General features: G+C 37.6%; 1 protein-coding gene and 1 long non-coding RNA gene across 5 annotated transcripts; one reads left to right on the top strand and one right to left on the bottom strand.

Annotated features, from left to right (window-relative positions):
• Positions 1–15293: 15293 nt before the first annotated feature.
• LOC146684700 (uncharacterized) lies at positions 15294–22881 on the bottom strand. 4 transcript variants are annotated; one of them, XM_085443916.1, is made up of 5 exons: positions 22818–22881; positions 18934–19994; positions 18696–18851; positions 17581–17673; positions 15295–16572 (listed from the first exon to the last, which is right to left on the bottom strand). In XM_085443916.1, the coding sequence occupies exons 2-5, from the start codon at positions 19963–19965 to the stop codon at positions 16255–16257; spliced, it is 1599 nt and encodes a 532-aa protein (XP_085300042.1). In that variant the 5' UTR covers positions 19966–19994; positions 22818–22881; the 3' UTR covers positions 15295–16254. The 4 variants fall into 4 exon arrangements, with proteins under 4 accessions (XP_085300043.1, XP_085300042.1, XP_085300041.1 ...); XM_085443917.1 differs by lacking the exon at positions 17581–17673 and having other exon boundaries at positions 15294–16572; XM_085443915.1 differs by lacking the exons at positions 15295–16572; positions 17581–17673; positions 22818–22881 and adding exons at positions 17688–18254; positions 20230–20729.
• A 23301-nt stretch (positions 22882–46182) lies between these two features.
• Positions 46183–46888, top strand: LOC146684699 (uncharacterized). The gene is made up of 3 exons (XR_014917302.1): positions 46183–46355; positions 46429–46634; positions 46714–46888. It is a non-coding gene; the product is annotated as an uncharacterized LOC146684699 (long non-coding RNA).
• The last annotated feature ends 25201 nt before the right edge of the window (positions 46889–72089 follow it).

The raw sequence follows: 72089 nt of genomic DNA, 5'->3' as shown, positions 1-72089 counted from the left end.
AAGCCTAATCTTAAAAGTAGAGATAGTGTCTGTCTCCCAAATCCAAACTGGAAGCTGGTTCCACAGAAGAGGGGCCTGAAAACTGAAGGCTCTCCCTCCCATTCTACTTTTAAATGATGAGCCCCTGCTGTGTCGGAGAGGCTTAACAAGAGCTAACTGTACTTTGTGGGATTGAATCAATAAAAAAATAAAAATCACAGAGAAAGGCAAAAATGACACAGGTATACACGTGGAGATAGGCTGCCACTCGTGGACAAATTGTTTCAAATAATAATGGTGTTTAATGCTTAGGCAGGTCTTTTGTGGAGGGGGGTAATGCTGGGCTTTATAGTGCTTCTCTAAGAGCTATTCTCAGCACAGCGTAACACTCAACAGTCCCTTCTGTTTCTCCGCACACTGTCACAAACACACACACACACACACACACACACACACACACACACACACACACACACACACACACACACACACACACGAAGGTGCTCCTACACTTGCAGCTCATGCATTTTCTAGCTTTGTGTTTTTGTTTTTAGTTCCCCTTTTCTTCTCTCTCCAACCCCTCCTGCTTGTTCAAGCGATTAAACAAAAGATTACAGATTACTCTCTTTAGCATTGAGAAGCAAGGGGGAGCACTATGAAGCAGTCACCTTTAAGACTGAGGTCCAGTAATTAGGCAACTGGAAATACTGGCAGTGGTTTCTAGTATGACAAAAGTCAAGATGTATGCATTGCAAGCTAACATGAAGATAAAATAAAATATAGACTCTACTGCTTGTTTTCACCGTTATGTGATGTTTAGCAACTAAACAACATAGAGTCTGGAGGAGAAGCTACATGAATACACAGAGGAGGAACTGACGTTTCACTAGCATCAGCCTCTCTCTGACTGACACACCTGCTGAATGCAAGTACACAGTATTTCACACTGAACTGGAAAGGTATGCCATGACTGACCTCGTGCGAAAATTGTCCTGGTTTTTTTTTTAGAACGTAAATAAGGGTGAGTGTGGGTTTGAACCTGTCTCAGCTGATCGCCAAGGTTGTTTGTTTGCTAAAAGCAGTCGCTCCCACGTCCCCCCACACATCTGGCGTTGACAGTGTGCTGGTATTGGTCTAGCCCTTTTCATCAGAGGGTCAGACCAACCTTGTTACAGTAAGCAAAGGGCCACACATTGAACAACCAAACAGAAATGTCTACAAATTTTTGTGATGGACTACTTTGAAATAAGACCGGATCATTGTTCCAACTTTCTGTTACTATGACTTTTCTGTGTCTGTCTGCTATACAGTCAAATTATGCTTTTTAATTATATAACATCAGTGAATGCATAAAGTAAACATTAAAAGATACAAATTATGCACATATGCACAATCATTTACATGAATATGGATCAAATCGGTTTCTGCGCTGGTATGACCTGTGCTTTTGAGTCAAACTGTTTTTGTTTGTACAGTTCAGACATGTATCATTGAAGTAATAAAAGCTTGTTGATATTTATTATTTCTGAACACATTTTTGTAAACATATACAGTGTTTCCCACACACATCATTTACTTGCGTGGGCTTCCATGGTATATTACTGGTAACCAAGTATATTTCATGATTATTTTATTTCATTTTATGTGAACAGCAAACTACTGGGCAAAGGTTAATTTGGATTTTTGACTTGAATTAATTATTTTTTTGATGGGGCCTGCTCTCTAAATGTTTTGTCTCTTAACAACAAGCTGTAAACACAGCACTGACATATGTAGCTGAAAAAGGTAGAGTGGGCAATTAATTAATTATTGCTTAATGAATACCTGATCCAACCGATGAATGCCAGTCCAATAATCACTTTTCCTCTTGCCATTTTTTTGGTGACTACCAGATCCTGAGGGACAATTTGTGGCTCACTAACTGTTAATTGCTCCACTGTGTTCACCAACAAGTTGCTTTGTCTGTTTTCAATTTGAAGCTTGGAAGTTAGCAGTAAAGAGGTTTATCCTCAACTGCCTGCTGAGCAGAGTAGTGAAACAAAACCAAAACACTAATGTTGTGGCCCATAAAACCAAATCAGTTAAGTTAGAAGATGGCACAGCTTTGCAGTGTTTTGACAACAATATAATGTGGCTTCAATGGTAAAAATGCTTCCTTTCGTATTAAAAATATTTTTTTTGTATATGAAAATACTGGTTGTAGCAATTTTAGATTGTGTCAGTGTGCATTATGGGGATGGAAGGGTTTTGAATAAACTATATAACGCTCTGAATTCTGCTTTTATAGTGCAGGATCTAAAAACTCAAATTATTTGAAAATGTCTTCAATCAACAAAGAATTTACAATACAGAAATTTCCAACTTCTGATGCTATGTTAATTCTTAAAGTCAATACTTGGTTGGGGCTTAAAATATTCCATTTGGATTTTGAGTAAATGAATAATCAAACTGTATAAATACTGTTTATCTCATGGTCTAGTTTAGTACAAGTGCCACAATCATTTGGAAGATTGCTGATGATGGTCACTGATGAGGGTAACAAAATGAGGGTCTTTGCAGTCTGTGATGATTTTGGTTGCCATGTTACCTCCTGCTGGTTGTTGCCCCCTCTGTTTTATCAAGTTTAAAGTCAAAACACACATGACAGCTAGCAGCAGAGCTAATATAATATATGTTATCAGATGTTTTGTAGAGTAAAAAGGTATGACAGAAATGATACTTACTGCCTAGGGGAAGCATGTATAATGCTTCTCCTAGGCAGTATCATTAGAAGACATACATAAATAAGTATACATTTTCACTGCTATGCAGATGACACCCAGCTCTATCTATCCATGAAGCCAGATAACACAAACCAATTAGTTAAACTGCAGGAATGTCTTAAAGACATAAAGACCTGGATGGCCGCTAACTTTCTGCTTCTTAATTCAGATAAAACTGAGGTTATTGTACTCGGCCCTGAAAATCTTAGAAATATGGTATCTAACCAGATTCTTACTCTGGATGGCATTCCTTTAGCCTCCAATAACACTGTGAGGAACCTTGGAGTCATTTTTGACCAGGATATGTCCTTCAACGCACATATTAAACAAATATGTAAGACTGCTTTCTTCCATTTGTGCAACATCTCTGAAGTTAGAAATGTCCTGTCTCAGAGTGACGCTGAAAAACTAGTTCATGCATTTATTACTTCCAGGCTGGACTACTGTAATTCATTATTATCAGGATGTCCAAAAAACTTGCTGAAAAGCCTTCAGCTAATCCAAAATGCTGCAGCAAGAGTACTGACAGGTAGTGTTGGTCAAGTTACTTGAAAAAAGTAATCAGTAACTAATTACAGATTACTTCCCCAAAAAAGTAATCCCGTTACTTTACTGATTACTTATTTTCAAAAGTAATTAATTACTTAGTTACTTAGTTACTTTTTAAAAACACGATTTACAACCTGAATAGGTGATAAAGCGATAGATCTTTCAGCCCAATTATACTTTTTCTACATAATCCATCATACAAAATGTAATCAAATGGAAAAGTCTCTTTTTAAAACTTGTTTTATTAGTTTTAATCTTTTAACTTTATGCATCAAGCAAAAAATTTAATTACATGCAACATTCTCTGACTGGAAGAAATTTGTATAACATTTAAACTTATTTTGTGCACATTCCAGCACATATATATACTTTTTTTTTGTGTGCTTACACCCACTCTTTCAAATAGATGCAAGTAAAACACAGCAGAAAATAAATAACATCAAAGACTAGCGGCCCTGTTGCTCTATTTTCACCTGTAAAGCAGGACTGGCGTAGGCGGAGGTTTACCCTGGTGCAGGTGTGCCACAGCGGTCAGTGGAAGAATCCGCGAGTTTCTCTGTGAGTTTCCCATTACGTGGTAGCGTACTCCCGGTGCTTGCTTGGAAGTTTAGGGGTTTTTTTCTTTTAAAAAGAAGTTTTCTTCCCACGCACAACAGACACTAATGTTTTTGTCACTTTTTATGGAATCAAACTTAAAGTCAGGTCAGTACTTTCACACTTTAAACGCTGCACGCTCATACTCTCTCCCACACTCGATATATGATCCATTGTTGATCTGCACACAGCTGTTATCACAAACGTCGCACTCGCTTACGTCACTGTCATGAGGCATTCTCGCAAAAAAAACAAACTTTAACATGAAAATAACATATCTTCCGGTTTTAGCAGGTAATGGCGGACACATGATAGTTCCTGCTGACAACTGCTGATCATATCGGCAAAGTATGTTTCTGGATTGGTTTTTTTACATGATTCTTGCAAAGCCATTAGTGGAAGGAAAGTGCATGATATGTAAGTACAATTCCTCTGTTTTCATATGTAAAAAAAAAAGAAAAAGAAAAAAGCATTGCTTTAGCTTATTTAGTTGGAAGCCTACCGGGATTTAAAAGAAGTTGGGATCATGGACACTCCCGTGGGCTTAAAGGGGTTATTAAGCAAGAAGCTTGGTTTGGTGTAACACTTGGTGTAAGCATTTATTATAATGTGTTCTTGTCAATATTATTAAACATTATAAATATTAAACATTATTTCACTTCAGCTGTCTGCTGTCAGCTGCACACCTGTGTCTGAGGAGGAAAAAAGAGAAATCGCTGTGACAGTGAATGACAGCAGTTTGCAACCTCATGACTGGTATTTAGCAATACCTTTCTGCACTGAAATTTTGTGGAAAGTTGCCCCAATCAAGTACTGAGTATGTACATCAGAGTACATAATTTTCACAATTTGTTTTTTGACTTCTTTTTGACTGTTCTTGGGAAATATAATAATTTGAGATACTGGAGATACTGAATAAATAATAACCAAAGTTTAAACAAAATTGATTTAAAACATTTCACTTTACATGCAATGAATATGGAATATATGATAATGTAAATATAAATCAACAGTATTGAATTAAATTATATATAAAAAAGATTTTTAAAAAAAATCTAAACTAAGAATTGGCAATCAGTGCTCACAATTTTGTGAGGCGTCACGTTTCTCTAATCCTTGTGGGCTAATCCAGAGCATAGTCTTAATCATTAGCCTGCTTCAGTACCACTACAGAGTATTAGGCTACAATCCTGAATCTCAGATGAGAAGGAGAGGAGCGTTCCCGTAATTAGGCGCACATTTAATTGCACCTGTAATATTTGTTTTATCCATTTTATGTGTGGACAGAAGAGAAGAGAAGAGAAGAGAAGAGAAGGCGTTGTCCTGTCTCCTGTGAATACACCAGGTAAGATTAATTGGATATGTGTCTTTCCTTGCCTCTTAATTGGCACACTGCCAATTATAGGGAAAAGCAGGCAAATCCAAAGCTAAAATATAAAATATATAAAAACATGCTATAGTTTCATTCCTGCAATGCTTTTCCTTTATTACCCTGTCTGTCTATCTTCATTTCCTCACATCCTGATATCCTTCTTACAGACAAAAGTACCAACTTGGAATATCTAAGCAAACGAGATACTTGCATCAAAGTAACACTTGTCTTTACTGTTAAGAGTCAGCATTATTTGGATTTAGCTGAACACCCAAAGCTTTTGCCATCAATGTGAAGAACTCTGTCACTGAGCACTTGTGGATCAGACACACTTGGCAGAATGAGTCCCCTCTAAATTGAACCATTTTATTCACATTTGCTGCCCTTGCTCCTACTGTGCCCCATGCAGTCTGGAAAATAATTAATTGGAGAATCTTTCAAGAGAACATGCAATATAAAAATACTCTGCAGATCGTGAAGGACTCTTAAACAACAAACTTATTTTCTGGTGGTCATAAAGTGATGAATACAGTATAAAAACATGAGGTCAGGTTGAGGTAAATTGAATTCTCCTCAAGCTTTGACAAGGGAAACATAAAAATGAAAGATAACCGTTCTCCACTGTTTTCTATTTTTTAAAGATAAAGCGTTTTGAACATGTTTGCTTTATGTGTGCCAGCTGTTATTATTTATTCAAGCTAATGCAGTAATAGTGGAATTACATGTTACATCACTGTAGCCTCCAATTTAATTCAGTGTAACTGTCCCTTTCGCTTCCACTGTTTTGATGTTTTTTCTGTATGCTCTTTTTGTTTGTTTTTTGTGAAAATTTCCAGCAACTGCCATTTTCTGATTCGACTTTTCTGAGTTACATTTATTCCACATTAGGTTAGTTCATCATGTCCAACTCAAATAGGATTTTTGTGCTTAGAGATTGCATGCCAGGGATTCGAGTTATTTCAGCATGACCTGTTATTCGCTGATCAGTTATAGTGGATGTTAGTACCTGACATTTGTTTTGTTGTGTTACACCAGTTTTTGTTTGGTAAGGTAAATTATTTTAGGTAAAGGTGGGTGTAGTAGTAACTTATTTAGTGGAGCATGTTATTCAATAATTTTGTAATTTATTTTATTATGGAAATAAAACTTTGCATTTTATTTCCATACTCTATTAGTTATTGTTTGTAGACAGGGCACCAGAATCTGCAAAAAAATCAATATCGGAAGGTCACACTTAAGAAAAAACTGGAAATCAGAATAGGTCAAGAAAGTTTTTGTTGGAGTCACCAACTACATCAAAGTGAACACAGGAAGTAGAGTGAGAAAAAAATAGAGGAAACTAAAAATTAATGACATAGAAACCCCACTGCCAAGTAGCATTTAGATACACTTGTAGTAACGTGTAGGCTGCATTGTAGGCTCTAGATAGATTCAATGCAAAGTATAAACTAAGCTTCACTCTGTTTTCCTTTAAGATTTCATATTTTGTTCATTATCCCTGGCATATTCAGTGGTTCACTGATCCTGTATTATAGTCCAAAATGTATTTATTATTTGAGCACAACAAACACACAACAAAATCACAGCATGGAATTTGGCAGCGATTGCTCAAAGTGCAATTTGGTATTGTGGTTGCTGTAATAATAAGATATGTGTTTGGTTTGTTTTCAATTCCTGTGATAAAGGATTTTTGTTTAAAGGCGGTAAGTACCATGACTGCGTCATCGATCAACAAGTAATGAACATAGACTCTGAGGGTAGTAACTGGTACAGTACAGTTGCTACCTCAGTGTTAAGGCAGCCAGCCTTATAGTTATGGTGGAAAACTGCACTCTGTAAATGTTATTTTTAAACTGAAAGAAAAGTAGACAGGGACTTTCTGTTTATTACTGAGATTAAGTCATTGTCCTCTGATCTCTGTATTATTGTAGAGATTTTTCCTTAAAATATAAAGTGCTTTGTGGTGACTTTTATTGAGATTTGAACTTATATAAATAAAACTGAACTGAACTGAAGTCAAGTCAATTGTTTTTACATTTATAATTCATTTTTCCAAAAATCCCAGGTGAATGTTAGTGCATAGTTCTATAATTGTACCATCACCATATCTCTATTAAACTATAGAATAAGTCACATGGAAATCAGCTTTAGCCATGAGGCAGAAATGAATCTACTTTTTTCTTTTGACTTTATTTGGCTTGACTTTGCCTTACACAGTCAAATACCTCTGAAACTCTCAATTTCATGAATTTTCACCAGTGCAGTTGTGTTTACTTGTTCCACTCTGTTTAACAGCCACTCTACAACTAATGTCACTGCTGAGAAAAAGGGGTAAGAAACAAAATAAAGGGCTTTAATGCTAAAGCTCTGCCAGCCAAGCAGGAAGGGCTTTAGCCCAAAGAATTTTCTTTGGTGCTGAGGCCAGATCAGAGTACAACCAAGAGAACTAGTTTTAACATCCCATCCCAATTCTTCTTACTGATCATTTATTGACTTGTTTAGCCTCAGATTCACTCCCTTTTTTTTTGCCTAAATGGGGAAGAAATTGTGAGATGGAATCAGATCTGGTGTCTCAGTGAAACTGGATACTATTTGAACAGAGAGGAAGGCAATGATGGTATCAAGGAAAAAAGGGATAAGATTAGAAAGTGCTGTGTGACTTGAACAACCTTATCCCAAGGCTTGTTTGAAGTGAATTTTAATGTGCATCACATAGACAGATTGAGCTAGAGAAACACCTTTGGTTTGGCCAAAAGTCTCTGTGTAGTGCATATTAAAACAGACAGAAAAGAGAAGAAAAGTGAATAATATACATTACGTATTAATATTTCTTCAAGCATTTGATATTTTATGATAATATAAGGGCAGTAAAACAAAATAAGTACTATAGCAGTATCAGTATGTTATATATGTGTGTGTGTGTGTGTGTGTGTGTGTGTGTGTATAAGAAATACTCCAAAAGTATCTTTTTCTTGAAAGATGCTGTTGATGTACAGCATGGTAATGAAAATCATGCTAATCAGGGCTAAAGAGAGGGCGGCCCACTGAGAGACTTATCAGCATCCCAACTTCAAAGGAAAGGCCTAACAACATGGGTCTGAGAGATATCTCCAAATTACTAGAGCAACAAATGAACATATGAAGGAATGGGGGATAATTATTGAATGAATAATATAAATTGCAGCCAGTGAATAAACAAGAAATGCTGGCACAATTTATGGCATTTTTCCTTCATCAGCATATAAGGTACAGTGTCTAACTTGCAAACGTGTTAGGCCTTGTCAATATTATATGTTTACATTTTTTTTCTTTTTTTTAGTGTGCTTAGAGCAGATTTGAAGAAATAAAATGCAGTGTGAGTATGCTCACACCAGATTACTCTGACAGTTGTGTAGAGATCTGAGGATGGCGTATTTGAGCATAATGCAACACATTTGAGCTTGAAGTATGCCCCCTTTTTTGTTATATTAGCTTTGACTCTTATTTATTTTCTTCTTTTTTAATTTTAACCATAAATTTAACTTTTGTTCAGATAGAGTAAAAAGCAGAAAAACCCACATAACTGCATAAGTAAATTCACTTTGAAGCCAAACTCCGATCTTTTTTAGCAAGTAATCTTTGACTTTCCCCATGCACGCATTAGGTGGAGCTCGCAAGATGAAACATAAGGTAGCAGGTTGTCAAAAACTGTTAATGTGGGAGTAAAAGTAATTTTATTGGCATCCCTTTGATAATCAAACACATTGTTGTGAAGTGTTTTCAGAAGATGCAGTTGCCTGTAGGGTGTTCAATTTGGTTGAAACATCAAAAAACAAGCACGCAGGAACATAGAGAGAATAGGGTCAAGTAGCTGGGATTTGAAATGATGAAAAGTAGCTTTTTTTAATTTATTGTATGTCACTAAAGACTTGAGAGTTTACACTGCTATTACTTTGGCTTGATTTCAAAAATAGAAATAATAGGTATAATTGGCAATGTACAAAATGCAGTAGTAAAAAATGTGATGTATTTTTTTTTCTAGATGGCTTAATAATGGCATATTTAAGTCAGATACAAGGTGCACGTACCTGCTGGCACACATACTTAATCCCTGATGGGTGCCTTAACCCACATCACAGGGAGCAAAAAGCAAAATCAGGTCAGGTTGCGACACAGACAGAAAATCAATGAATTAGATGAACAGAGCTTCTGTATTAGACAGAGGTAAATTGAATACTTACTTAATCTATGTAATACCTTCAGAGTAACACTTCTATAGCTCATTTAGCTCTAGTTTCCACTAGTTGTATTTCTTTACTTTGTTGTAAGATTAATAAAAGTAAAATAACAATTTTACACCAAGAAGTAAGAAACTGTTTTCTATTTAAAGCTCTGTTTTCAGAGACTACTTTACATTATTACCCTGGTATGTATTACCATCAACATTACAACTTGTGCCATAGACGGGATTATGTAAATAGTTAAATGCATTCCACCAGCTTTTCTGTATATAATATTAGTGGCGTACCAAGCAAAACACTTGAACAAAATAGAGGTGCATTTTGTAAATGATATTACCTAAGATTGGTCATCCATCACAAAACATTATTCACAATTTCAAAAGATTTTTTTTAAAGATTTTCAAATAGCAAATCACCAATAGATCGATTTGTGAAACACAAGAGTAGATTGATACCACGCTCGGATCTGTCTGTCACTACAATTCATAGACCTTGCTTATCTTAGATTACAGAACGGCTGTGTTAGGACTGTTCAGAGTTTTAAATACTTTGCCAGCCAGTTCCTTGAAAGATCACAAGTGAACATTTGTTTTCTTTTACCCTGTGCCAACACTGAACTGCATTGTTTTGTTCTGTTTTCTCTTTTTTGTTTTTCAGATGAATGTTGTAGTAGACTTTCTTGGCCGAGAGCGCGCACATTGCAGTATCACATTTTAAAGATATAAGATTGATACTGATCTTACTAATATTTTGACAAGAAAGCAAATAAGTATAGGTCAACTTCAATGACAAACAATGAGTTTTATTGATTTTATACTGAATTAATAAAGTCTGAATATGTGCATGTATGTATGTATTTAAACAAGTACACAATACTTATACAAGTGAAAAGAGTTTACATTAATTCATTCAAGTTCATCCTAAGTTTTGTCCTTTTCTGGAGATTTTTACCTTTCGAAACTTTTAGGTTCATCAGTCTAATAGGTTAAAAACTCTGTCATGTTCACTGGAGACGTGTTCATTTTAAGTGAGGTCCCACATGCACACAGAGGGGTACCTGTCCGATTGGCTGCTTATCACTATGACATCAAGATATTCTACTATACAAGTCTGCTGTCAGCTTGATTCTGTCAAAGTTGACATTGTGAGGTAAGGGACAACAAAAAGCGAATGAACTTTAGCTGAGGCCCATAGACGTAATAGCACTGAGCTTGTTTTTCATTCCAAGATCATGGAACATGTCTTCTCTGATATTCCCTTCACTCATTCATCGATGTGATTATTTATTTATGGATCTAGCCAAGCAACCAACAGAGAATTCGCATCAACCTTCCTCATAGGAGCCCTGTCATATCTACATATTTTTAATAGCTCATAACTCAACAGTCCTGGCTTGACATTTCCCATCAAAAAGAAGCAACACTTCATCTGAGATCTAACTTTCTCCTCAAAACTTCAAGATTTATGTGCCATAACTCTTCAGTGCACTTTATTTCCCATATGTTTGATATAATAAGATAAATTAAAATGATCAATGAAATATATGTGTGAATGTAAAATAGAATAAAGGATTGCAGGAGAAAAAAAATCTCTCCAAACTGTGACACTGTTATTTTCCATGGAGATTACAAGCTTTTGATTTTCTGCCAGTTCGGGCACAAATTTATAGTATATGAAACAGTGTCTTTGTATCAGGTTATTGTCAAACCTCTTCAAAATAAAAAACATGCTTAATCATGTATGCAAACTAAGGAGATCATCGTGAGTAAAATAAAACTATGAGAAAGTAAAAGGTCTGCCATCACATGAAAAAACATCTGATAAACACTGTTCCTTACTGTACTGTATGATATACACGCATATATCACTTCCCCTCCAGCCTGGAGGAGAAAATAACTTCAACAGCCAAATGAATCGGGGATGTAACAGCTTCCTGTCAGCTTTGATTTCAAGTATATATCTGAACCCAAAAATAAGGGAAGAAAAATATCATCAAAAATGGATACTAATGCCAAGATTTAGCTCTGATCTGTATAATAAAAATACAGTACAGACAACAAAAAATTTCAATCACTAAAAAGTTTCCAATGAAAAACCACAAATATATCATATAAAAATATAAATCATCCTGAAAGGGTAAAAAAAGGGCAGTAAACAAATGCGTATTACAGTCCAAAAAACAGTTCTATATGAAGGCATTTGGTTTATTCATGTTACTGTTTTTAGGTTCAGAATAGCAGTTTCTGCCAAGATTACTATTGCAGGTATTGTAAACTTTATGTTTAGAGTGCTTTGTATGCATTTGTATAAATACATTGCAGGGACAATTGTTTATTTGCACTGCAACAATATGAAAACTCTCCAGTTGTTTTCCAGTTCCAGGATCTGTCCTTAAACGTGCATATTAAGCAAATGTGTAGGACTGCTTTCTTCCATTTGGACAATATCTATAAAATTAGAAACATCCTGACTCAGAGGGATGCTGAAGGACTAGTGTGTGCATTTATTCTGGACTGTGTTCCTCAAATTATTATTATTAACAGGATGTCCTAAAAACTTCCTAAAAAGCCTTCAGTTGATGCAAAATGCTACAGCATGAGTACTGACAGGGACTAGAAAGAGAAAGCACATTTCTCCCATACTGGCTTTTCTTCGTTGGCTCCTTGTTAAATCTTGAATAGTCTTGAATAATCAGGCATATCTCATGGTGCTGCATCATCGCAATAGAGTACTTTGTTGTGAGAGTGCTGGTTTACTTATGGTTCCAAGGGTGTTTAAAAGTAGAATGTGCAATAGGTCTAGGGTGCTGGGGGCTGCCCATGATGCACCAAGTGTTTCTTTTTTACTTACCTTTTTAATGCACCTTTAATTTAACCATTAGTTATTTTTAATCTCTGTGTAGGGATGGGAATCGAGAACTGGTTTTTGTAGTGAACTAGTTTCCAGTAGTCCAATTCTTTGAATCGTTAGTTTCCCTGCCCATCAATCCCGCTTATCGATTCTTCTTGCTATGATCAGTTGATTTCAGTTTGTGTCTGACAGAGGGCGAAAATAGTGGCACATTTTTCCAGTGTGGATATGAACATTACTTTTATTTATTTATTTATTTTGCACAAAAGGATGAGGCTACGAGGGTAAAGTGGAGACTGCTCCAGGACAGAAACAACTGCATTATACTGTTAACACAACTTTGGCTCTTCGCAAGCACCTGCACAGCCAAGAACCCAGAGTAATGTAAATGCTGACCCGGCCCAGCATCATGATAAAGTGAGCCGTCATTTGTGGTGAAGCCAGCCACTGCTGAACTTCGACAGGTAACAAACAGATGAGCAGTCAGGCTGCAGCCTCCGTTTCTACCTGTTCATGTTTCTAAAGTAGAATCACTGTGGCGATTGCTGTAAAGTCTCTTTGTGCTGGTTTCCATCTTTGCTTTGTGCTGTCTGCTTTATGCTTGCTTTATTCAAATGCTAAGAGAAAGATCACATGTGTCCTCATTAGGATAGGGATTTGTGTTGGTGTGGGGGGCTGTAGCCTCAGGTTTATATTGTTAAATGGTATATTGTTAAACTGTTATGAGACGGTGTGTTTCAGATCATTTTACAGAGTAACATGAAAGTAATGTAACGAGTAGTATAATGAATGTCTTTTTCTCCTGGTTGCAATTAACTAATGTGCTGCATTACTTAAAGTGTTTTCTGTAATAACGTTTTTACTTTAGTTTTATTGAGTAATGGTCGTTATTGAGTAATGACTAATCACAACAAAGAGGGGAAATACCTTCAACATGCACAAACATTTGACCACACAGCATGTAATTAATTTGCATGAATGTAATGTCTTTGATATGCTGCTTAGAAATGGTGGTGACTCTCAAAGTGGAGCCAATGAGAATCGATAAGCAAATCCATAAGTAGTTGAATAAGTGATATCAATAATGGAATCTGAATCACTAAATTCTTAATAATTCCCATTTCTATCTGTGTCTCTCTTTAACGACGTGTCTTTGTCCTGTCTTCCTTCCCTCAACCCCAACCGGTCGCAGCAGCTTCCTGCCAGTGTCTGAGGCTGGTTCTGGTGGAGGTTCCTTTCCACTGTTGCCAAAATGATTGCTTAACCTCCTAGGACCTGGCGTCCACATATGACATCACATTTTGGGTTGTCTAGACCAAATAGACCAATATCAAAATACAAAATGTTGCTCTACAAGGGCCTGATATCCACTTACGAGGACATTATACTGTCACTGTTTTATTAAAATTTAAAACAAATATCCTCATGTGTGGATCTCATTTTTCACAGAAACAAAAATCGGGTGAAAAAAAAATCTGGTTAATCTTTGTTTTTACATTCATCGGGTCCCAATCAGCCCAAATACCAAAGAGAAATTAAAAATGCATGCCATGGAAGAATTCGGGTCTTAGGAGGTTAAAGGGGGTCATGTGATTGCTGAGGTTTTCTCTGTTTTACTCATTGCATTATTGTAGGGTCTCTACCTTATAATATAACGCGCCTTGAAGCAACTGTTTTTGTGATTTGGCGCTATGTAAATAAAATTGAAATGGAAATAAACTGAGATAGAAAATTCTACACACCATGTGGAGTAGTTATTCTTTTGATTAACCGAGGAAAGAAGAAGAAAATAACCTAACATAAACCTACACTTTAAAATCCATAAGGATTAACACAATTTTTACAAATATTTTTCTGCAGGAAGGTGATTGCACATATTTACATGACATTTGGTAAAGCATAAGCCTAAGGATGGTGACATAGGCTACCACACAGCTATCAGGTAGCTCAGCCTGGGTGCCAAAAGTGTGCCACTCACATCGGTGAGTGCTAAAAAGAGTGTGGGACCTGATCAGCTGACCTCTGGAATAAATAATGCAAATGGTATGCAGTTTTCCCAAAAGAAAAAGAAACGAAATATTCCCCAAATAAAGAAAAAGGCAAAAGCTCTCAACCAGCATATTCAAGAGGGAGAGACTTAAAAGTTAAGAATAGAGGGGAAAAAAATCAAGAATTGCTTAAAAAAATAGCAGAAGCAACTGCAACAGGCTGCAAACAGGATGACGCATACACACTTTCAAAACTGCACTTGGAGTCTTTTTGTCAACACAAAAGAGATAAATTGGCAACAACTGACAAAAATAATTATTTTAAATATGAATGAAAACACTGCAATTGAGTCACACCTGGTATGTCAAAGAAAACTGTGTACCTGGATTGCAGTTACATCCCTAACTGCATTAAAAGCCTCAAAGAAAATGATTAGAAATCACATGATGTTGTCAGGGAAACCTCCATTTGTTATTTGCCATGAATATGTCAGCCCTTGTTCTTTTCTACACTCAAAAAAATAAAACATTAGATTTACTTAAAAAAGTTATGTCAAGTGGTTCCACACAACTGCTTTAAGTAACTTTTAAGAAATGTTGTTACTTAGTTTGAACTCAATACTGTTAAGTTAGATTTACGTAAGTGTATTGGCTAAATGTAACTTAATTGCAATGCTTAGCTGATACTTATCTTTGTTGCTTTAAGCCTACATAACTTGTTTAGGCAATCTCTTTGTAATACTGTTACTTAGCTGGTACATAACTTTTCTGCTTTAGAAGGACATAACCTGGTTAGGTAGTATCTTTGTAAAACTGTTATGTAGCTGCTACATAACTTTGTTACTTTTGAATTATATAAAATTGTTAAGTAATTTCTATTCAATACAATTACAAATAAATCATTTACACTGGTTACTTCCATACAAAATAGCAAAGTTTCTTAAAAGTTACTAAAAGCAGTTATGTGGAACCACTTGACATAACATTTTTAAGTAAATCTTAGGGAGATCTTTTAGGAAGAAATGAAGACAGCACCCAAATTATCAAACACAATCCTGCCTTTAATAAGCACATTCAGTGCATATAAAATACTTTTTTCCAAGCACAACAGCTTAACACAAAGTGCAATCAATGCAACTTGTTACAAATTCCAAGTGAATATTTTGTGCAGAAAATGTAGATCAGTATAAAGTGCTAACCAACTTGTCGTCAAACTAAAATGATTTAAAAAAATGATCCAACAAAGTCCTGTCTTTACTAAGCACATTCAGTGCATATTAAATACTTGTTGACAGACCGAAAAGACTGTAGAGCCGTAGCTTAACACAAAGTGCAATCAATGCAGACAACTTGTTACAACTTTAACTAAATACTTTGTGCATAAAACAATATTTTACTTCAAAGATCAGTGAAGTGCTAACCAACTTGTCTTTCAACTGGTCCAGAAAGCATCCAAATTATCAAAAAAAATCCTACATTTTACAGGACGTTTCAGGAATTATTTTCAAACACTGATAAGCATGAAAGAGCAAACTAAACTCATTTAAAACAGTGAAAATTGGCTGTTTTGTTCAAAAACTGTACTGTAAAACAGTGCTACTCAGTTTTTCAAGTTATGGTTACATCCCAAGTTGCAGACAGCTGCCAAATGTCACATTCTTTGAAATATCAAATCACAGCGGCCTAACCGCTAGAACTTTTTAAAATGTCTGTCATTTTCTGTATGTTGTCAAGTAGCAGTAGAAGAAGTGCAACACCAATTTTTTAAGTAACAGTATTTTGCTAAAATGCAAATGAACATTATTGTTCTCTAAAACTGGTGAATGTTCCCAAGAAACAGTACTGACAATGAAAAAAAGTGTTTATGAACAACTTAACTATACCTGAACGTAAAGCATTCAAACTAAGTTAAGCAATAAGGGCCTCCCGCTTCCTCCTCTTTATTCAAGGAGTTTGTTTCTGAGCACTTGAACTTTGTTTGATAGCTTCTTAGCATCAAGTCCCATCAGTACTTTCTGAAAAAACTCAAAAGTGTACCTGAGGTTGGATGGGTAGCTCATGTTTAAAGTGTAGATCAGGCCGAACAACAACACAACAGCAGTGGCAACATCAGGAAGATCTCTGAGCACAGCGACACCCTCAATTATGATACCAATGTCTTCTGCCGGGTCAAGGTCACGCTCTCCTTCTGGTTTGATGACGTAGATGCCAATGAGCGTCTTCTCCATTTCACTTTCGGCCTCATGGAAGTCCACATCCTAAAAAAATTAACAAGTAAATAAACATAATAATACAAGTTGCAGGGTTTCATATCAATTAAAGGGATATTCCACCCAAAGTGGAAATTTGTCTATTACCATAAATTGCCAAGAGTTAGATAAGTGAGAAAAAAGCATTTTGTAACCAGCACAGTACATTTCTGATCTTATACCCATTGTTCCTGGTGAGCTCAATAATCATGTCGACTGCAAATGAAAAGTAAAAAGTAACACGACGGATTTGCAGGAGGAGGCGATTTAGACTTGGGCCTACATTACGGTTACGCCAAAGCACCCTGTAACCCGCCATGGCATAGCACTTGGATACAACAACAGTGGTTGAAAAAGCCTCTGGTTTCCATAAATAAACACATATTCGAATATCCATGCACCATGCAGCGGCGGCTTACAGTGTTGTATGTGGTAACCATAATGTATTCCCAAGTCTAAATCTACTCCTCCAAATCCTTCAAGTTACTTATTACTTTTCATTTAAAGTCGACATGATTATTGAGCTCACCAGGAATAATTCGTACCATTAAAGAGTCATTTGCAACCAAAATGCTTATAGTTCCCATTCACTCCATTTTTTAAATGCTAGGCAAAAGCAAATAGACTGCTGCCGGATCAGGAGAATTATTGCACTGGTTACAAAATTATTTTTTCTCACTTATCTTACTCTGGGTAATATGGTAATAGACCAATTTTCACTTTGGGGTGGAATATCCCTTTAAGCTGCAAAACAGTAGACAGCTCAGAGCGAGATGAGAGGTGTTGGTCCATCATCTAGATTACACGGCAGAACAACAAAGCAGAAAGACAGTACACTCAGCCCACATTACACCCCAACTGTAATGGCAAGGGTCACTCCCGCATAAGCTTGTGCTTTTATATCTCCAATAATGTTCTAATTTTAACTTTTTGTTATAATCTAATGAATGTGTGTGAGGAAAAATTACCGTCAGTTAAATTTTTATTACTGGAAATTGTTTCTATTTGATTACTTGCCTGATATTCTTTGATCAAGCTGTTCGGATCTTCATTGAGGTAGACTGCAAGTCCTTTCAGCGTACACACTCTTCTCATTGCAACTGTGTCGTTCTGTAAAACATAAAAGCAAATTTTACTTAGCTGAACTTTAAAGACATTTTCAGTTAACTTCAGCAAAATAAATGTATATAATGCTTTGAGAAAAAAAGTCCATGACACACTACAGAAGAACAACAAAATTTAAAATAAAAAAAAATTAAGGAAAGAAGGAACATTATCATTTGAAAAAATGTGACGAGCAAAAAAAGGTAACCACAGGATCCCAAAAAAAACAGAAACCCGACCAAAAACAGCAGCATGAAGAATCCAGTGAGGAAGAGGATGAACAAGAGGTCACACCAAAGCCAGCCTGAACAGAGGATTTTTTTTTTAAAGTAAACCACTGAGTCCACTGATCTAAGGCTTAGGAGGAGAGTTCCAGAGTTTGGGGGCCACAGCAGCAATGATCTGTCACTTTTGGTCTTTAGACTGTTGTGCACTACCAGGCTTTGATCACTGGACCTCAGGGACCTGCTGGGGGTGTTGGGACTGAGAAGATCTCCATTGTATGATGGTGCTTGTCCATGTAAGGCCCTAAGGACCAGAACCAGGATCTTGAAATGAACCTTGAAGTTGACCAGCAGCCAGTGACGCTGGAAGAGAAGCGGGGTGACGTGGGTGTGTTTGGAGGACTTGAACAGGAGGTTTTGCAAGGACAAATGAAAAAACAGTTGTAGTACTAAGCTCAGAGACCTCCCTTTATCCCGTCTTGGTTTGAAAGGTGCCTGATGGCAGTTTATTCTAGCTTCAGCTTTTCTACTGTAAATGCCAAAATTCTCCCCAGGGAGCCGCGGCAAATCCCGTTTTGGAAACGCTACTGTCCTGTAAAAACAGCTTTTAATTCTGGCAATTTTTTTTATAAAGTATCCAAATCAACTTAAAACTTTATTACTGTGACAACACTATCATGAAAAGGACAAAGAATAAACAATCCCATAATACCAACATTAAACTTTACCTTACAATAGAAGGAGACAACAAAATCATATGTATTAAAAGAGGGAATGAAGCATTGAAAAAAATTAATTCCAAACCTCATCAATTGCAGCCATGATTTCTGTGATCTTGCGTCCAGATGTTCCTCCCTTGTTTCTGAAGACTTTGGTCAGTTTGGTTGTGTTGTTGTCCAGCTGTGCCATAAATGTGGATGTTAGCGGGATCGTAGTGATGCGCTGGAATTCAGCATTTATCTGTAAAATAAACAAATGTTTAGCGTGATGGGTTTAAAATATTGCATGTGGAGTGCATTTGCAGATCAACTGATTCAGTTACCTCACGTGGAGAAAAAAGAGCTGGCCATCGGCTTTTAAAGTCAGCTACGAAGGGCATGTCCTGAAGAATTTCTTGCCTCCGGTGAGGAAAGGTTTGGGCCATTTTTGCTTTGATGGTTTCATTGTTGTTCTTCTTCTTGAACTCTGAAAGCAGCACCAACCTTTCTTCTTCCTGACTCTCTCGGGTTTCTCCAGCTGGATAATCAGGGCAGAAATTCACCTCTGCTCTCCTGGGTTTCTTGACTTGGTTGGGATGCACATTACTGTTCCCTCTTCTTTTGAGAGAATTGATGACCAACTCACTACACCCTAAGTTCTTCAGTTTTCCACGATAGTTTGACATTTTATACTTCAAACTGATCTTCCATGCAGAAAATCCAGTTTCTGAACCCTTCTCTTTCAAGCATGGATGCTTTACAACCAAAGCTTGGCAAACATCACTAAGATTGCTGTCTGAAGGGTAAGCTTTGTACTTCATAATTTCTGAAGACAAGCTCTCTAAAATGTCAGACTTGAGCTTTGGTTTTAGGGTTAAAAGTGTTCCATTGGCTTGGAATTCCTGGTTGCCTTTTGTCAATTGCAGCTCTACATCGAAGCTAAACTCAGGTATGCGAAAGTCCAGTGGCCAGGCTTCTGATCGCAGCGTGGAGTTTGCTGAGCTCGAGGAGCTTGATGACCTGGATTCTGGCGATGACAGTATATCTGTGTCATAATCAGGGTTGTGGCCAGAGCAGGGGCTACCCAAGTTAAATGAGGACACACTGCTTTCATTACTACCAGTGGATGTTTCTGGAACACCTGTTTTAATCACTTTTATTTTGTCCATGTCTTTTAGATCAAATGTGGATGTCATGTTAAGGAACTGATTAAAATCTGTGTCCATGTACTGCAATCTGAACTGTTCAGAAACTCCGCACTGATTTTCAATCTCCGCTTTGAGCTCGTTAACATTCTTTGGTATCCCCAAAGGAAGGGTTAACTTGAGTGCGTTGTTCTCCCCCAGGATTATCAGAAGCTTTGTTGGGGCTGTCATTTCTGATGTCCCAATCTCCAACTGTTACTCTAAAAAAATAAGTGCAAGAACATGAGCAGGTGGTTCCCAAACTTCAGTACATGTTACATTTTTTTAGTGGTATTCAGAATTTTGCAGCACAATTTTTTTTCTAGTATTTTTACAAGGCTTGAAACATATCCGAGTAGATTTAAGTTCTGGTCCAACTATTTTTAAGAACCAAACTTTGAGAAGAACTGCTATACAGCACAAAAATTAAATCGGCAACATGGACATTAAAATTACCTGAACAGTGTATGTATCTCTTTAATGTAACCATGCGAGAAGCTCCGACTTGGTAGTCACAAAGTGGATAACAATCCACCAGATCCTCATGTGCAACAAGAGAAATTTCCTTTGGAGATGGGTCAATTTTGAAGGATCCATAGTGTTCAGTGTACCACGAGCTCAGTTTTTTTACTATAAACACCAACGAATCTGCCAAAATACACATCTGCAGGATTTCAGCAAACTCTGGCAGACCCCCCAGTGATCCATGTACTATTAACATGCCCTTCCTGTAGTAGATGCCTGCAACAGACACACTCTGGGCAAGGCTAACTACAGCTGTGTCAGGGTACTTTTCAGCAAGACAATGTGCAATTTCACGTTTGAGAAGTTCTACTGGGACTGCCGAGACTCGTGAAACCTCAAAAGTGGCTTTGCTACAGCCTGATGAATGCATGTAATGGCCAATCATGAGCTGGTGTTTGGTTGACAAAGACAGGGTTATGTTTTTGAAGCAGTTTGTGTGTCTAGCAACTTTTTAAAAAAATGTGTGCTTTGCCTCGAATCTGATTGTCCATAATAAGGCAAGTGGACCAAAATGGCGAATTATTGAGGGATAATGAGCCAGAAAGTGATGTTTTGGCAATGGTCTTCTATCTGGGCATACTTCTTTGTACCTTTGATGGTGGTCTAAAATCTTACTCTCCAGGTATGCAACTGAGTCACTGTTATGAACAGGACACACAACAAGCTCAACAATATCCTTCAAATCTAGTAGAAGTTCCCAAGCTGGTTCGTTTTCAGGTATGTGTTGTCCAATAATAAGTGGCAGAAGTCTTAGTAAACACCAATTTTCATGTGCATTGCCACCAACAGTTTTTTTACTAAGAAAATTGTGAGGCAATTTCTGAGGGCGATTAGTCTGATCCCCTCCTTTGTAGGGAAATGACTGAACAAGTCTATTTAGATTTTCAAAAGTGATGTACTTCTTGCCTATTAGTATTCGAAGGCACTCAGCTATCTCAAAAGGCACAATACCTTCAAAAAGGTCATGTGCAAGATCAGGGGGGAATCCTGTAGTGACCTTGAAGAAAGACAGACTGTCTGCTAAGACACACGAGCTTTTCACACCACAACAAGCTACCCCTGTCTCACGTGCAGTTGCTATGTGTACACGATGGAGCTCCTCAGTTCTCAGAGAAAAGTCACTATTTGTAGCTTTTGATTCAATTTCTGAGCGTGTAGCAGTACAAAACCTGCAAAAGTAATCTCCAGAAAAACTTTCCACAAAACCGGCCAATCCATGAGCTCCGAGGCTGTCTGCCACTACATATTGGACAGTGCCTTTAAAGTTGACCCCTAAATTGTCAATGAACACTCCCTGCTGCTCTAAAATGACAAGGTCTTGCAAAAGTGGCTCAAATATTTTTGAATAGCCAAAGGTCCTAAGGTCCTCACTTTTGCACAAGAGAGCCAAATAAATAGAAGAGAGGGATGAATGACTACCTGGTGGCAAGTTACCTAAAATCCAGTAAACTGAGCAAAGTTTATGCTTTTTCCGTGATGTCCCCAATGGATTGCAAATTTCGAAATCATCAACATAAAGACAAATAGAGATTCTTAGTTCACCGCCTGAGAAAAACTCATTATTTTGAAAATGTAGACCATCTTTATATGATGTATACTTTTCCTTATTTACAAAAGGATTCTGATTGTGGCTAGTGACAAATTTGTTCAGTATGTTTTCTTGTTTAAATATCTGCTGTAATGATTTTAGAATAGGAATATACTGAAAGGTCCTCTTGCTTTGGGAGTCGAGAATGTATTCAATTGGATCAATTACTTCAAAATGTTTTCTGTAATACTGTCTGCGTTTGAAGGCAGTGGCAAGTGTGCCGTCCTTTTCTATGGCTTTTAACAAAGGGTTAAAAGAAACTGCCTTTGTCAGTTCTTCAATAACAGGCTGGTCTAGACAAAGGTTATGATTCTTGAGTATGTCTACAATTACTTGATTTGTCAAAGGCACTGATGCACAGCTTATCAGGTAGTGCAATTCTGAAAGCAACTCGTCAATTGCTATGCTGGGAACATGAAAATAGTTTTCCAACTTAAGTAAAAGAGATGCAAAATTAAGTTCTATTACATTTGCCAAATCTTCAGTCTCACTTGTAGTTGTATCGTGATCAATATTTGCACTTATGTCCTCTTCTACAATAGTGTCTGTACTGTCATCAGCTGATGTTTGGCCTACAATAGTGTTAGCAATACCGATTTTAAAGTCTTTTAAGGTATAAGGATTGTGTTTCCTATTTCGATGAGACTTGAATGTACCATAGATATTTGTTTTGAAAGAACAACCCTCAAACATGCAATGCACAGTCTCGTTACATTTTAGATGGTTGTTAATGTGAGAAAAATACTCCTGCTCCGAAGCTATGTTGCAGCAGGAACACAAATGGCAGTTAAATGTTGCCAAACTCACAGACTTGTCTAGAGTTCTTTGGGTATGTGATCTGCTTAAGTGGCTATGTAGAGCATTCCATGTTTTGAAAACACAGACACAATCAGAATAGGCACATGGATACTGCTGTCTACTATGAACTAACCTGTAGTGTTTTAATAACAGAGCTCGTGATGACACCACTTTTTTGCACAATTTGCACTGCCACATCAACGTATCTGGGGGAGAAGCACAAAAGACATTTTCATTACACTGTCCCTGAAAAAACTAAATAATTTGCACATTGTTAATGTTTCATATTAATCAGTTTTATTTTTAATATTGTATGCTACAACAATGAATTTATTGATCTACATCATCACCACTGCATATTGTGTAAATGTGTGTGTAATCTGACATTAAAAGTCGAGTGAGAAATCCCATGGACATTGTACAACATTAATGCAGTTCATCTTACACCAGCTTACTAAATGCTTTCTGCAAGCTACATCAAAACGTAAGCTGAAATATTAGACAGAAAATACACCCTAACCTGTCTGCTAGCGAGGAGCGCTTCTCCACTGTTGTTGGCTAAAGTGCAACGCAGTCAGGCGTCCGAGTATAAACTTGGCGCGAAAGTGCGTGCCGGACCGAATGCGCTGCCTGTACCGACGCGTACCGACGCTAGCGCTACACTACATTTGGGCTGAAAACAGAGCTTTGCTATTGCAATGGAGTCCCCTCCAAAATCATTTGGAAACTCACGTGCAGCAAGTCCACGTTAGCAAACCTTTACCGGGCAAAACCCTGCCTGTACTCTTTTCTTAGTAGCACTTGCGACATTAACTGACGTGTGAACATATATATGTAGACGGGCTTTACAAGAAAAATGACTTCTTACCTGATTTTTGGACAAAAATGCGGCTGAACCAGTCCACATGGCGAAGAAATAGCAAGCTTGAGAAAGAGGGTGGTGCGCATGCGCATTGGCCCTTATTTAGGCGGGCTCTGCACGCAGCAGTATGTGCAGAGGGACAAACCTGTGAATTTACTCAACAATGTTACGTTGACACAGTTCAATGACTTTGTGTAACAACAAAAAGTAACAACATTTCATTAAATTTGCACAAACACTTTAAGGATTTTTGCAAAATCGAGTTTATTAAGAACAAACAACAAAATCTACTTTAGTAAAAGCAGAGATAGGCTGAGTTCATTTTTTTGAGTGTATATGAGTGACAGGAAAAATATTCAGAAATGCTTTGCAGTTGTTGGCTTTATTGTGACACCATGAAGTATGGCCAAAGTCAGACTACTGGGTTTGATCAAATCACAGAATACACTGGAATACATATTGTGTGTGTGTGTGTGTGTGTGTGTGTGTGTGTGTGTGTGTGTGTGTGTGTGTGTGTTTTTCTAATTTAGTTTTTATGTTCATATAAAATTGGTGCTTTTTCAATTTTCTTTGAATTTGATTGGATTCTAATTTGATCCAAGTTTATTTCTGTTGGTTTTCCACCCCAAACACTCTGAATAAATAAACAATATGTCACTTTACTTTTAGTGCTACTTTATCATTATATGGTATATCAGCTATGCATAGATAAGAGCATGTATGTGAATACGGCAAGGAGTAGTGAATATGTGTGTGATGGTTTCAACCTGTGGCAAACTAGATAGTGTAGTAACTTGGATATTGCCCATTGCCAAAGTGCAAAGACTGACAATTCATTTTGTTCTCTGAGAAAAGAGCATCAATGTGATGTTAATCACTGAAGTCATTTATTTCCCTTAAACTTTGGAGCCAGCTGGAGACTGCAGCAATAACAGCACTCTGATAGCCCTCTCCATGGCCACTCAATCAGGATATTAATTGCCCAGCTATGTCTGGCTGTTATCAATCTCTACCAATCACACTTTATTAAATAAAGATGCAATTACCTTCTGGAACACACTCACTTATAACACTTTATCATTATGTATCTGCAGCTGACAACTCTGCAACTCTGTATATAGATATATATAGATGATCAGCTTTCAACGGACGCACCTCTTTCAACACTAAACACAAAGTCAAGGCTTTCTAGATAAACTCTCCTTTCAGCTGGCATTAGGTGGATTTGAGTAATAAAGTTTATACTCACCCTAGCTGTGCAATAGTTAATACTGTAAAGAATGGTTGCTTTCCTGTCCCGATATACCTCACCATTTGCTTTCTGTCCTTCCCACATCCACAGGGATGACTCAGTAGTTTGCCCTACGCTATGCAGATTATTTAGGGTCTGAATTAGGATCCTTTCAGTCTGCTTTACTGTCTGTATAAACGTGTATAAAAAATATAATGAAATCTTTTTTCTTTAGGTTTCTTACATAACATGTTAAAAGGGAAAAAAGCACTTGGTTAACAGTTGATTGTCAATTTCAAGCACTTTGGAGCCTTAGAGTATGTGTTTAGTTTTATGTTAGAAAAGTGCTTAGAAGTTTCTTGTCTGCAAAGAGAATGTTTAATTGGTTTGAGGAGAAGAAATGTAGCACATAACTGAAGTTCTACTGCGTGCTTTTCAGACTGCCACCAGACTCTTTGTTTCAACTAAACTGCATTTGTCACATTATTTTAATAATTATTTGTGTTTTTTGTTTCTTTGTTTTTGCTTTTGTCCACAGCTCCACACAGATACCTCAAACCAGAACTTGGGCACCACTGTATTTACATCAAAGTACAAGAGACAGTTATACTATATTATGTCTGTGTTCTTTGTGTGTCAGTGATCATACAGGATGATTACTTGAATGCAACTAAGGACTGCACTGTCTTTATTTGCACTTTGTTTTGTGGCATGTACACATGTTTGCATAGGTTTTTAGAGCCCCACTGTTTCTTTCAGTTTGTCAACCCTGTAGACAAAAGGTTGAAACAATGGGAGAGAAAAATGTAAAAAAGGTGAGCATGTTCACATTATCTCTGAAATGATTTCACTTGATGTCTCACATAGCCTTTGAGCACATACAAAATTGAATGCTGGGTTCAGTTTAATTGCTTTTGTGCTGTTATCATCCTCCCACAGAATGGCTTTTATCAAAATCATTATCTAATAGCTGAAAAATTCTGCTTAAAACCCGCACAGCTAGCCACAACTCACTCACATTCTGTTTCATGGTAGCTTAAATGATCCACATCCATTTTCCTCCCACACCCTCAGTTTCCTCACTGACATTGCAGTTAACATAACGGTGCAGCACAGGACCATGACTGCAGAATAAAAAAAGCCGAATATCTGTACTTAATTTCAATGTCAGGGTTCATTTGTCATTATGCTGACCCTCCTATTGACCTTGTATCTGTGGATGACTCCATGACAGTAGCTGACTGAGTGCAATATTTCCCAATTACAATCTTGCCTTTAAATCACCTTCTGACTGTCCTATCTTTGAACAAGGCAAAAGATAATCTAATATGTAACAAATGGTAGCTAATGTCTAAATTATTTAGAAATGCAGTGCCCTCTTATGTCATTCACTTTTACATAATTTCAGTTAGAGTTAATATGCGTTGTACTTTTCACAACAAAGTATAAAACAGTTACAAAATGGAAAATACAATGATGTGGAAAAGAAAGTTTTCATAGGACTCACTGCATGAGTACATTCTTACTCCTCCCATAGTAAAATGTAAATAAGATGATAACTAACATCAGTGTGTTGCTAATCAAATGTACTTGATTGATTGATCATCACCAAGTTTTAGCACCTCTGTAGAAGTAGAAGTTTGGAAGTTGGTCTAGAGCATTCAGGTGAGTGTTAATACAATCTTCCGAGGCGTGTACATGCCAGCAAATTCACCACAAGGTCAGACAGTGCAATGCTCAGAGAAACTACTAAAAGCCCAAGAGTGGCATCTCAGATGCCACGTGCCTCAGTTAGCATGCTAAATGTTAAAGTTCATGACAGTACAATTAGAAAAGGCCTGAATAAGTATGGCTTGTTTGGAAGGGTTACCAGGAGAAAGTATATTCCTTCTAAACAAAATATAGCAGCCCTCTTAGGTTATCAAAGGTACATCTGGGATGTACATTTGTAATCCCAAATTTGGGATGGTTTTCCTGCTACAGGTCCTTGGCACCTTGTATTATAGAATGAAGCCATCTGACTGACAGGTTTATGGTTTAGGCCGAACTTTAGCTAAATCCATCAGGACATTGGTCTCAAACACACACACACAGAGACTGAAGTTATACCAAAAACAATTACTTTAATGTATTATTGAAAAAGGTGGTTCTAAAAGCTCATGAGGTATACTTACATTTTCACAGAACTCCAGTGCTGTGAAACTTAACTTTGAAAGTTTTGCATTTACATTCAATGCTACTGATGCATATTCTTTTGAGACTTCAATAGGACATGCCACTCAGGCAGTTTAAGAGAAAGAAAGGTTGATAATGATTGGGTAAAGGTTGTATTTTAATCCAAAATGACAAAACACCCAATCCAAAGATCCTTTTTGAAACCTAGCCAAGTATTTTTGGCATGTTTCGCTAACCAAGTAGTTTTGGTAGCTTTAACTATCCAAAAGTGAAGCAACTTTTTGATAATAAGACACAGATACTCAGAAATACGAGGTGAAACAAATACCAATCAGTTCTCGAAAAAAACCCCAAAACAAACAAACATAAATTTTAGTAATAATCATTCCTGTCTTGGAGATAAACACAACAAATGCTATGTCTGCACTCAGCAACAAAGTAAAAAGGGCAGAGGTAGCAGTGTGTGGTTGTGACCACAGGTTAGCCCTATTACTATTATTTTGCAGATTAAAGTGCATGCAGCTTAACAGAGGCCACAGGGCATTTCTGACTGTGAACCACTTAAAATGAGGTGACACAGAAACATAAAATGAGCTTTTTAGAAACACACAGTCACATCGCCTGCTCTGGGTTTGGTAGCTTTTTGGACCTTGTGTGATGCAGTTTTGTAACACACTTTCAGGTAGAGAGGATTTAAACAAAGTGATCTTAGTGACATATCCACACCCTCCTTAGTATCCTCCTTGTGCTTGTTTTGTCACACTCAGAGGTGCGAAGTAATAAAGTATAAATACTTTGTTACTATACTTAAGTAGAATTTTCAGGCATCTGTACTTTCTGACAACTTTTTACTTTCACTTCCTACATTTGTAAAAACAAAAATACAAAACCCCCCAACCCATTATCTGTCCTTTCCACCTCTTACATTTTCAAAACAGGCTTGTTACTTTTGGTTTAAGGCACTTGAGGCGAGTTATTATTTCGTCACTGCGGGCCTTCAAACATCAAACCGATTTGAGCCTAAACAGTAACACATGAAATCCTAGTTGTGGATTAATCACCAGGGAATGTCGCATAAAAAGAGATGCAGGATAAACAGGTTAGTTGGCTATACTGTGATGGATTTAAATAAGGGACAGTGTGTGACTGGTACACAGTGACTGTGGTTTCATGGTCAGAGTTTGTTTACAATCAAGTGTAGCAATTTGAAGTGAAACTATTGATGCTCCAATTCATTTACTGAATTCCACCTTCATACCAACTTTATGCCGTCTAGAAAAAAGGCAGCATAAACAGTGTACTATCAGTTAGGGCTGGGCCATATCATACAGTTCACGGTAATACCAGTATAATGTCGGGCAACGATAAGAAAATGAAATATTGCGATAGAATATGGGTAAAACACGCATGCGCAGTGCCTTTGTTTTCATACGCACATGGCGGAAAAAGCATGGTGGTGATGGAGAATGAGGAGGGCGAAAGCGGATCGTTGAATCAAATGGATGAACCAGAATTGGTTTGTAAAAATGCTGCAACTTCAGTGGTGTGGCACTGGTTTAGCTTTCATCCATCAGATACACAACAAAGCACTATTTTTGGTAGCGCATGCTAGCGAGCCGTCGTTATTACCGTGTTTTTTGGAAAATACGGCACACTTAAAATCAATCCTTTGATTTTTCTGAAAATCGACAGTGCCCCTTATAATCCCGTGTGCCTTATGTATGAATTCTGGTTGTGTTTACTGACCTCGAAATGATTTTATGTGCTACACGGCGCTGGAAAATGTTTTAGTCTAACTTTGCTAAGCTACAAACCCGCACCGCTTGATGGGCATTACGGCTATCGTAGGCAGGAGCCTCGCTGAGTGATACGTACTGCGCTTCAACATAATATTAACGTATTGTGTGTGTATAACCTCTTTTTAAGTTTTGTGGATATTATACATGGTTATGCTGAGCACATGTCGGCCAATTTCCACTGGAAATGCCTTTTGGTTAAACTGTCAGCAAGGATTTTGCATTTGCACTGTTACATTTTTATATAACTTTAATGCACATAAAAAATAGCTGCTTGTTTAAGTGAAAATACGTTGATTTTTTATTTTTTTGCATGAATAAAGTTGTGGAGTTGTAAAGTATTTTGTCTAGTGTCAATTATATCGTCAATTATATCGTCAGTTATATCGTCAGTTATATCGTTATCGCAAATTTTCAAATGTATATCATGATAAATATTTTTGGTCATATCGCCCTGCTCTACTATCAGTGTAGAGGAAATCAGCCAGGAAAACTCATGAAACATCTGCTTGAATTCGGGTGATTCAGTTAACTACACAAAGAGCAGCAGGTCAGCTAATTACAACCTGTACATTAAGAAAATCTACTGGAGCTCTCAGAAGAAATTATTGAGAGTTGTGATTCTTTTCCCCACAAAAAGCCATTACAGCAGATTTTAGGGCTCCCCCACCTGCTGAATCCAACTTTAACCACTTTCTTACTCATTTTCCTGTTCAGAGGCAAAGTTGCCCTCTACAATATAGGCTACAGAAAACAGGACTTTTTTTAAATTTTCCTTCTTTTTCTCTGCTCACGTTACTTACCTGAGTCAAACTGAGTACCTTTATTAGAATTCAAATTTAGACTGTATTCCTATCTACTAATGTTATTTTATTATTACATCAAAATAGGACAGGGTTCAGCTAGATTTGCATAAAAATAGGTGGTAGAAATGTTCTTCAATGAGCTTCTTTGATTTTATTGGATGTTAAGTACATTTCAGAGCCTGTACTTTTTTTTATTTTTATTTCAGAAAAGAAGCTGAATCTGCACTTAAACCTTTACTGGAGTATTTTTCATCACTAGTAAATGGCCTGCATTTTTATAGCACTTTTTTAGTCGTTAAGGACCCCAAAGCGCTTTACACTACATTCAGTCATTCACCCATTCACACACACATTCACACACTGGCGATAGCAAGCTACATTGTAGCCACAGCTGCCCTGGGGCGCACTGACAGAGGCGAGGCTGCCGGACACTGGTGCCACCGGGCCCTCTGACCACCAGCAGTAGGCAAACATGGGGTTAGTATCTTGCCCAAGGATATTTGGCATGCAGCCAGGATCGAGGATCGAACCACCGACCTTCTGATTAGTGGCTGACCTGCTCTGCCACCTGAGCTACAGCCACCCCAGCGATCTACAGTATCTGTATTTCTACTTAAGTACTGAATGTCTGTACTTTTGCCACCTGTGATCATACTGCAGTTGTGGACACTTTTTGGGGGGCTTTACTTCAGCTTTTTCATAAGTTTGATTTTCTCCACAGCTGGCTGACCAACAACAGCTCAAGCAGGAGTAGCCCACAGACTGGTTGTACCACTTAATTTCAACACTGCCTCCATCTGGCAACAGACACTCTGCAGGGATACAGGCTGTCTGTAGCTCCTTATAGTCTGCCAGACCCCTGCCAATCGAGAACCATATTCAGTCCATCAGGGTCCAGTCACACAGACCAGAGACCAGTTGCTGAACGCCTGGTAACTACTGATTACCAGTGAAAAATAGGTATTTCCTAGGCAATTACAAGTGGATACTGGAGTTTGCAGGTTTTGCTAGGTGAAATTGATTAAGACAATATAAGACAATAAATTGCTTTAGTCAACCTGAGAGCACCCATAGTTTGCATGAAAGACCCTGGGTTCTCTGCAAAACAGCTGCCAGCTTCTGCCCAGTCAGCTGTGAAACTGCAAAACAAATCAGAAACAGCGACTGTGCACTTTCAAAGTAAAAGGTGTGACTTTTGAAATGTATTGGTTCTAGTGGTAAGACACAAAATTTACTAGAACAGGGCATTGCCAGAATGTTGGCACTAGGTCTCCAACAGATATAAAAGAATAGGAAAAAAATAGAAATATCCTTTATTGTCCCTCAGTGGGGAAATTCAGGTGTTCAGAAAAGTGACAGACTGATGGAGCATGCAGATTAAAAAAAAAAAAAAAAAAAATCATTAGAGCATAATGAAGAATAAGCAAAAAAATGATTAAAAACAGAAAATGCAAAAACTGCAGAACAGCAGAGATATAAACAACTATAGTACAACTATAATATAAACAACTTATTGTGTTTGTTAGGAGCAGACTTAGGTGTTGCATGTATCAAAATGTAATTAATAATTACAAGTGGAAGTGTGCCGTTTGCAGTGATAATGACAGACTTTCATGTTTAAAACAATAAGCCAAGATATCTGAGTCAAACAAAAGTATTCACCTCGTCAACACTTGAACATTTCATCAGCTGTAGCTAGATACATAATTACATTAGCTCTGAAAGTAGGTTTCAAACTTCGTTTGCTTCTAAAATATGTCCCCAGCTGACTTGCAAATATGCACATTAAATATCCATTATTGCATGGCTTAGCTATTTAGCTTAGCTGTGTGGGCATAAAAATGAACTAAACAGTACAATCCAAAAGGCTTATATAGCCCCAAGCAACAAAAGGCACTATACTGTGTTACATTCCACTATAGCAACACATAAACTCTTTGTAAAGGGCTCAGACTTTTATGGTGAAACTAACGATTGAAAAAGGTTTAGAGAAACAAAAGAGCAAGTATGTGCACATACAGTTCTTTGCAACAAATAGCTAATGCAGGGTTGAATGATTGAAAATCAAAATAAATATTCAGTAATTGCTTCAGTTAATGACTTAGTTTGTCAGGTCACATTTGGGGCTTAAATTAGACTATTCGATTTTTAAAAAAAAACAATCCAGTTTTGGATTTTCATTTTTGGAAAAGACACAAAAGAAACTTTACTAAAACTTTAATTCTCAGTATTACTCTTACCAGAATCAGTCAAACATCAAAAATAGAATCAAAGTATCAAAGAGAAATAAATGTCACAGATGGCTCATTCAGCAGTTACATCAGTACAGCAGATAGCATGTAGTCTATTTCTTCTACTGCCTGCAGTTGTCACTAAGTAGACGACACACCACTTCCTAAAACATAGAAGGTAAAAAAGTCGCTTGTAAATAGAGTCTAAATAGAGTCTGGTTCTGCTCATGTGATTCTCCACTTTATTTCCAAACTTGCCATTTTCCGTTCTGTTATTCCTCTGTTTATCCTCATGATAATATATTATTATATAAAACCTGTATTCAAACATATACATTTTCACTGCAACATGAGGATTTGCGTGCCTGTCTTTTCTTCTTAAGCCACACTGGAGTAGCAGTCGAGTGCCTCAAAGGGAGGAGTTTTGGGGCCTATCGAATTACATGTGAGATCATAGTCAAATTGAGACTCTTACAGAGCAGAAGTCTGAATATACAGATTTGGTATTCAAATGCTTCAATTTTATTCTTAAAACCCTTATGAATCCTTATTCAGTTAAACTGTTGAAATAAAAGTGTAATAAAGGTTTATAGTTACTTACATAAGGAGCATCTATTCTGGCTACATTTCATGAGTGCATAATTATACTGAGCCCGATCTATTTGAAACAGTGAAGATCTTATGCTATCTTAAATGGAGTCTGCACCTCTTACAAAAAAGGTGTCATCTCAGGAGCAGTGGTAGCCCCTATTATCCATATTTGCATCTGTATACCATACAGCAAATTCATTTACACGTAAAAGCCTCCCTTAGACCTAGGGGCTCGGGGTTGAACTACCAGGCTTTTCAGGCTTGTAAAACTAAAATCTAGGTTTCATATCAATTCACAGTAGTTCCTGGAATTTTTATGTGTTGCCCCTTGACTGCATATTACTTGCATGTAAATCCCACTCTTCATGCAGGGATGTGACTTGACTGTACACACTAAAGAGTTTATATACATATATTTAATAAATATGATTAAACAATCAATAGTGATAAGAATCAAGAGTGCTAAAATATTATTGCATTTTTACGTAAATATTAACATTATACCTTTAATTCTGGAGAGAACTGTTATATTGCTGCCCTACAGTGGCACTCACTGGCAACTTTACTGTTGAAAAGGAGGAGCTATTTTAAGTGCCCCAGACAGAATTAGGATAAGTGACTGGTGAGTATATGTTTTGCGATACAGTGGACTTATTGCTCCCTTAAAAACATGACCATTAGGGACCTCATTTAAGGCTGACTAAAGGTTCATAGTTAGAATCTGAACTTAAGCTATTATCATGGTAATGGCCAAAAAATCTGAGCCCGGCTTTCAAAAGTCAGTAGAAATGAGAGCTTAAAGGCAGCTATTTTAAAAAAGTGCATCCCACAGGAATATACTAAGTGAAAAGAAGGAGAGAGGTACAGTTGAGAGAGAATCATAGATGAGCAGAAAAGGGGGAAACCAGATCATGTGGTGCCGTGGATTTTCTTTTAACTTTAACCTATCTCCCTTCCTGTCTCTGACTGCTACAGACAATGGGACATTAGGCATGCTTCTGCTGGTGTCATTGGAAGAGTAATGAGATGGCACCAGGCCTATGAATGGCTCATTGGCTTGATGCACATTACTGTCTTTAAGAGTTTCTTTATCCTGTTATGGCCGGCCATGCAGCAGATTTTCTACCTGTAGCAGATATTGTGATGAATAACAAAAAAACGCACAGCATGATGGCCCACGGTACACCATAGTTTGATCCAAACACTTGGGCCTAACGGTCATCCTGTTACAGTATGAATAACCATGCAGCAGATCTTCTACATGTAGCAGAGATTCTGATGAATAAAAACAACAAGCCAACAATGTTAGAATCCACAGTATATTAATTAAAACCAAATCTTAAGGATTAGAAGTAAAGCAAAAGACGCAAAAGACCGAAACATGCATACACATTCTTTTTAATTGTCTTTAGAAAGACACACATATGACTAATTCTGTGTTTTACATCTCAGATATTGGAAACTAGACACATTTGCATAGAAATTCTTGCAAATGAGCATTTGCACACCTCTGTCAGTCTCACTATTGGCTGAACCTGCTACTGTCATTGTGTAACAGAGGCTATTGTGACTAGCTTAGCTATTGTTTGTATTTTTTGCACCCAAACTACTATTTCAGAAACCACCGTTGTTCATGCACCTGGCTGGTAGTGCAGTCAAATGTTCTTTATTTGCAATGTCAGACACATTGATTTAATCCATTCAAGATAACGTTATTAATACAAACAAAGTAATCCACTATAGGATGACATTTAACAAACCAAGTAGGCTGCTGATTGGTTCTTTATTTACTATTAGATTAGCTGGATAGGAATAAAAGTAGAAAGTGGATCATGCTACCAGTGGACACAGATCAAACCTGTACACAGTTCCAGGGTTTAATGGTCTTGAAAAAAAAAGGGGAAATCTAATATTTGCAAGTTCCAATATAACACTGGTGTTTGTTGGAGAAGACAATATGTTTATATTACATAAAGTTAGGTCCACAAATATTTCAACAAAGATGCATTTTTTTTGTCATTGTGCTTCTGTACACCAACACAGTGGATTTGAGATGAAACAGCCGAGATGTGATAGAAGTGCACACTTTCAGATTTCATTCAAGGAATTTAAGAAAAGAATTGTTTTAACTGTGTAGCAATTATAGTCTCCCTTTTTCAGAGGCTCAAAAGTAATTGAAGCATTGAATGACAAGCAGCTTCATATCCAGATGAGACCTCTTTTGTCATTATTCAATGAGAGATGTAAAAGAATAGATATTTAGAGTCGATTCCAAGTGTTGACTTCGGTTTATTGTTGTTGAAAGAGATATCTTTGCAAGCAAAGGAGGTCGTTATTAAGCTGAAAAACTCGAAAGCCTATTAGAGAGACAACAGAAACTTTAGAAGTAGCCAAATATGCAATATGATACATTCTTAAAATGAAGGAATTTCTGTCTTAGCAAAAGACCTAGAAGACCACAGCAGACATTCAAATTCTTTTCTTGGTTAAGAAAAACAGATTCACAACATTTAGGCAAGTCAAGGACACTCTCAAGGAGGTAGGCATATCCATTGTCTGTCATGGTCCTGGGTCGAGCGACCCCGTATTTGAGTTTCATGTATCTTTTGTATTCATTTGCACCTAACTTAGTTCACCTAGTTAATTCCTAGATTGCAGTTTAGTTTTGTTCCTTAGTTGTTTATGTCATCTCCCCCTGTACTAAGTCTCCCTGGTTCATGCGTCATGTCTGCGTGGTTATGTTTAGTCTTGTCATGTCTAATCTCCATGTTTCCTGTTTTACTTTGAAAGTCTGTATTCATTGTCAGTGTATTCAGTTTCACTTCTCCTGTCCTGTCGTTAGGTTCATGTGTGTCAGCTGTGCTCCCATGTGTGGCCACTTCCCCTGATCATCCCTCATGTGTATTTAGTCTCCGTGTTTCATACAGTCTGTGTCGCGTCGTCTGTGTTCCCACCGTCCATGTTGTCACAGCCAGTCTTAGTATTCATAGTTATGGTTTCCTGTGTCTTCATAGTTTTTCCTAGTTTTACTTTCCCAGTTTAGTCATAGTTTAGTTTGTCACTGCGTTCTGCCTTGTCGGCACTCCTTGTCACCAGCCACAATAAAGGCTCGCTTTCAGTTAAGTTTGCTCCAGCCTACTCTTGTGTGTTCGCACCTGGGTCCACCACACACTCCACCGCACGGTCTGCCTCCTCAGATCGTGACATTGTCAACGTCTACACTCAAGCGACACTTTTATTATTATTATTTTTTAATATTTTTATTGAGAGACAAGTGTACAGTAGTTTACAATGACAACACAATCTGTTCCCCTATATTTTTTAGTTTTTCTTACATGAACAGACACAATAACACACACACAGGCACACCTACACACACGCTTAAGTAAACAAACAAAACAAAACCTAATAAGAAACCCAAAACAAACACAAACCCCAAAAGGGGGAAAAAAAAAAAAAAAAAAAAGAAAAAAAAAAAAAGGGGGGGGGGGGGGGGAAGAGACATGATATTAATCAGCTGGTAGAGCGTTTAATGACTTGCAATAGTCCACGAAGGGGCCCCAGATAGAATAAAATTCTCTGTATTTGCCCTTTGCCACAAGGCCTATCTTTTGCAATTTAAGAGATGACATCACATCTCTAAACCAAAAAGAAACTGAAGGTGGCTTTGAAGATTTCCAAAGGAGTAAGATGCAACGTCTAGCCAAAAGTGATGTAAAGGCTAATATTTTGAAGTGTGTAGGGTCGGTTAGACCAGTGTTGACTGGAAGCCCAAAAACAGCTAGAAAAGGGTCCATGCAGATTTGGGTCCCAAGAGCTTTGGAAAGAATAACTGAATACTGACTCCAGAAGCCATGGAGTCTTGGGCACAGAAAGAACATATGGCCTAGGTCACATGGGGTGGCATGACATCTCTCACACTGATCCATCACTTGTGGGTAAATCTCAGACAGACGAGACTTTGAATAGTAAACCCTGTACAACACCTTGAACTGGATGAGTTGTAACCTGGCACAGGACGTACTATAACGGACATTGGATACTGCTTTCTCCCATTGCTGATCCGAAAAAATTATTCCTAACTCCTGCTCCCAAGCCCCCCTAATTTTAGCAACGGAATGGACATTTAAATCCATAAGTTGTTTATATATTAAAGAAGCGACACTTTTATGAATGTAAATGCAGAGTATTTGCAAACCAAGAAGGTCAGACTGAACTTTGCCAGATAACATCTAAAAGAGCCTGCCTCTTAAAAAACTGGACAGAATAACTGAGATTAACTTAGAGCAAACAATGGAATAGAATAGCAGAGCAGTAAGAAATCAAAAAGTGAGCTCACATTACGAAGCACACCACATCATCCAACATGATTGAAGCTGTGCTATGACATGACTGCTAGTGGCGCCAGGATGCTAGTGTTTATTGATGGTGTGACTGCTGAAAGCACACTGCAAAAGCAAGGCAAAGAGGGTAAATGTTACTGAAGACAAAACCGAAGGCATAGAGGCCAGCAAGCAGTAAAGGTCAGCAGAGAAAATACAGCATTGGGTGATAGCCATGGTTTCCAGGTTTTAGGGAGTCATGTTTTCATTCAAATATCAAAAAAAAATATCAAAAATAGTCCTTATGAGAGTCTGAAAATGGGCTCAATATATAAAAATGGCTATAATTCCTGAACATTAATTTTCTTTGTTAAACCCTGTCAATTAAAGCTAAAAGTCAGGACTTCAATAGCATTGTCACTGTCAAACTATGGTACATGTGTGTATTGGGACCTCAACATCCTGTGAGTCTGTTACCTTCAACAATGGCTGTTTTTGTGTTGTAAAAAGCACTTTCCCTTATAATAACAAAGGAAAAAACTAAAAGAAAAACTAAAACTAAACATGTTAACATAATAAAAACCAGAAAACTTAGTCTGGTAACTAAGTAAAACTAAATAGAATTGAAAACTAATTAGAAAAACAAAGAAATTGCTGCTTTAGATGATCCATTAATGATTCTAAATATAAAATAAATATAATATTTAGAATATATCTGTGTTTAAACCAGGCCCACATTTTCTAAAGAAACTGCCTGTCCCCTCAAGCTCATCTCCAGGCTAGATATGCTCCTTGGATCCATAGACACGAAAAAGGAGGGCAAAGAGAGAGAAGAGTGAAGCAAAAAGGAAACAAGAAATTAGAACACAGCATTGGGTGATATTTCAGCATGGGATGCCCAGTCAGACTTTAGGGAGGTAATTAATTAACAACAACAACAAAAATGTCCAAGATGAGACCTCCAGGGGCACCCTATGCTTCCTCAGATCTCTGTCCAGGAAATGGATGGCTGGGCTGGAGTGGGTTTAGGTGGAGTGGGGATCAATCCAGAAAGGTTTTGCTTGAGCAACCACACAACGGTGATGCAGGCAGGGCAAAACTCCCTGTAAATACAATTTTAAAAACTTCATAGTACATAGCAATATAAGAAATACAGTGACTCATTAATAACATTAAAGTTTAGCTTTGAAATACATTTCATGACTTATAGGTATCTTTTTCTGTCTATAGCATACTGTATATAGTATCAACATTACATTATAACCCTTTCAAAGTACAAAACTTATTTTTTACTTGTAAATTTGATTAGATATTTTTGTTACTTATATTATAAAAAATGTAAAATTGTACTTTTTACAGTGAGTTAAATGTTTCCAAATTAGATGGTTATCCAAATCAAGGTCACGGGGGCTGGAGCCAATCCCAGCTGCCACAGGGTGAGAACTCACAAATAAATTTGTGTGGCCCAAAATCACAGTGTATATCAAAAGACACTTGGAGAGGAGTCAGTTGATGTTGTCAGCATGCTGGATTTGGAAGACCATATTATAGTGGTTTACACATTCACCTAACAAGCAAAAATGTGCAGTTCTGATCTGAGATACAAAACCCTTTGATGTTGCATCAGGAACCTGCATACAAATCTGCCAATTCAGATATGTGGAGCTGTGGCAACCCCTTATAAATAAGGGGGCAGTATATGATCTGGGCATGCTTGAAACAGAAAGGCTTGTTGGGTTCTCTTGGTCAGGCATTGTTTACTTGGTTTACAACAACAGTGACATCCCATGAAGCTGCAAGAGGGACTTTAAAGACATAACTGAGCAATCCTTGGTTGTTTCAATTCACAACAGAACTTAATGAATGTTTTGTGCACATTGTGTGCCGGATACCTTCAGAGATCTTGTAGACTCCAAGTGTGGCTTGGGTAAGGCTTGTTCAGAATGCTGTGGCTCATCAGTATATTAACTCCCCGTGGCATTTCCATACTTTTATGAAAACGGTTTAAATATGTCAGTGATCTGAGGAAAGACCATTTTAGAATAAATATAGATTTAAATATACTTAAATATTTCTGTAATTTGCAGCACTGCAGAAACTGTGAGAAACAGTAGTTCTCTTACATTATGTACTAAATTTGCTCTAATATGTTCTTATAATGTGAACACTGAGCAGAATCTCACCCATCTTCCAGGTCACTAACACTGACACGCCGAGTGAAAATCACTGATAAAGCCTTGGCTTGTAGCATCCTTTGATGCCTGACCAGTTCTGCAAAACATCAAATCCCTTCAGTCTGAGTCTGCACACTGAGAACCTGTCAACTGTATCCACCATGTCACCATGTATCTCTTAGACTCTAATAGCGACGGTAAAAGACGGAGAGTGCAACGATAAACCAAATGATTGAAACAGTGGCGTCAACATCAATGAGCGCTGCAAAGTAAAGTAATAACAAGATGCCCCTCCTCAATTATTTGAGTAAAACTTTTAATGCTCGGTGCCCTTTGTGTAATAGTTACAAATGGATCACTTAAAACAGTTTTAAATAGTGGTCGCCAGAATCCTGACAGAGAATTTGTCTTCATAATCACTAAACAAAATGTTTTTTCTAACTGCATCTGACCCCATCCAGCCTCTAGTGTATGTAGATGAATTTACACAGGACCGTGAGTCACTTTGCTGATTTAGAGGAAAAGCAATCTTTAAGCATGTGTCCCCATCTCGCATGCATTGTATGTTAAGAGGACATCGTGTTATATGAGGTTGCTACGACTGTTTGATTAGCTCCCTCAAACTCAATTTCAATTTAATTTGTGAGCTGGCTCCCAGAGACTGCTCCTGGCAGCTAAAGGTATAAATCTGGCCTTATCTGGCCCCGGCATGCACAGTTCATATCCACACACCCTGTTCCAACAACAGATCTATAATTCATGGCCAAGCACACCCACGTTATTGGCTGCCCAAGTATTAGAAAATACAACAAAGGAAAAAGAATTCAATGTAGTGTCATCCAAACAGTTCAGAAGGCAATAGGGTATTTTTTTCTGTCCCTAGAGACAAACCATGTGACAGAAACTTCTCTGTAGTACTATTACACATGAAAGACAAGAATATGCGATGTCAAACTTTTTTACATTTATATTCTGTTCGCTGGTTTCTTGTATTGTTATGCCAAAGTGAAGGTTAACATCACTGTGACCCCGCAGGTGAAAGAGTGCTATGTATGACAGATGGGGAATTATTCCTCCAATTAGGCTAATTGGATGAGACAGGTCAGGGCATATAAGCTTTTGGATGAAGTTGAATAAACAGAAGAGACTGTGGTAAATTATCTTGAGGAAAACCGCCCGAGGGACCAAATCAGGCCATGCTTTCCCTCTGAAAATCTATATTGGAAAAAAAAAATTGTTGCTACAGCAGTGGCTGGCTTTGTGAGCAGTTGCTTTTGATGACTTCTGCTAAAAGATCAGTCTGCAGATCATTATCCAATCATGCTTTCCAACTCATCTGTGTTTATCTGGTATTGCTTGCTTGCCACAGTTCCAAACTAACAACTAAAAAAGTAAGTTTTAAACTTTTCTCATATAGTTCAGGGATTCATCAGTGAACACATACAATTTGTTAATCTAAGAGTAGAAACATTTTTTAAAAAATCCACAGACTGAGGGAAAATAAATACTTAAAAGCAACGACATGGTGAAGCAACAGGCTGCACCACCTATTAACAGGTAATGTCAGTTGCTTAAACTCCCTTTAACAGCAGACACTGTCTCATGTGGACAAGTCATGCTTGACGAAATTTGTTTTTTGAATAGCTAATAGCCAATTGAGTCACTCAAAAGTGAAAGGAGAAATGTAGGACGGAAGATGAAGACTGAAGGCCAGTCCCTCTGGTATCTTCTTTAATGAGTATTACTGTGCCAGCAGAGGAGAAATAAAGCTTAAGCACAGCAGACCAGCACCGTGGTCAACACGGCACCAGCTTCCTCTGCCCACCGAGGGCCTACTGTAGCCGGGAAGAGACACTGAGATGACAGAGACATCAGACACTAGTTAATTAGGACCACTGGAGAAAAGAGGTGGAGAGGGATACAACAGCGAAACACCTCATCCTCGCTTACTCTTCTCTTCCCTGATTCCTTGGGCTCATGCTTGTTTTCGCCATGATATCTCTGTTAATGAATGAGCGCAGTGTCTATTGCCCAGAGGGGACCAATGTTTGAGTCTGAAATAGGAGCCAGGGATGGGGGCCACGTTGCCTTTGTTTGTGTTATTCTGAAGCAGCTGGAGGCAATGATGGGGAACACAATAACAATTTTCATGCAGCGAGTCATGACAAAATCATAGACATACAAACACAAATCTAAGCAAACACATGCTGTTATGTTGTGCATATGAAATCACTCAACATCATTATGATATGTTGTGTAGTGTTACATCATTTATGCTCGAAACAGTTTTTACGTGAAGATTAAATTCGTAGACGTGTAGGGTAGTAACTTCTTACTTAAAACCACTTTTATCTAAAATATAGAAATACCTTTTTTAAACAAGATGATTCGCAATGGAAAATGTTCTCCTCCCATCCATTTATTCCTGTCATAAGATAAACATCAGTACTTTATGTCTTCAAGTGCTTCACAGTAAGTTCATGTTAAGTGCAACAATCTAGACTTTGGCATACACTCTGGTAAACAGTTTATTGTGTCACAGCTGGGATATTACATCAGCAGAATTTGTGCGTTGACCAGTCACTGGAATTTCTTCCTGTTAAAAGGGTGTTTTTCCTTTCCACTGTCACCAACACCAAGTGCTCATGGGAGGTCATCTGATTATTGGGGTTTGTCTGTATTTTGTAGGCTCTTTACTTAGATTATAAAGCACCTTGAGGCAACTGTAGTTGTGATTTGGCACTGTAGAAATAAAATAGAATTGAATTGAATTAAATTGAGCTGAATACTTAATTGTTAGGTTTGTCTCACACTGCTGAGATTGCAGCTACACAGATTGCACAGATCAGAAAATTGATCATGACATTTATTACCAGTATTTCTTATTCAGTCATTAGGATTATTTCACTTTAATCTGGGGACAAACTAAAGAAATTCCCATGTCTTCTTTAGTAGGCCATGGAACCTTTGCTGTTTAAATTGATCAAGTATAAGGTTCTAATACTATAGAACCTTATAATATGCAGCTCTAATATGCAGCCATCACATTTGAAATACATTAGTCCTAGACTATATATTAAATCAAGTTCAAATTGTTTATTTTAACAAACTCTTTGAGCTAAATGCAAAGATTATGGATTTTCTGCAACTCTAATCTCTATATTCATTTACAACAGTGTTACATTTTACTGTTATATTTTTTATGTCCTTTATAGATTTTTATCACCATTTTATCACCGCTGCCAGATAACCTCTATTACTGGAGTAGGTGGTGCAGAAAAAGAATCGTATGGCATGTGAAACATCCCCTTTTGATTGACGCGGAACAAAGATCATAACTATCCTTTATCTCTGACTGGGATTTTAGGGTTTGCTAAGCCTGCTAACCCAAAGAAATCTTAACTTCTGGAGGCTAATGCTTGAGTTTAGATAACTATACCAAGGATTAAATTATGGATAATTTAGACACCTTGGGCATGTGAAAAAAAACAAACAGAATATATATGTGTATTTGTCAAGAGGTATCTGATACCTCTCTTGCTTTGATAATACTACCAAAGTTTTTGGTTTGGGTCACTTTTTGTAAAAGTATGTTTTTCTATCAAGACTTATATATAATATTGGATAAAATCTAAACATTTGATTTAAATTGTGTTTACTTTTAGAGTCTAGATAAAAGCTGATTGTGTTTTAAGTCATATTTATGCATTTATGCATATTTATATTTAAAATTCAAAAGGTTCCCAAAATATTTCTCTGCAACTGTATCTGAATTAGTTTTAAATTTCAGAAATGACACTGGTATTGGTTGACTATGCAGTTTTGACTTTGAATTCTTGAATTTAAGAAATGATATGTTATCAGTGGAGAGAAAGTCAGATGTAAATGTAAAACTCTAAGCCTGATACACTGGTTGTTGTGCCAAATATAGGATTCCTCAGCCTTCTATCTACTCAGGTCCTTCATGCAGCTGTCCAGATGTTCCATATGCACATGTATCTGCTGAAATATTCACACCTGCTTTCCTATTGCTCAGAGCCACCGAGTCCCCTCCACAGATGTGCCCTGTCAATCCAGATAAGGAGGAACATGACCAGCTAATCATCATGCTGCTGTGTTATACAGTGCCAGGACTTTTTAATTTTTTTATATTTTTTCTCCCCACCTCTCTTTGGCTGCATCAGGATATTTCTGTGTAGAAATTTGGGGGAACACATACAAAACATATTTGGATTCAATATTTAAATTGCAAAAAAGAGCTATTAGAATAATAAATAAAGTTGGATATAGGGAGTCCACCAACCAGTTTTTTGTAGGATCATCTATGTTAAAATTCATGGACATTATATATTCTAAAACTTTAGAAATGATATATCGTGTGATGAAAAAGAATGTTCCAATTTGTATTTTAAGTATGTTTCAACTAAGAGATGGAAAATATGATTTGAGGCGGTCTTATAAGTTTGAAATGCCTAAAGTGAGAACCAATGTTAAGTATAGATGTGTCAGTTTTGGGAGTGAAATTATGGAATGGACTTAATGATGAACTGAAGATGTGTTTTTCTTTGTCATTCTTCAGGAAGATTTTAAAAATTAGTATCATACAAGGTTATAGAAATTTGGTTTGTTAACATTTTTTGTGTTGATTTAATTTCTTGATTTATCATTGATTTCTTTTCAAACTGTTACACAACTTATTTATCAATGTTATTTATTTTCTTGGTTAAGGATTTGATTATTTCTATGGGGGTAAGGGATAGGATAAGTATAAGCCACAAGGCTTCAGCCTATTCCTTTTTCGGTTACTGTTTGAGTACTTTTATGTAAAATTATAATCTGTTGTTGTTGTTGTTGACTGAAATAAATAAAAAAATTCAATTCAAATCTGTTTATTCCACTTCAAACATACACAGTACCTGAATATGTTATGCCATCATGAAGTCTATTTATGGGTATAATATGTATAGAGATCATTTGAACGTATTTATACCTTCAAGTAGATTGTGCTATAAGCGCTATAAAACTGGAGTCAAGGGGAGTCCAAAGAGCACCCATGGGAACAATAATTCCTCAAACAAATATATCATTATAATGAAGCAGGATAAGCACTGTAAACAGTATGGTTAATATTTCATATTTTGTACTTTCCTTTTTTTTATTGGACTATAAACAGGTAGAAAAACTAGTGTTTAAACTGTGTAATCATGTTAGATTTATTAGCAGGTCAGTCGTCTTTAGATGATGGGGTCACCTTATATTTATTTCAGTTTCTTCATGTCATGAATGAGAAGAACATGAAATTCAATGGACCAAAGAAAACCTAAAGGATATCAGTTCAGTTCAGTTCATTCCTCTTCTTCCATTTAGAATCTTGTGAATGGACTGAAAAACGATAGTTATCTCATGTCAGACAAAGAATTGGAAAAGAGCTTTGAAGATGTGTCCATTGTCTGGGGGGCTCTGAAGAGCTTATTTGAACTTTGGCTGATGAGAAAAAGGTGACGAGCACAGAGAAAATATGCACAAGCAAAGACAGCACATGTTCACAGGTGCCCATAGTGTTTCTTCCAACCATATGAGTAGATTTAAAGCTCAAACTAAGGACTACAGTGTGTGTAAGGAGTCGAACAAAGACCATATGTCGAGTCTGGTGCAGCCCCGGGGGGACCGAATGGTGAATATTTCATTAGGGCTTGAGCTAAATTCTTTCCAAATGAAAACTTACTTTTCTCTCTGAAGGTGGGTCTCTACCATATGTGCATGTTTATTAATATTGCAGTCTTGGTCTTTGGACTTAGGGTGACAGATTTAGGTAATTCTTTTTTTTTTCTAATCAAATTACCTACTGAGTGGGTTAAATGTGGCAAGTGCATCTTTATGAACTTTACATTACATTAAGGTGTCCAAGACATTAACTTATGTGTTTCATATATACTTGCAAAACATATTGCTGTGTGCAGCAGTTTATATAAGATTGTATAAGAGATAAGTAAAAGAGGGTGTGAAAGTAGCTTCTTCTATTATGGATGCTTTGGCTCTTTGTTTCTTCAAAGGATGAGACAGATCACAGTTGGTCAGTGTCAAAACTGGCAAAATTTGAAAACTTGATGAAAAAAAAAGTGGATTTACTTTCACAAGACTTAAATTAATTGATTTTGATGTGTTACTGGTATATTTTTAAATGCTGCTCAAGAACTGTTGCATTTACTATTTATAGTTATTTTTACACATAGTAACCCCCAAATTCAGATACTCAAAAGTTATTGGACTAGCTAGAATGATTTAAAATTTTGAAGGATTGTTTCTAATATGAGACCAGGATGCCAATGGCTTCCCTAAGTCTACAAACAATGGACATCATCTGATGCTGTGTTTCCTCTCTCGAGATGCACTGCCAGGCTTTTACTGTGCGTTCAGTTGCTGCTTGTTTGTGCTTCTCGCTACCTTCAGTTTTCCCTTCAGCAACTGAAAAGCGTGACTGACTTAACCATTGAAGAATATCCCATTCCTTTTCCTTGACAAACTCTGAGGTTGCTTTTGCAGTATGTTTTAGTTTGTTATCCACTGTGACACTGTGAAGCACTGCCTGATCAGTTTTGCAGCATTTGTGTGATGCTGAGGGGAGGAAGGAAGGATGAAAAGACAGACAGACAGTCTTATAGTAGTTGGTATAAATGACCTCCTGAGGTGCTCAGATTTGCACTTTAGCACAATAAGTCTTTGACTGAAGGTGCTAGTGTTGATATCCTACACATAACTGATTTCATATCATCAATAAACACTAGTAATGTTGCCACCACCACATTTGACGGATATTACGGTATGCTTTGAATCATGACCTCTTTTTTTTCTTTCTCCATACTTTCCTCATGCTATTACAAGTTAATCTTGGTTTCGAATACGTTGTTCAGAACAGTGCAGACTCATTTAGATGTTTTGTGGCAAAATTCAATCTTGCCTCCTTGTTCTCGAGTGTAGCAAGTGTTTTGCTTGCTATATACTCTCTATATGTACATTCATGAAGACATCTGTTAAATGTAGGCCTAGATACGTTTACCTCCTCAAGAGTTTTGTTGACCTTGTGAAGGTGATTTTCTTAACCAAGTAAAGTAAGGTTGTTGTTTACTTCCAGGTTTTTCTCTTTAAGAATATACCAGATTATAGATTTGCCCACTCCTAAAGATCATACTTAAGTTGTGTTTACTACCGAAACGTAACCAAGTAATTTTCTATGTCTAAATCTAACCATGAGAAATAAACAGAAAGAGGAACAGAAAAAAGGCAGACAAAATGCAAAACAAAGTGTCATGGTCTACGGTGGGTGGCTGGAGTTTCCATTAGGCTCCTGAACTGACCTGGGATCCGCCCCTGGGCAGGGCCAACTCCAGCTCCTGCACACCTGGAGCCTATTGCAGGCTATCAAGCCAGAGGGATTTAAACCACACATCGATGTTCACTCACTGCCAGTTCGTCATCAACCCATGTTGGTAACAGGTCTTGTGTTTCAAATTCTCGCTGTGATTCATCTTACTAACAAAGACTCTTTTGTGCTACAGTTGCTGTACCCACCCTGGCTCACTCCACCTCCGGACTCGGAATACCTAGTGATCATTTTGGAAATCCCTCTGTGCCTCACCTGCCTGCCCTCCTGCCATCACACTCCATCTGGAGCCCCGGATCTCAGGTCAGCCTTTCCACGCCACTCAGCCTCCCCTGGATCTTCATCATCCCCCTCTCAAACACTCCAGGTCCCTAACTGCAAGTAAGAATTGCTGCTCTTATACTGGCCACTTCTGAGCTGCCTTCACTACCTGCCTAACTTCTATATCCTCTCCCCTCAGTGTGACTGTTCCCCACTCAGCTCCGTTCCACTTCTCAGGCCTCGTTCCCTCGCCCTAGCCACGTTCCCCTGGGCACGCCACACCAAGGCTCCACGTCTCGTCATTTTCTGTCTTTGCCACGTTTCCCTTTTTTTTGTTCCCCTTGCACTTAACCGTAATAAACTATTAAATCATCTACTGTCTCCGCTCTGGGTTTCTGCACCTGAGTCCTATTCAGTACCGGCCATCCGTCGCCGTGACACAAAGGCCAAAGAGGACCAAGCCTTGGTCCGCTGGGATGACAATACACTTGATGACCATGGTACAAAAGCAGAGGAAACCCTTGAAAATTCAGTGTTCAGAGCAGCCTGAGCTTCATCTCATGGGAGTTACTTTTACATGCATTTACTTCATTATTTGAAAGTATAGTCATAAATAGCTGGCATTGCAGGAGTATAAAAACACATTCTGCCACATATATGAGAGAAATTAAAGAAGAGGACAAAAGTGGTCTATCGAGCCTCATTTAATGGTTAAATATTTAGCCATTCGTTTATTAACAGGGTTAAATAAAATTACTTAAGAGGCACAAATTTCTACTGTATTCAGGCAAAGATATTGAAGGATGAACAAAATGAGGTGTGGAGTTTTTGTCACAGCAGGAATAGTGTATTTCAGTTTTTGTTAATTAGGACACTCCAGTCTTTGTCACCTTGTACAACAACAACTCAAATGGAATAAGAGGAAAAGTAAGGGAACAGGAGCAAGAGGGCAACAAACCCTAATCAAAGCTCTTTATCTTTGTTTTTCCCCTCCTCATCTCTCTCCCCGTTTCTCCTATCAGCCCTCGGTTGTCTCCCTTTCCAAACCTTAATCTAGGTATCTGTCTTTCAGCTGTGCAACACAGTATCTTTACTCTTCTTCTTTCGTCATTATCTCCCTGTCTTTGCTTTGTCCCCATCTTGTTTCTATCTCCCACTCTGTATAAACTGTTGTCCTTTAAGTATTTTGTGCCTGCACTCTACTTTATCTTCCCAAAGTACCACTTCATTCATCCACATTAGAGTCTGAGTAATTGGATAGGATTTCAACTGTGCATAACCTGCAATCATTTACAGTTTACAAATTAATAAGTAGTATTGACTTAGGAATTAGGAATATTAGAGGGAAAGCTCAGAGACAAAGTTAGAAAGTTAAGGCTGAGTTGCTTTAGGCATGTGCTGAGAAGAGATGGGGATATACTGGGAAAATGATACTGAATATGGAGATGCCAGGTAAAGCAAAAAGAGGAAGACCAGAGAGGTTTATGGATTTAGTGAAGGAGGACATGTTCAGGGTTGGTGTTACGAAAGAGGCTACAAGGGATAGCGTGAGATGGATGCAGATGCTTTGATGTGGCGAATCATAAAGAGACTGGTGAGAGACATTTTACACACATTTTACAGTTTTACTACATTTCTCTAAAAATTGCTCAGATTTAAGTCTTTTTCAGTACAAAGTTTTTAAATAACATTTAAACAGATTCAGATCTATCGGCTTAACATAAAGGTCTTCTGTGTACCAAATACTGTAGGTTAGAATATTAATCTACATTGTGACACCTGTCGTGACACATTTGTGGGTATTTCAGCTGCTGAACAGCAAGGATACTGAATGTACAGTAAGCCGGTTAAGCCTATAACTGCATATTTAATGCACATACAAGTTCTGCACGCTTTGATATCCCTTTTATAAGGAACAGAGATTAGTGTATTTGACGTCCATGCTCACATGAAATTAATTATACATTATATAAGTGTTATTGATGCACTATGTAACTGATTAAAAATGAAACACTGTTTTTCCCCAATGAATATCCAAGTTTTTTTATTAGTGTGTATAAGTCAAAATGTCTCATAGAATCTTTTCTTAACAACTTAGAAACAAACTTTCACACAGGAATTTCATTTCTGCAGATTTCTATAAATTACAAATCATACAATGTCTATAGAAATGTCACTTCAATTAAACACGGTTAGGTGAATTAATGTTAATTAATTGTTAATTGAAAACAGTTGTGTCAATATATCAGGCAGAAGACTGAATGTTTCCTCTGAATCATACGCCTTTCATACCGGTTAAGATTAGGTTTATTTAATAGAGAGAAAAAAGTCTTTCCATCAGTGGCAGACACTGATGGCCCGATTCTCTATCTTTTTAATGACTAGCTGAAGGTCAAAGTACTTAATATACTGTGTAGAATGTATATATTTTTTGTTACAGTATTATATCTTTAGCAGGAGCTGTCCCATCACAGGTTTCACATGAAAACACAAACAGAAATGCAGAGCTAGTCATATGGGTGTGTCTGAGTTGAGTCAAAAATCATCAGTTTTGCACATCACAGGGGCTTAAGCTGTTTATTTTGTAAGTATGTCTGCAGAGATGGCTGTGTGTGTGTGTGTGCGTATGTGTGCGTATGTGTGCATGCGTGTGTGTGTGTGTTTTCATCTTTGCTGACAAGTAACAGGGAAAGCAGTTTTAATCACCACTCACCCTCACACTATGCTGACAGCGTCAGAGAGGACCAGCCCCCCCCCAACCCCCCCAAACATGACGATAAGCACCATCAGCTGTCTGCTTAGCCTTCCATTCATCTCTTTATTATTTATTTACCTCCACTTTGTACATATATATTCCCCAGGGAACACATCCTTTGAGCCTTTAACCAGGGCCCCAGCTATACTTCCTCAGACTCAGAACTTTTTCTCTCCGTTTGTGTCAGGTTTAACTTTGACACGGGCTTTTTCTTCATTTGACACATGCTTTTTTAAAAGCAGCTGAGAAGACTCGTTTAGATGAATGTTTGGATTTGGACTGATTGATTTGATCTTGACATTTCTTAAACTAAGAACAGACGGCTCATCCATAAATAATTGTCACACTAATGAGAAGCCAATTAGAGGTATCAAATGGCATTTGTATTTGTTCACGCAAGTATTGATTTTGTATACACTAAATCAAATTTACGCAGTCAATAGTTAGTCTCTTATTATCCTAGCCGAGGCAAAAGATCAATTCACTTACATCAGCCTTTGCTAATTTATCTTTCAAGCTTGTTACATTATTTTAATTTGACCAAAATTAGAGATACTACTTGCTATTCATTAGATGAGATCATACATTCTGTGGTTTCACTCGGGGATCCTCAAAGTCAGTTTTTGCTCACGTCATGTGACACCAGTTTTGGTGAAGAAGCCCTGACCGGTCCCTCTGGGCTGTGCAATTGCAGCAGTTAATGAAGAGGGCAGGTTCGAAAAGATAACTTTCTTGTGATAGAATACTTTCCAAAGAAAGCTAAAAGGTAAAACAGTAAAATTTGATTAACATCCTTACTAATAATGTATTGTTTTTACAACATATTTTAGTGTGTAAAACAAGTATTTAACAATAAGGAAAACAGAATAATACTGTGCACAATCAAATTGCTGCCATTGCCAGCATTAACACAACACAAAGAACATAACAAATCAGTCACAAGCGTAGATATAAACCAGACTTGAAGACTTCAGAGTCGGCTACCCTGAGACAACCATGCAGAAAGTTCCAAAGCTGAGGACCCAGTCAACCTGTGAAATCAAGTAGTTTGAACAGCTCCAAGACTATTGCCAATGGCTCTTAAGCTGCAGTGTGCTGACAAAGCAAAAAGTAGCCACTGAAAACCCAGTGCAAAGAAGCAAGAATGGAAATAGTGTTATCTGATTTTCTAGACTGTATTAAAAGCACAGTGGCAGAATGTTGGCTGACAAATGGCTGAGGCCTGAATAAAGAATACTGCAGTATCCCAAGTAGCAAGCAAAAAAAAAGAAAAAAAGTACTTTCTCAGGACTTGATTTTCAGGTTCTGCAGATATGAAAAGTAATGCATTTCAATTTGCTCACATAATGCATTCGCTTTTCTTTTTATGCAATAGTCTCTATATACATTATAGGTCAGATTTTAATGTCATTGTACATCCCAGTACAGAACTGGAACTGCAGGAAAAGAGTTGAAATTTAATTTACTAATGAAATTTCACTCAAGTAAAGACCTGATCGTTCACCTGTGAAAATACAAAACCTTAGTTTCATCACATTAAGCCATAGTTCTTATCTGCCTTTAAAGGCAAATGCCAGAAAGCTGGAGCCAGGCAAATTTCAACCCTTAATTAATCTCACAAGGCCAGACCTTGATTTGTGACATCTGTGGGGAATCAGCTGGAAAATGGCAATGCAGTGGTGTGTTGTGAAAAAAATATTGAGCCAGGTAGACCAAGTGTTCTGTGGGAAAATTACACAGAGGAAGTCAGAATGAAAAAGGTCAAAATATGACCACTTGAAAAGCTCAAAACACTACAAAATGAGAGCTATTTCAACCACTACAGAGGTTCAAGAGTAAGTTGGCTCTGGATCACTAAAGACAACATACACCTACAATAGATGGACCTCTAGTAAGCTTGTGATTGAACAGTAAAGAAAAAGGGGGGGGAATCCACATAGAGACTGTCATTTTTTTATTTGGTGATGTTATCAACAAAAGATTAAGATAATAGCTTATGAGGAAAAAATCCTGATGGTTACGGATGGAGAGAAAAGAAAACCAGATGCATACTACTTTTTTTAAATTAGGAAAATTAATGTTATTTCTAAAGCAAGAAGTTTCTCAAGCAAGAAAAAGACAATATAGATTTTAATGTCATAGACCTAATGCAAATTTAAAGGGATAATTCTGATGTTGTTTTTTATATTACTTAAAGCCAACAACTGTTTTAGTTTAAATACAGTTTTTTTTTAATTGAATAGCAATTGCACTGTAGACTAGTAGATCACCCAGTGGATCGATACACAGAGCAGTAGACCTCTTTAAATATGCAACATGCAACCATTCTTTTCAAGTCAGTCCATGTGACTATATTGATTTAGAAACCATGGTCAAAGCACACATTTAGTAAATAAGCAGTGAGACATGTGCAGCTGTCGATTAAGACAAACAGACCTTCAGACATTTGCACCGCTAACTTTTAAGCGTGGCCAATGGAACATGGATCCAGGAGATGAGACGCCATGCTCCTGCTCACACATTAATAAGTCAGTGTAATTGAAGTGGCTCTGCAGCTGTATAGATGTTGGGGCATCATAGGCAAGACACTCTGTTATTTCTAGTCAAAAAACATATAGTTTTGATTGATGGCACGTAGCATTCATTTAATATCTCTTGGCCTTGGGTCCAGTTATGCTGCAGGAAAGATGAACTTAGATTAATTCTTCCAGCTTTCCAAAGGAATTCATATATTGTTCAGCTAATCAAGGCAGTGACTTTAGGTCTACGTGTATTATTGAGAGATTTATAGACTGCAACATTAGTGGTTTTAAAAAAGTGGGGCTGCGCAATAAGAGAAACTCTACCTAAAAAATCCTTGAATAGAAATGATAAAAGTTTTTTGTTTGTTTTATTTTTATTTTAACTCAAATATAAAGTGCACGGTTGCTGCAGCCCACAATGATTGTTTGCTGCCATAAATATGAAGAAATATAAATTCTAAACTATAAAATAAAAGGTATATTTATTCAAATAATTAATCATTAAGGAAAACATGTTTTACATATTTTTATCTTCTTTTTATTTATGTCTGTCATGTTGCAAAAGTTGAACTTAGGTCCTGCAAGAAACAGCGTACAAGGACATAGTGAGTTTAGCTGCAAAAAATAAACTTTTTTTTTTTTTGAAAAGTCAGTGAATTAAATTAAGTTACATTTATGAAAATAAGTCATTCAGTTATTCAGCGACTAATAACCTTTGTATTGCAATTAAAATTGAATCACTTAACCTGAGCGAAATAGCCTGATTAAACACAAAAACGCTTTTTTAAAACAGAAAATGTCAAATGTCTGTACCCATAGGCTATAATCAGGTACAAAAAGCTAAAGGATTTGACTCTGCCTTCAAACTACCCAGATCCCAGTCCACTTAGGTGCCACCCCACAGACCATAAGTAAGTGGGCTCCTTGTCCTCATGCCAGAAACCACAGGACATCACTACAGGTCATGTATCCATGTCCCAATGGGTTAGAGCTATTATGATAGCAAAAGGGGACTTGAATGTTGGACTTTAACTTGCATTTGTGAATTCATCGGCAAACTGTGTTCACTGACAGCGGTTTTCAGAAGTGTTTCTGAACCCGTATGATTTTCACTACAGAGTTGTTTCTGTTTTTAAACATTTCACAGAAAATCTTTTCAGTCCAACGAACTGTTATGACTAACGGATCTGCTCAAGGAGGCAAAATGCAAATGCTCCCTACAATTGTTCTGTGACAATTCAGCTCTTTTATGCATATTTTTCCACCTATTCTGCATGGCCAAGTGAATGTCACTTTACCGGCGCATAATGTTTGGTGCTCATGCAATCTTCAAATAAAACTCCAGCGAAAATATGCAGTAATTTTTTTTTTTGGTCTTGACTTACTTTTGATTATATTTGTATTTGTCGTGTAATCAAAATTTGTATGTTCTGTATTTCAGTGTGCCGTTGCTGAACAAAGACTGTAATCCACAGATAAACGGCAGTTGTATCTGAGAAGAGCATTGTGAAAGTTGTATGCATCACACTGGCTGACTCTCTTGATAGAATCCTACCACGCCTGACAAATAATTTCCCTCAGTGCTGTTTACATAATGCCTAACAAGTGTTAAATTTGTACCACTAATCGGGGAAACTGTCAAACCTCGGCATTGTGGACGGTGCAGTAATCCATTCCATCATTGTTATTCAGCTCCAATCTCATTACCTCTATTCAGCATTTAAGCATACTGAAGATGAAGACTGTCATTGCCATACAATCAAGAAGCATTTCAAACACAGAACACACTGGATGAAAAAACAGCCCCAGATTGCTTTCATTTTAAAGCTTGCTCCTTTCATTGCACAGTGGAATGTCCCTGATTTATGAATAATACAGTAATAAGAAACATAGTCGAGACGTTTCATATTCATAACTACTTGAACAATGTATGTAAGCACCTTTGGATTTCATGCATCTAAAATTACACCTTTCCAAGTTTTTTTTTTTTCACCTCAGTAGCCAATGAAATTCATTCGCTGAATGTTTCATCATGTTTCTGCCAAAGATGTTATTGAGAAATTACAGTAGAGGTAATGAGTCAGGAAGCACAGTGACAGTGGCCCAAGTGGAATCCAGGAGAGATGTATTATTATGATATTTTCTTGGAGGAATCTGGAATTGAATCCTGATTCAGTGGAATATGATTTTAAAGTGAGGTTATTCTGTCCCCTGAAAGATGATACACAGGCAACAGTCACGCTACACAGAGCATCGCAATAGATACACTGAGTACAGAGCTGGCCAAGCACAACACCAGCAGGCTGCATACAGATGAGGTTTGTAGAAATGGGCTCACCGTGGCATAAAAAGAACAACAAAGGAGGTAATGGAGAGTTTACCACACTCAGTTAATCTAGTGAAATACAAGTTTCTGAGCATTTCAAAGCCGTAGGAATTCCTACACTAGGAGTTTATTGCATACCTCATAGAATCTAGCTCACTCACATTTCTGTAAAAGCCGAACAACTTAAGCTATGTCGTATGAAACTGAACTTTATAATTTGCACACATGAACTACATATACATCATTCTCACTCATGTGTTCTTAATGCATAAGAGTCTCCATTTACTTTTCAGAGGACACTGTGTAAAGCACATGACATAGGTGTGATCTCAGTAGCTATTTTATCAAAGCAGAGCTGGATCAGTAAAATATTTTTTTTCTCTTTAAGTAAGTAGAAAAAATGTCACTTTAACAGATGAGAAAAGTTTAATTTAATACTTTGGGAAGTTCTCATTTAAAACTGGAGTGGTACACCATTGCAAAAATCACTTTGTACTGTAGTGGACAGCAGTCTAGGTAGTGAATATTAGGTAGAAAGAGGTCTTTTTACAACGTTAGATATGTTCTGTTACTAGTTGGATCATGCTGACCCTTTGAGGGGCAGATTCTGCTTTGAAGAAATCCACCAATTTGAGACAGCACTGATAGGTGGACACTTTCATTTGCTTTCCTTCTATAAAAACACACACACCTTCCTTATCCTTTACAAAACCAGACTACTTGTCTAGACTGCTAAAAAAAATTTAATATATTGAAAATGTTCATTTTTAATTTGAACATAATTGAAAAAGTTAAACTTTTGCACATTTGTTATTCATTACACCTTAAGCCTTTTTAAAATTTTGATGATTATGGCTTATAGCTCTGAATTCCACTATATCAAAAAATGTAAGCTCAAGCAAAAAAGGATTCACAGAAACAATATGTCCACCTTCTGAAAGGTATATTCATTTATAAGCTCAGTACTCGGTCCTTTGCCACTAATGCCACATCAGTGAGGCGTGGTATGGAGGTGATCACCTTGTGCCACTGCTGAGGTGTTACTAAAGAACAGGTAGCTTTGATGGTAGGGATGCACAAGTAGTTGGACATTTTTTAAATGAACCACAATATCATCACGTTTAAGCAAAAATATTTGATGCAATGTAAGCTAAAGCTGCTTTAGATTCATATAGTAATGGGGTCACCATATCAGCAGAGCACAGTGTTACACAGCCCTAAGAATAGTGCTTGATAGAGGATTGTATCAGGTGAAAGGTGCTATTTATGGCATACCTATACAGTACATCATGACCAGCGATTCACGTTGTGGTAGATGAGAGGGGAGCCACCGGTGATAAATCTGTGCTCTGTATCCTGGGAGGTCACTCACATGACTTCAAGAGCGATTAGGGGCCTTGTCCCCAATCTATCAGGGGACAATCAGTGTATTTCATCATCTCTTCTACCCCCTTTTTCATACCTCCTTCCCCATGGGAAACTGCTCAACAGAAACAGCTATTCTAGTCTGTGGTCTTAAACAAGGTCACAGCCATATGTACACATGTACACTTTCAGTGTGTATGTGTCTGTTGTTACCTGACAATGTATACACCCCAAAGACAAAGGGAGACAAGGACCAGTTCTGCCATCTCTTCTTGTCCCCGAGGAGTCATCCATCAGAGGTGGAGCTGACCCTGGTGTGGGGCTCCCATGGTGCATGCACTCACCCTGGATGGAGCCAAGGCTCTGCTGCTTTGCTTGGAGAGCTGGAGGAGTGGTTGAACTCATTAGGTATACTGTAAGGCTGACAGGTGTTGGACTCAGGAGACCTGCTGGTTCTGTCCTTTAGTCTTGAATTGGCATCAGTCTTTATGACTGTCTTGTGGACTGTTTCTGTAACTTTGCTTGTGCTTTTCTGAGATTTATTCAGCAGATCAACAGACCTTAGCTGCATTTTTGGAAGGAACTGGATTGAAACTTCTGGTGTTGTAATCATAACAGTAAACTAAAAATAACAGATAACAAGTAACATTTTTCCAGAGTGATTTTCTGAGGAACAAAATTACATTTCTTGATGTGCATGGACTAATGCATGCATGTATGGCAAGACACTGAGGAGAAAAGTCTAAGCATAATGCCACATGAACCTAGTTTTCAATTGTGTTCAGATACTGCAAGTTAAAGGCAAAAGCAGCAAGCTAATTACATGTCATGGCTTCTCTTTTCTCAGTTGCCAAAATGCACGTTAGCATTTAAGCGGTGCAGGAGCTCCATACTGACAGATCAATGAACTACATTTTGCCAGCTAAAAGAACAGGAAAAGAAACAACCAGCAAAGACAGAGAAAAAAGTGGAACTTAGAGTTCTGTTTTAGTCTTATTTAATTCATCAAATATTGATAACGGGCATTATCACAAATTAATTTTACCCAAATACGTCAGTGGAGCTGACATGAAATAATTGGGAGCTAACAGTGCCAGCATGTTTTATAAATGTCAATATAAAACAATTTTTCTCACTCGATAACAACAGCATATAACAATGATTAAAATGCGACTGTGCTTTATTAAACCAAACTGAATGTCGAGTAATTACCTTTGTTCCGGAACGTATCCGAAAACATTTGAAATTGCAGATTTCGCCAATGAATCACTTTTATCGGTGTCCCCAGACGAGGTACATGTGATGCGCTATCACAAAGCAGTGGTCTGGTAAGGGGATTTTCATGAAATGAAAGACAAACAAAGGCACGTTCAACCCCTAAAATAGTAGAGCAAATAAATTAACCATTGGTGTCCTGTCTATCAACAAGCTAGTTAGCTTGTGGTTGTTGTGGGGGGTGTTATTTTTGTTACAACTTTCACAACAGACTTTAGTGTTGACTTCTGAGAAAATTCTAGTCTTGTACAGGTTGCTCAGTTGTTGATTAGCTTACATACTACCAGGCTTTGCGCACACTATCAGCTAAGTAGCCTATTAAAAATGAGGATTAGCGTAATTGTGGATGCAAGAGAAATCATACCCGGATTGTTCAAATTAGTTTCTTAGTGATATTTACCTAAAAAAATAAATTAAAAAAAAGCACACTTTAGCCACCTTTGGTGAAATTTTATGAATTTAAATAATACTAAACTTTTTTGTAATCTCAAGGAAAGACAGCAATGGAACTTTTGGTCAAAGTTCATCACAGTTAAACCATAAAAAAACCCCAACCAAACAAACCAAACTTTTCCCAATAGCAAGAAGTTCTTCAAAATTCTTGCTATTTAAATGTCGGTTTATAGATTCTTGGCAGAAAAACTTTTATGAAGCTTATTTTTCCCTTTCAAGTTGTATTTTAAGAAGCTGTTTTAAGTTGCACAAGAAAGTAATTTTTACAGCATATGTTACTAATCAATATACCCAGCTTGGTGGAGGACACGAACCACCCACAGATTATTGTGGATAAATCACAATGCCTTACTTGTGTGATCTTTTTGCTTGAGAGAGACTCTTCAGCTTATAGACAACACTGGCTGACCACTTGTATACATCCTTTTTCTTTCTTTCTTTTCTCCTGTCCTGGCTTACGGACTTACTGATCTACAAGTGCAGTTCGTGGATACTGAAAAGCTTGACCAGCAGAGGAAAAACTTTGTGCCACAAAGGACATTAACAGACTACATTTTGTGAGCGCTAGGTCTCTATCCCTTTGTTCCTTTTCTCACTTTTATTCTCTTGTAACACAACTGAATGCTATTCTGCCTCTGTGTTTCTCTCACTGCATGGATCCCTCCACCTCTCTCTCCCTCTCTCTCTCCATCCTTGGCTTCACAGTATCTATCCCTGAGGGCCGATCGATAGACTGCAACAGCCTTTCAATGAAATCTCCTCTGTGCTACTGGAGAAAAGAAATGTCGTTCAATCGAACCGATAACTCTCTCCTTCTGTTCTTTTTGATCGCTCCCTCTCTCCCTTTCTATAAATACAATCTCCTTTTGCCTCTGTTTTGTGCACGGTGCGAGGAGGATGATAGGGAGGCGGTATGGGGCAGCAGTCAGAGGCCACGGCTAGAGGCTTGTTTGATGATCAGTTGGGAGAGATACTGAGGAACCATCACACCACAGGCATTGTAAATTACCTCTGAGTAATGCAAAGCAGACATTGCACGAAGCGTGAGGGTTGAGAACAGGTAGGCACATTCAGTCTTGTGGTCAATATAGAAAAATCGCTGAAAGAGAGAATAGCTGTCAAATAAAACAGGATGCAATCAATATCACAGGACTTCATTTGACCCAACCTCGCATACAGACACGACTGCAACTGTATCTGGACGTGCAAGTGCGTGTGTGTTCAGCTGACAATAATGAATAGGTTGGTGATAAAAATTTGTAGGTGTGAGGTGTGCAAATGTCAGCAGATGTATTTTCAGAGATTCAAAGTCAACACCCTAAATTCCCACTGGAATTTAGAAGCAAAACATCAGCTCATAAAAACTGCTTTCATTTCGTGGGCAAGTTGGGCAGCTCCAATATCCAGCTGCGAAAGATATGTGTTATCAGTCGGCCCAGTGCAAACCTGTTTTGCCAGTTATATCTAAAATGAAGAGGTTAAACAACTTGCTGCTCAAGTCTGAGTCACTCATTTCCTTGTTTTCCCTTGTTTTCTCTGTGCTTTTTGTATTACAATTAATTAAGGTGGAGGGTAATAGGATAAACTGAATACTCAATGAAACTGTAACATCTATACTCTACTGAATGCACTAGTGTCATTTCTTAAAATTATTGTTCATTATTATTATGCGAAGGTAACGACGTTCCCAAGCTCAGTCTCAGGAATGACTCAGTGGCTTTTAAGGTTTTAATTTGGTCATTTAGAGATGTGCTGGTTTAGATTTTAAATTAATTTAACATCTTATATAAGAGAGGACATGTCAATCCCCATAAAGCCTGATAACCACAAACAATCACAGCATTGAACCGACATCCTTTGAGCTGATCCCCCTCACAACAGACATGACACTGAGGGCTCCTTTTAGTTCTCCAGTGGTGAATGGATCCCCGAAGTGGCATTGTTAGTTGCACACAGGTGTTTTTTCACTTTTTAAAGTGACCTATCATCAACTGGATAAACAGACACTCTATGGGATGTGTCAGGAACAGTAAGAAATCTGTAGCCAACAAAGTGCAATTTCTATGCCATGAATCAGTGGCATTCTCAGTAATCTGTTTGTCACTGCAAGCTGTCAACCAATCCGCATGACTTCAACCCAACAGAAAGGAGGTGAGCTTTTGAAAGGAGGTGAGCTTTTGACTACTACTACAAGCTATTTAGAGGTCCTAGCAGCAAAACTGCATAAACCTATTGTAATTCTTCTTCATATGTTTAAAATCGTGGACACAGCATCAATGATTTTCAGTTTCATTTTATCTTATATAGCTTGAGCGCTCTCTTTTTTTTTTTTTTTTTTTTTGCATTTCTAAATGTTGTGAAGAATTTAATGTTCTCTGGTTTCCAGAAGGGTTTCAAAGGCCATACATTGATTTCCACTACGGAACTGTGTGTGTGTTTAATGCAGTGCTGCCTAAAGATCACAACCATTCAATACTGGTTTCCAGCCTCATTCCTTGTGTACTGACATTCCTTTAATCATATTATGCACCATAGTTGATCAAATCCTTAAATTCTTTGAACTATTGCACTGAGAGGTTAATAATCCCCTCTGCCAGCCCTGTCATGTTCCTAACCTACTGCCATTTAAACTCATTTGTTGTATGAGGTTGTTGTAATCAGGTATTTTAGAGCGGTTTGGATTGCCCTTGTCCAAACATGTTCAATATGTGTTGCTGCTCAAACAGAATTCAAAACATTTTAAAAGTATATAATCAAAATAATGAAAAATAACTATACATTTATGTAGATATTTTAAAGCTTCTTAACCTTTTTAAGGAAATTAAGCTGTATGGTAAGTCTAAAATGAATTATTTGTAACAATGTTTACTTTTTTTCTCTATTTTCCTTACCGCGGGTGTTATTTTGCACCTCCACAACCCTATACTTATTTCAACTGAAGCATGTTGTTGCCAGGTCATAGAGTGTAAACCTCTCCTTTGTCTGCTCCACAGGCCAGGTAGAAAAAGTCAGTAGGTGTCAGGAAGCTTTCCATGCCTTTAGGGGTGCTTATAATGCTCAAGCAGGATTCTCAGTGCCTGATCAGCAGAACGATGACACTGATGCTCGGGCTAGCCATCTCTGCTACCATGACTCCTCCAGCATTATTACATGTCCAGATACCATCTTTAATTCTACTTCCTTTAAACAAGGTGGATGTGAGGGTCATTAAACCTCCATTCATAACAGTAATTATGTGATAAGACTTGCTGAGGTAAGATGGACAGGGAAGCTTTAAGCGGAGAAAGAGTGAATAACCAGCTAATTTTTTTTCCCCCAAGATTGAGCAGCCATGCACATTATGTTTCCATCAGTTTATATCAGAGGTTAACTTATTGTGTCTCCTGAGTAGGTGTTATCGATATATATCAGCGTTTAACATTTAATGTGCAATTTTCCAATTAACTTTATTGACAATTAACAGAATAATTACTTTCTTTAAGACACAGATATTGTATTTTTTATATGATGTTCATAGTATTTTTCTAACTACTGCTGATAAATTTTAAAATGATTAACAATGGAAACATAACGTGTTGAGGATTTTTGAAAAGGTTATCACGTAAAAAATGTTAACTGGATTTCATGTTAAATAGTAATAAATGTATTATGCTAAAATGTAAATTTTCAATATTATAAATGACAAAAATGAAATATTTATTTTCTGATATCCCCTGACTTGTCTGCACTATCCTAGCTGTCACCAGAACACCCAGAGTGTTGACTCACGGAGAAGCAATAAACTCTACCGAAACATACAGCTAATTCACTTTAAACTCCATCAACCCTTTTCCCTTGTCGCCAGTAACACTGCAGTACAGCGCCTGCATTAGGCAGGCTTCCTTGCATGTCAATAGTCAGCCATCTGCTCTGGCTCCTGTAACGGACAAGAGCCCAGCAGAGAATTTCACCCATAGGAGGCCATATTTGGATAAATGAGGTATAGACAAGATGGTTAGAAGCTCAGCAATGGTCAAAAAAACCTTTGCGCCCACTCACCTGTGAGGCAATCCCCCAGCTTTTTATATAGGGTATGATGTATGGCTGTCTTTTTATCACTGACCTGAGTGTAACCTGTGTTTGACCTGGTTATGGCTCAGTTCTCTGGAGGGGGAACCATCATAAGTAATCTGTTTCAGGGGAGACTGCAATATGCTGCAGGCATGTCTATTGTGAATATAAAGCCAAAACAATTAGGGATTTGTTTTGTTCTGTTTATGGTAATTTTTGGAGACAATCAGACACGAATCCATCACACACTGCAAATTCCACCTACAATGGAAACACACAAAGCCACACAAACTCTTTTCTACTTTCTCGCCACCGGTCGTACACACCCACATAGATCCACCCACACACACACATGCAGATGAGAACACGCACAAACTCGAAGCCCAGCGCAGTGTGCAAGTTGAGCAGAACAGAAACAGTCCAGGTTACAAAAGGGGCTACAGTGCAATCAGTGGAAACACAGGGGGAAATTCAATTAAATTTCTTTCTGCAGAGGAAATGCCGTACACACAATATAACCTTCTGTGTTCAGATTCCATTATGTTGTCACAAACCATGAATCACAATGAAAAAAGCCTCAGAACAACTTCGATTTTCAGGAGATGTTGACTATAAATTATTTCTCTAACCCCTGGCTCAATTTTAATTATGTAAGCGCTTGCTTAAAGTTCTTGCTGCCCACTGAGTAATCATGTCATTTTAAGATGACAAAAGAGAAATACATTTTGAAATAGGAATTTTCAGGAATGAGTTTTTGCGGTGATGTGTTCCTAAACCTAAATATTTTCTTTTTGCATTTTACATATGATAATTCCCTACAAAATTATTTTTTTCTAACTTAATTTCCAAAGGCAGTTAACGCGTTGTTCTTTCACTGACACAATACTGTCGCCAATTCAAATGGAAGGTGTTTGTGTCTGAAGATACACTGTTAAGTGAAGAGAGGATATGAGAAAAAATATATTTCAAACACAGAGTGAAAACTCCCCGGGGACCATCAGTCAGAAGACTGCAGCACTTAGAAACTAAAATAGTGCCAGGCAGAGAGCATAATTAGGCATTTTAAGTGCTTTACATAATACAGTCAGTCATAATGAAGGCCCTGTGGGATCCAGAGGCTGGGCGGCTATTGTCACTCTGCTGCAGCAGGAGCATTCATAAGAAGGCTGGAGAAAGAGATGGAAGGATATGGGGGAAACAGAGAGGTGGAAAGTAATAATTCATAAAAAACGGCAGCTACAAAACATAAATATAAAATTGTGAAATGGAGTTAACTTAATTAACATACAGTTCCATTACACAGTCAAGAAATGAGCCAAAATCAGTGATTTACATTTTTAAATCCCACTCCCAGAGTGCACATGAGACACATCCAGACAAACATAATTAATTTAAAATGTGATTTTGCAAAGTACATAACAAGGTTGCCGCAATACTTTGCTATAACAGTATTCCTCCCTTTGTCTCCCCATCTCTCCTTCTCCCACCTCTTTCTGTCATTCTTTGATGAGTGAACCACTTGATGTTGACAGTGGATTGATACAAGCTCTTAATGAATGATGTTTCATTAATCGTCCCTTAATCGGATTACCTGCAGGCAGACAGGCTTCATCTATCTCTCTCTTTGGAAGTTGAACACTGAAAGAAGAAAACCACATTTAGAGAAGCAGAGACTTACATCTGTTCCACATTTAGCTTTAATTGCATGAACACACACACATGGACACAAGCTTTGCTTATATATTGACAGTATGTAGGAGGCAAGCAGGTAATACAAGTCTATATTTTTTTAAAAGCGATTTACAACTGGATTCCTTTACAAGCAACCCTGGCTAGGGCTTTGATAGTTTTTTAACAGTCAGAATGAACTGATATGCATTTCTACTTACAGTGATAGCAAAACATGGTTCAAGGAGAAGAACCTTTAAACAATCAGTCCATTCACAGATTAAAATAGTTCACAAAAAAGCAAAGGAAAAGAAAATACTTTACTGTTACATGATAAAATGTATTTCCAAGCTTTTTAATGCTGTCTGACCATGAAAACTACACTTTGTGAAAGAATCATGTTTTACTTAACCATTTTGTCAGAAAATATTTTTTGTGATGTCTTTGTAAAAATCTGGACACGTCTGCAGGTTTGTAATTCTGCAGAAAACATATGTTGAATGCTAACCTGTTAGAAACACTGCACAAACATATCAAAGAAATGAAGAGAAGCCTGCAAGCTCATTTTGGGTAGCCCGAGCAGAGTCTGCTGTTACACTCGCATTATGTACTGCTCTCACTGCGACACTAACGCACCCATTCAATCAAGGTGGTAACTACTTAACATTAAAACGACGGCTTTAAAATAATTTTATGGTACGCTGGCTTGTAATAGCACCGACACAGTCTTTTTAATCTCATTCTCCCTCTCAGACGTGTTGTAGCAGGTAAGATGTTCTGGGAATAATGTTGCCAAGGACGCGCTGACAAGGATGCTGAGAGCAGATTATGTGTACTGAGGACACAAGGCCCCGTGGCAAGGGACTGTGTAACAAGCACTAGCTGCATGAAGTCAAGAAGAAGTGCGCATGGATGCGGAAGAGGAATACAAGGGACAGCCTGCTAATTAAACTAAAAGCTAGCACAACCAGGTCAGATATAGTCTAGACTTTCTGAATAAATGCTGCTCACTAAACAATACATTAGATCTGCACCGAAAAGATACCAAAGAAAGTGACTGGCTATATTTTTCACTAACAACTTTCTGGACTGACTGGCATTCTGATTTAATGCTTCTTTTCTGAGCAAACAAGGTTGTCAGTTCACCAAGCCAAGGCAACCCTGCTCAACAGAGATTTAGCCACTAGCATCTTGGTGGAGATCTGCTTTATATATTCAAAACTGTGTTGGAGGTACATTTTCTCATAGCTGTCAATAGCTGTGATTATTTATTCTAAAGGTAGAAGAATAACCTGTATAAATTAAATGCTGAACTAATGAATTTTTTTCAGCTGAAGCTAATGTAATACCAAGTTGTCTGTTGCTGTGGACAACAAAATTGCAGGTTTGCACCGAGACATTGTTTTTTGCATGAGCAGTTGAAAGGCTGTGCTTCAGAACCATTCACCACATGAACTTGTAATATATGCACATGTGGTGACAGAATGATTGAAATAGTGAGTTCCCAAATGGGAAAAATCACATTAACCCTCCCCCTGAGCTTGAACAACAACTCAAAGTGACTGCAAGAATTCTTGCACATGGCAAGTTGTTGACATCATATATAGATAAGACTTGGCTGTCAAACGTAATTGCTTGGTAGATTGCAAGAAACTTTTGATTAAAGTTTGAGATAACCAGTGCCTTTTTTGTGCTAATGTTAAATATGCAGTTTGGTATTATGTTGCAACCACCACTTGAGCTCCATGCAGAATGACCTAAAAGTTACGTATTTGAAGAAATCCTGAGGACAACACAGGTAAAGCAATAATTTATTCTTATTGCTTATTCTTAATTTATTTACTCTTAAGTTGATCCAGAACATTGCAGCAAGACTAGTACTTGGGACTGGTAAGAGAGACCATGTTTCTGCCATATTAGCTTCTCTTCTTTGGCTCACTGTTAAAATCAGAACTAAATTTTAAATCCTTCTCCTCAAATACAAAATCTTAAATACTCAGGCCTCATCATCTTTTAAAGACTTAATAGTACCTTATTCAAATCTTTTGATTAAACGTGTAATTCAGGCTGGATTAGATGATCTTGAACCATTCCTTAGTTATGGTGCAATAGGCTTAGTTCTTCTGGAGGGCTTCCCATGGTGCACTGGGCATTTTTTTCCCCACTCTCCATGTGTTTATACACCACTACTGTATTTGTCCTGTCTCTCTCTGCTCTCTTCTCTTTCCCTTCAACCCCATCCAGTCATGTCAGATGGCTGCCCTTCCCTGAGCCTGGTTCTACCTGATGTTTTTTTCCTGTTAAAGGGGAGTTTTTCCTTCCCACTGTCACCAACTGCTGGCTAATATGGGGTCATGTGATTGTTATTGTTTTTTTTTCTAATACTGTAGCATCTTTACCTTATAATATAAAGAGCTTTAAGGTGACTCTTATTGTTAACTGGCACTATGTAAGTAAACCCGAGTTAAATCAAATGAATGGAAACCACATTCAACACGTGTTATTGTGTTGTTTTCAAATAGTACTTAAAGTCACCCAAACCCAGTGAGGTCATAAGAACAACTTCATCGCTAACAGCCAACAACTGAAGAACAGATGAGCACATTAAGTAAATTAACCAGTGCCGAAATTCTGTTAACCGGCTGCTGTTGTCACTGCTCAGGAAATGACACGTATCCCTGCTTTAAGCATCACCTTACCAACTGCTTGCCTGAAAGATGCAACAGTGTGTTTGCCATTGTTAGAGAGATTTCAAAAGCACTGCCCCTACCTCAGCACAGGCTCTGAGTTCAGCTGCAGCCGAGAAGAAAAGTTGATATCTGTGGTGCTAACTTTTTCCTAACTGAATTTATTCTTTCGTCCCGCTTCGCAGCTATGTCAAAAATGTGTGTATAGTAATGAAAACCAAGCCAGAATCGCATCACAACACTCACTAAGCATTCTAACTTTTATAAATCTGTCAACCTTTTACAAACAGCAGGCTCACTATAGCTGTCAGGAGCAGGCATTACTTTGCATAAGAGTTTTTATTCAACTATTTTTAACACGCCACTATTATTTAGTAGTGTACATTTAGAGAAACACCAAAATCTTCTGGTCGTGCCTCATCAAACCACTCAAATATTCAGATTTATTCCTGCCCACACTCAAAGTTCATGACACACACTGTTAATTTACAGCATTTAGTCTAAACTGGCAAAGCAAGGAGTTTGATGACAGGTATAAAAGTGTATGACAAAGGTTGAATTTTGTATGGGATTATCTAGCAGGGTCAATTTGGATGTAGGAAAAATAACAACCCACTGTAATGTTAACACCATAAAGTTCATACTCACCCATAAGAGAAGTGAGCCCATAGGTATATGAAAAATGAGAGAGCCGGTCGGTGTGTTTATTAAGTTCTCTCCTGCAACCATTTTAAGTTAGAAGGTAGGCCAGGATAAAAGTGTATAGTAGATGTGAACTTTTTAAGTGTGATTTATGGAGCTGCTATGATTGAAGTGTCAGGATTTATGGCCAGACCTGCTGACAGCAATTACTCCCCAAACACTAATGCAACTGAAAACTCTCCTGTGATAGATCTGGTTATTAATGCAAGTACACAGGTATGCAGCCACTAAGGGCTCCGTGGAAAGGTAAAATTTATCATGGTGACATTTTCTTTGTATTATGCTACCAATGTGACCAAGGGACAGTGGAAGGAGATGCACAGCGATGCCCTCCAGTAGTACACCTATCCCTCAAATATTGAAATAGAAAAAACAACAACAAAAAAAGCTGCATTTCTAACTTAAATGTATAGATTTCTTTTGCAAGGTCGTCTCCAAAAATAATATTACCATTATTTTTACAAGAACAAACAGATCTAATAATGAGGTTACTGTCACATTAACTTAATGCTGATTAGTTTTCATCTCCCATTTAAATAAAAAAATCCCCCAAAACAAAGATCTACTAGAAAAGTTGTTTATCAAACAACAATAAAAAAAAGAACAAGGATGTTTATTTCGTTATTCTGAAGTGCTGCCAGGAAAAACTCTGGATGAAATAATCATCTTTGTAATATATTTAAACGCTGTTTGAAATTAATCATACCAGTTTCTACCTCGGGACATCAGAGTCCTGTCATGTACAAACTTGTCACATTATTTATGTGAACTGAAAAAAAGCGTGCGCTTAATCAATGTTTTGTGTGTGTGTGTGTGTGTCCATGTGTTTTAATATCCAGGTTTGTGTGTCTGCCAGTTTCGCATCTTGTTCTCTGCACAAAGATAGAAGCTGTACAGTGACTTCACAAAACATAAATGAGAAGATAAAAGAAAGAATTTATGTTACATGAAAAGACTGACATAAAATAAAAAAACAAAACAAAAACAAAGTAGCTATTCTTTTTATGTCTGCACAAACAGCTTCAGGTTCATACTTGAAGTGCTTACAAAGAAAAATGTCTCTGCAATCTCAGTTTTATTTACGAAGCTTAAAAAAAATGAATAGAACTGTAAAACAGTTTCCTGTTAAATGACCTTAATGGATCCATGTTTGAACCCATGTGGTGAGCCATGGCCTCTTGTTTCCCGTGTTTCCTGCAGCATTCAGCACCTTGGGGTTGATGTTTTAATGGAGTGTGGGAGGCAGACTCCTGGGTGTTTCTGCATTATAATCCAGACTCTCCAGAACTCAGCGTGGTCATGTGTGTTGAATGCAAATGCAAGCTGAAGAGAGAGCACCTCAATTCTGAACTCTGCCTAAGATTCATTTGTTCAGAACACTAAACTAGCTTGAAGATGCAGTGAAGCCTCCATGCTTCTGTAGAGTAAGTGTTATCCCGTGGCCTGGGGTTAAGTTGGGATTTGTAATGTGGGTGGGGGCTCTCTAGTTTGAGGGAAAGTTTGAAGACTGAATGTGCCGTGGCTGACTCCCCAGATAGTTTAGGCCCAATTTAACCCCTGGCTGTAGCATCTGTTCTTGCTAGGCATCCATTATTCCTGGGAATTTTAAATAAATTTAAGCTTCTTATATATTTTACTTTTGCGACTCATAACAAGCAAAATATTTTGGTATTGCGAAAAAGAGCCAAAGTGATTAATTACACCTGTTGTGAAAACAGAAGGTTATTGTTTTTACATCATGATGGAAATGGAGAGCAGCGCTAATGTGCTCTGAGGTGTTGCACCTGGGTTTCCCGTGGTGAGGGGCCCCACCCTCTCTGAGAACATTTTGGAAGAGAAATGAGTAGTTTGTGTGTCCTCACTCCTCTGACAGCTTAGTCTGTGCTTTTAAGGATTTTATAAGATGTCCAGCATTATTTGTAATTTTGGTAAAAACCAGTTTTGGGACTCTTAACATATGGTTAGTTTAACCCTCTCAAGGCAGGCGTTGCCGATTTGCAACAGTTAAAAACTAACAACCTGATTACCCCACATACATATTTTATGAGTTTTTTTACTCAGAAGTACCACTGCAGGACTTGGTTGTGCATTAGCAACAAAAAGTTTAATTTGAGCCTGAGAGGGTTAAAGGTGTTAGTAGTTTGCATATTGTGGTCAGTTGAGTTCTGTTTTTTTAACCCCTTCCCAAATCAAGTGCATAATCATACCTATGGTGGCCACTGTAGGGCAAACACTGGCCATCATTCTGTTGTGAATGTAGGCTGTTAGTCTGCTGATGCATCTTAGCTACTGTATTCATGATGGCAGGGCAACATGGCACCTTCCCATTCCTGTGTATTTTTGTATATGTATGCTTATGGAAGATGTAAATACACACTAGTCAATTTATATTTATGAGTGCAACATTTGTTTCTATTAAACAACCTCAAAAGGTACTTACTGTACCTTTAAAGGAGGACCCCAACAACACAGGACATACAGGCAGATTTCAGGAAAATTCAAGTCCAGAGACAAATGGATAACAAAAGCACTCTGTTTAGTCAAGGAACACAAAGCACAAAGATAAACAACAACAGGCAAGAGGATGAACTAGGTTAAAAAAAAACTTTAAAAAAAAGTATCTAAAAGCATACTGGTTCAGGGCATTATCTAAGTGCTCACTCACATTTGGCAATTTGTACCATGTCTGAGCACATTTAACCCACAAGGTCCAGTTTGTTTGATTGGTATGATCGTTGTGTGCTGGGGTGCAGTTGAAAAGTTTGGCCCTGGCATGAATCAGTTGCATTCATGTAGTTCCTTGGAATGCCAAACCTCAAATTCAGATGCCTCTCTGGAAATCACTTTAAGTATTTAATATTTTTGTGAGAGGATATCTGCATAACATCATGAATCTCTTGTTTTCTACAAGACCACTTTTCAAGACGTCATGTGTGGATGAAAGAGAGAGTTCGACCATGAGAGACAGGAGTTGAGATGCTGAGACAAACTGAAGTGTACTTGGACCTGGACTGTTAAGCACAGAATGAACCCAGGCAGTCGTGCTTGGGCACACACTGCAGACAGTGTGAGTACACTCTTAGTGGCAACTGGTCTGCCACAATAAATGGTTCAGGGCTTTCTCTCTTATCTCTTTTATGGAATATCCACTGGAATATCCTTTATCAAAGCAAAAGGGACAATGAGTGCTATGAGGCTAATCTTTGACAACTGTTCATTTCAGTTTTGTGACAACATCCATCTTTGTGCTGCATAATTAAAATGTAGTCTTATAAAAGTCCAGTTAGAAGTCTTCATAAACGTTCCTCCACATCTCTCTTTGACCCTGCAAAGGTCAGAGAAATGTGTTTACGAAAGACTTCTCTATACATCCACCACCCTGGACTTTAAGTACATAGGGAATAATTGGTAACCAAGACATTTGGGGAACCAAAAAAGACTGGGCAGATAGCCAAAAAGGAGGGAAATACAAAAAGTAAGGGGGGGGAAGAAAAGGCACACAAAATAATTAAATTCAATGGGCAGATGGGCATAACAAGACAAGAATAGGGGACAAGACCGATATGTAACATATGAATATTCTGCATTACAGCACACTGATGTACTCTATGTCGAGTGAAATACACCATTCAGGGCATTTCCTTGGGTAATAAAGAAAATCACGTCAAAACTCAGTAAAGAAACTGACGTTTAGTTTTAGTTTGGTTTTTTTTTTTACTTCAAAAGATGCTTTAATGCCTGAGATAACAATAAAGGATATGCATGTCATCTAGACAGTCCTCAGTCCCCAGTGGGCAAAACAATATATGTGTATGTACAATTCAAGTAATAAATACGCAAGAACGACAGAAAATAGGAGTAACTGCTGTCTCAAAATTCTTATGTAGAAGCATTCATGCAGTTAAAGCAAAAGAAAGCCAAGATGGTGAGAGGAAGACACATACAGCAAAAAGTAAAGCCAGGGTAGGGGGAGTCTGATGCAGGTGAGAGTCAAACATGCAATAAAGGTTTGAGAGGCCATATCAAATATAAAGCTCCAAGGCTACAGCACAGGGGGCCTGACAGAGCTTCTGTTTCCCTGGCTTTGCGACTCTACTGTAGGTAGGATTAGATTAAAACCTCAGCGATGAAGAGGACGTTTTTTTTCTCTCTCTCTCTCCATACCCTCACGCTCTACAACAACAGAGCACTAACTGAATGGGGGGGAAACAGATCGAGCTAAAGAGACGCTTGACCCTGAGAGCGCATTTTCATTATTTAGACATGTTTGTGCTACAGAGTCACTTTTCTGGGAAAGAAGAAGAAGAAGAGAGTGAGTAGCACTGCCAGAGCCAGAGACTGTGTTCATACTCTCCCTTTAAAAAATATTTGGGCTTCTCACTGTCATCAGCTGAATTTAGAGCAGGTTTACTGCTACACCTTCCACCGCAGGAGAAGTTTTTAACATCTCTCTCTGTCTCTTTCTTGGCATCTGGGAACCCATCAGCTGGATGCTGACAAAGTCATTTTTTCAGGGCTTCTGTTGTAACCAAGATATCCAGATAACAAATAACAAATAGCAGAACGTGGACTACAAACAGCAGCCAGGAATTTTCTGGTACCATGAATCTTGTCCCTCGCCTACAGATTCTGCATATTCATATATCTTTGCTGGAAGTATATTCTTGATATATCTCATCACCTTTGATTAAGCTGTGTGGTATAAGACATAGGGTTACCATGAATGTATCACCGCTTAATCTGATTCAAACACTTTTCATGAAGTCTTCCACCAGCCATTGTGAAGCAAACAATTCATCTTTTTAAACCATATTTCCAAGTCCTTCCATTATTTCACCATCACACGACAATACCTGCTTCCTGGGCAATTATATCTAAGAGATAGAGAGCATTCTCTCCCTTCTCTAATCAGAAAGAGCAATTGCCTTTGATAATTTACAACCAGTTTAAGTTTATACTGGCAGAGACAGATTTTGGAGAGCAAGAACGCACTCAAGGCATTATTGCTTTCTAAAGACATTCATTTGCAGACTATTAAAAATTAAAACTGGAGGTGAGGTACAGTAGCTTTAATTAACAGGTGCAGCAACATTCAAAGCTGTAGTGGATCTCTGCCTGCTAGGAAATCAGACTATTTTGATAGGAATCCAGTATATTGTAATAATTAATAACACCGATGAATAAATTGACTGGATTTTGTTCTGTTTCATTTTGATAATTTTCCCACATGGCATGTAAAATTGTTTGGATTTTTATGTTTGATCGTGGGTGTCTGAAGAGGAAAGCATGAGACTGGGAACATTGCGACATTCAGGTATTAATCTAACATGCTAACAGTTTCATTTATAGCTGTGATTTGAAACAGATACATAATAGCACCTATCCAGGGAAGTAAAAGAAAGAAAGAGAGTGATTGCAGTAAGTTTAAGTCAGACTGAAACAGGTTGCCAGATAACCGGTGCGGTCGCGTTCCAACCAAAAGTGGACATCTCAACCATTTGCAATCAGCCCCAGCCCCAATATATCAAGGTAAAACATATTACATTATATTACATTATTCATTTAAAAACTCAGCAACTTAGAAGATTAGTTTTTAAGTCTATTAACTTAAGGAGTCTTTGAATAAATAGTGGAAAAGGGCTGGTTTACAAGCTGGTATGTGTACTGTGGTTATTTTAGACAGGTCAAACATGCAAAGATTCGCTGTTCTTTCTTTATTATGTAAAAAAAAAAAAGAAAGAAAAAAAGAAGAACTACCATTTGTATTTCACT

The sequence above is a fragment of the Copadichromis virginalis genome, linkage group LG20, assembly GCF_057382275.1.
Source record: "Copadichromis virginalis isolate Kocher_CV1m ecotype Utaka linkage group LG20, C_Virginalis_male_GT1.1, whole genome shotgun sequence".
Lineage (NCBI taxonomy): Eukaryota > Metazoa > Chordata > Actinopteri > Cichliformes > Cichlidae > Copadichromis > Copadichromis virginalis.
This window is presented reverse-complemented; position numbering and strand designations above follow the sequence as displayed.

Excerpts from the sequence above, each read along its gene's own strand:
- LOC146684700 (XM_085443914.1), bottom strand. The coding sequence starts at position 19,965 with ATGACAGCCCCAACAAAGCTTCTGATAATCCTGGGGGAGAACAACGCA. Across the intron at positions 18,852-18,933 it reads CTCTTTTTTCTCCACGTGAG|ATAAATGCTGAATTCCAGCG; the intron begins GTAACTGAATCA and ends TTTATTTTACAG. Across the intron at positions 18,255-18,695 it reads TCATGGCTGCAATTGATGAG|CGTCACTGGCTGCTGGTCAA; the intron begins GTTTGGAATTAA and ends CTTCTCTTCCAG.